The 72,089-nt window shown below is 41.9% G+C and overlaps 2 protein-coding genes across 5 annotated transcripts in view; one reads left to right on the top strand and one right to left on the bottom strand.

Moving 5' to 3' along the window:
* The window catches only part of msl1a (MSL complex subunit 1a), a 17,827-nt gene extending 12,457 nt beyond the window's left edge, over positions 1-5,370 (bottom strand). Inside the window, exons 1-2 of one of the 2 annotated variants that reach the window (XM_060848772.1) lie at positions 4,562-5,370; positions 523-749 (exon numbers count right to left, since the gene is read on the bottom strand). In XM_060848772.1, coding sequence (XP_060704755.1) covers positions 523-749; positions 4,562-5,107 — 773 coding nt within the window. In that variant the 5' untranslated portion in view covers positions 5,108-5,370. Of the gene's footprint in view, positions 1-522; positions 750-4,019; positions 4,213-4,561 lie in introns of those variants that run through there. The other variant, XM_060848773.1, reaches the window with a different exon arrangement.
* A 10,492-nt stretch (positions 5,371-15,862) lies between these two features.
* On the top strand, positions 15,863-49,347 carry casc3 (casc3 exon junction complex subunit). Of its 3 annotated transcripts, none has more exons than XM_060848851.1 (13): positions 15,863-16,017; positions 27,541-27,568; positions 28,315-28,367; positions 31,331-31,483; positions 33,389-33,540; positions 37,308-37,484; positions 38,765-39,474; positions 41,674-41,735; positions 42,254-42,446; positions 43,081-43,179; positions 45,103-45,308; positions 46,198-46,320; positions 47,415-49,347. In XM_060848851.1, exons 1-13 carry the CDS (start codon positions 15,871-15,873, stop codon positions 47,454-47,456), a joined length of 2,145 nt encoding a protein of 714 aa, XP_060704834.1. In that variant the 5' UTR covers positions 15,863-15,870; the 3' UTR covers positions 47,457-49,347. The 3 variants fall into 3 exon arrangements, with proteins under 3 accessions (XP_060704834.1, XP_060704832.1, XP_060704831.1); XM_060848849.1 differs by having other exon boundaries at positions 46,198-46,360; XM_060848848.1 differs by having other exon boundaries at positions 46,198-46,392.
* The last annotated feature ends 22,742 nt before the right edge of the window (positions 49,348-72,089 follow it).

Genomic DNA, 72,089 nt, shown 5'->3' with positions numbered 1-72,089 from the left:
GAATGTTAAATTCTGGTCCAACAAAGGCTTTTAGATCCAAAAGATATATTTTCACTTTACCTTCCTATTTGAATTGCTTGTGTTTATTTCAATCGCCTCTCCCATCACAATTGAAATCAATGCTTAGTTCACTTTAAAATACTTAGGGAAATCTTCATCCGAAACAGGTAAAAATTACTTTAATGTAAATTTTCTAATCCCAGACTAAAGCAAGCTGTCTTTATGGAAATTAAATCATGAATTACACCACTGTTGTAGTTAATAATTGCTGCATTTTTTGCAATACTGAACAGCCAGGAATCAGACATTTTATATTTACAGTTGAGTGTTATATTCTCAATATTGTTACAACATATTTTCCTTCTTGTAACCCATAATGAGCATTTCACAAATTTGGTGGAGGGGCTGGGGAGGAATACTCCCACCATTTGCTACAAACTACAAATGATCTACTAGCAGCTCCATACTACCTTGATTGAAACTAAATTAAATTCTGGAGTTAACCCACAAAATTCAGAGTACCTTTTGTAACCCTTCCCAGAGTGTGTTTCTGTTCTATTGCCCTGTGCCTGAACAAGCGATTGTTCAGGGGTGGTGATTTGTTGATGCTCTGGCTGGATCTTCTCCACTTCTGTTGCATTTTTCTCCTCTGTCCCATCCACTGTTTGAACAAATCGGTGCTTGTCCTTTTCATTCTCTTTTTTCACCAGCTGCATCCTCCTTTCCATGCGCTCAAGACGAGCCAGAAGCTGTGCACAAAATATCTTTTAAAAATATGATCCGAACTGCCTGGTATTTTAAAACAAGAGCTTCTAATATGACCCGATACCGTCCTTAGGATTGCACACAGTTTATCAAAATCAAGCCTTTAGGTGAAGCAGAATTACAGGGCTAAGAAGTGAAGCAACTCGGAGTATATATGTAACTCAACCCCATTACTTTCATATTTCTGGAGAAAGGGTGGCACGGTGGTTAGCACTGCTGCCTCACAGCGCCAGACTGGGTTCAATTCCTGCCTCAGGCAATTGTCTGTTTGCACGTTCTCCCAGTGTCTGAGTGGGTTTCCTCCAGGTGCTCCAGTTTCCTCCCACAGTCCAAAAATGTGCAGGTTAGGTGAATGTTAGGTGAATGGGTAAATGTAGGGGAATGGTTCTAGGTGGGTTGCTCGTCGAAGGGTCAGTGTGGACTTGTTGGCCAAAAGGCCTGTTTCCACACTGTAAATAATCTAATCTAAAAACTTCTATATAGTATACACAGTTAATACTGAAACTGCTTATGTAAACATATTAAGCTGAACTTGCATCCTCCCACCAATGGTGTCGCCATTTAGTCTTCACTAACAAAACCATATCTATATAATTGTACTAATTTTCATTATAATTTGGTATATTCATCCATTATGTTTAAGCTTGACAGGAAATTCTGATAAATAAGTATCATCTGAATACTCATCATTTTCTGTTTTAGTCTAGATTTTCAGCGCTTTTTCATTTTATACTAAACAAATTTAACAGCTAAAGCAGCATTATACAAAGATTAAGATACAAAATGGCTGTTTATCGCCTACCCTCTGCTATTGTTTTTCATGTTAAAAGTCAGGATCTTTTTCAGTTTTGTACAACTAGCACACAGCAATCAGCTACAAGTATTGCAATAGCTTGCACCACCTGCAATTAGCCATTTCATAGGCATGACAATTGAAAAGTATACAAAAAATTTTTAAACACTGGAGTTCTAATATAGACTGAATTTCTGCTGCTGGGGACTGCGTTCTTGAGATATTGCAAGTGCAACATACAGCTTTTCATTTGCTCATTTTTAAGCCTTATAGGAAACCAGTACTGCTGGTTCAGATAGAACCTGTAAATATAATGCTGCAGTATATTGTGGTCAGCTTTAGAAAAGTAAATAAATGCAAATTATTACAAAATATTCACCAGGCTATTTCCTTTCACAGTACACTTAATCCATGGGAAAAGTGCTCAAGCCCTTAACAAACAAATCCTTCCTCTTCATTCATAATTTATTTGGAGTTGCCAGTGTTGGACTGGGGTGGACAAAGCTAAAAAAAATCTCACAACACCAGGTTAGTGTCCCACTGGTTTATTTGGAAGCACTAGCTCTCGAAGAACTGCTCCTTCAGGTGGTTGCAGACAGCCCTTTGAAAGCTAGTGCTTCCAAATAAACCAGCTGGACTACATCCTGGTGTTGAGAGATTTTAAACTTCATCAAAAAGTAAGGCAAATACATTTCATAGGTGATGTTGATACTTCAACTGATAAATCTAATTGGATTTTTCCAAAAGTGTATGTTCCTACTAACATGCAATACTTATGTGATATTCCTCCTGGAAAGATAAAAAGCACATAACACTTGTTTTCTTTTAATTATCTTGCTAAAGTTTGTTTTGCATTCAGCAAGTGCAAAGAGATCACACATATTTGATTCAAGGTTCTATTGAGCATTTGAGCCTAAGTTTCAAAATATGTGACTTTTGAGCTATGGTCTGTTCAGAGTCAAAGAGTCTACAGCACAGGAAAAGGCCTTTCAAACCGTCGAGTCCGCACTGATCAAAATCAATCACCTGATTATATTCTAATCCCATTTCCAGCACTTCGCCGATAGTTTTGTAAGTCTTGGCATCACAAGAGTACATCTAAATACATTTTAAATAATGAGGGTTTCTACCTCTATTACCTTTACAGGCAGTGAGTTCCAGATTCCCACCACACGGTGAAAATAAATTTCTTCACATCCCCTCTAAACTCCCTGCTTCTTTACATTTATGCAGCCAACAAGGGGAAATGTTCCTTCCCGCCTTCTCTGCGTGTGCCCCTTGTATTTCATAAAGAATCAAATCATGTCCCCACTCAATCTCCTATGCACCAAGGAAAACAACCCCAGTCTATCCAATCTCTTCATAATTAAAACTTTCTAGCCTACGCAACATCCTGGTAAATCTCCTATACACTCCCTCCAGTGCAGTTACATCCCTCCTATTAACCAATCCAAGAAAAGGAATGAGACTCTAAGCACAAAATCATTGCAAAAAAGAAAAGCAGGAATAAATGATTTCACCCCATTAAGCAGTGTTGAATTGGAACACAAATTAATATTTAACCTAACAACCCTGTTTGGTGTCCATTTTATCTCCTGTCAAATTGACATATAAAAAGGGATGTTCAATTGTGTAATGTAGGTAGAGGTAATTCACTTTTCCAGCAACATGCACAATTGTGGAGAAAAAATCCGAACGGCCATATGAATTATGATAATTCCACATTACTTACTTAATTCCAATATTCTCACCTAAAATAGCGTACGAATTATATCTTAACCTCCGTGATTAAAACTTTCTGAAAAAGCTGATACTAATACTTGTTCACCACACAATCTCATTATGAATGTGCATTACAATAATTAGTACATAAGTTTCAAACCTACTCAGGCCACTAATGAAAGGCTTCAAGATCAGCCTGAATGCCTTTCCTTTAAGAAGCAGAATTACTAAGAATTCTCAGAATTTAGGATTAACAATTTAACAAACGCAATGTCCTTTAATTTTAAAATTTTGCTAAACCAACAGACAACATCCATTACTGATATTTTTGAGCACAAAGCAGATTTCTAAGGAACCCCTTAGACAGATCTGCTGGGATTTAATTGAAATGAAACCGAAAATGGTATTAAGACAAGGTTGACATTTGAGAGAAAGGCATGAAGGACAAATATTACACCTTAGAGAGCAATTATATAAAATGTCAAATTGCTAAAATAAGACTTACTGTCAGTGAACACAATAGCATTGTGATAAATTACACTGCTGACAACACACTGTACTTGTACCCATATTTATTCCTTAGAAATAAATGTAGCCAGGTCTGGTGGACTAAATCACTCCAAATACTCTATTGCAAAATAGGCAATACAACAAAAAAGTGTTCCATGTTTATGGATGACTGGAACACAAATCAATCAGTATTGTTCAATTTTCAAACACAACAGCTGAAGCAACATACTTGTACATATGAGGCATCTCTGTAAATGGCAAAAATACTGAAGAGCACCATGGGCAGTGCTAATTAAGATCTATAGAGAGAAACATATGTGCAGAAATGTAGCATCTGAAGCCGCCCTTTCATCTGGGTCTAAAAGAAAGAAATGGAGCTTTCTTTCCCCCAAAGACTTTAAATTATAGGCCAGGCAGGAAGGCTGAGGGCTGGTGACGTCATTGACGCGCGACGGCCTGACCGTCCGGTTTTGTCGCTCGGCTTCGCCGGGTGGGACCGCGGGGGAGTGGGAAGGGAGCTTGGGAGGTGTAGTCCTAGCCGTGACGTCAGGCAGCAATCACCCAACGTCAGTGGGGGTGGCCCAAAGACTACAACTCCCGGCGGGACCCGCGGCAGCCAGGGCCGGACGCCATTTTACACCCTCTAAGATGGTGGCCCGAAGCCCCGGCACCGAACCGCCCGTCATTGTTATCACCGGGCATTTTAATGCGCCTCCGCCATTTTATTTTTTTCCCCCCACACCCCCCTCCCTACTTTTTTCCCCTCCTCACCGTCTCTTTCTCGGCCTTCAGCTCATCGATCTCCCTCTCCTTCAGCTGGAGTTGTTGTTGTTGCTGCTCGATCAGGTCGAGTTGCAGGAGGACGATCTGTTTGAGGCGGGCGCTCTGACTGGGGCCCGGGCCCTGGGGCTGAGACGATGGCGGCTGCTGGACCTGCTGCTGCTTCTTCAGCTTCCCCCAGTGCAAGGCCTCCAGGCCGGACAAAGGCGCGGCGCCATCGCCGGGCCCCCCGCCTCCTCCTCCGCCGCCGCGGCCCACCCCGTCCCCGGCGGGGACCAAGGCTGCACCCCCTCGGCCCCAGGCCGCCCCCGCTCCAGCCCCTCGGCTCCCTTTGGCCGCCTTGGCCTCGGCGCCGTTCATCCGGCCTCGGCCGCCTTTGGGAGGAGCCGCGTCGCCGTCGCACCGGAGCGTCTCTCCTCCCGCTTCCCCGCCGCCGAGCTCCTGGGTCGCCGCCATCGAGTAATCCGCCGCCGCCGCCCGCTTCTCGGCCTCCGCCATCCCGCCCGGTTGCTTCAGTAAACCCGGCTTCATGGTCATGGCCTGCCGGGGGTGGAGCCGGCCGCCGCCCGCTCCTGGCGGAGGCTCGCTCCCTGCCCGGCGGGCGGCTGCTTTCCTTCGGCGGCCGATCTCCCCTCACAGGAGGCTGGGAAGCCGGGGCGCGGCTCGGATACTGCGGCCCGGCCGCTTGAGTTCAGTGTCTGCTCTTTTATTGTTAATGGGTATCATTCATTCAGCGGTGTCTGTTCTGTGCTGGTTGTGGCCCGGACCCTCCCGGTTTGTTTTGTTTCTCTCTCTTTTCCCCCCCACCTCCCCTCAATGTCCCCCCTCCCTCCCATCCCCCACCCCAGGGCCCGGCACCGCGCAGGCGCCGCCCTGTCCTAGCGTCACCCGCACGCACTGACCACGTGAGAGGAAGTGACTCCAGGAGGAACCCTCACTCATTCATCATCCAGGACAGTGAGGAACCCTCAGGTTGACTAGGAGAGTGCAAGACGCCCCCTCAATCCCTGTCCAGGAGAGTGGGGAATCTTCACACTCACTTCCCAGTCAGGACAGTGAGGAACCCTCACACTCATTACTTGTACAGGAAAGGGGAAGGACCCTCACACTCAATAGTTGCCTAGGAGAGGGGAGGGACCCTCAAATATCAGCTGTTCAGGGGAGCAGGGGATACTCTCTCTCACTCCCCTTCCAGGACAATGAGAGAACCTCATGTTGACCACGAGAGTGCAAGACACTCAATCCCTGTCCACAAGAACAGGGGACACTCTCACCATCATTCCCTGTCCAGGACAGTGAGAGACCATCACTCCCTGTCCAGGACAGTGAGGGACCCTACACTCGCTCCTCGTCCAGGACAGCAGGGGACCCTTGCGTTCACTTTCCGTCCAGGACAGTGAGGGATTCCCACACTCCTTCCCTGTTCAGGACCTCAACTGACCCTCACACTCACTCTCTGTTCAGTACAGTGAATCACCCTCACACTGACTCCCTATCAATACAGTGAAGAAGCCTCACACTCACTCTCTCTGTTCAGTACATTGAAGGACCCTCACACTGACTCTGTCCAGTACAACAAGGGATCCTCACACTTGCTCCCCATCAAGGATTGTGAGGGACCCTCACACTCGTACTCTGTCCAGGACTGCAAGGGACTCCTACACTCGCTCCCTGTCCAGGACACTGAGTGACTCTGACACTCTCCCTATCCAGGACAGCGAGGGACTCACACCCTGTCCAGGATAGCGAGGGACTCTCTCACTCATTCCCTGTATAGGTCAGTGAAGTGCCTTCATGTTCTCTCATTGTCCAGAACAGGGATGAACCCACTCACATATTGCCTGACTATCACAATGAGACACATTCACTCCCAGTTTAGAACAGTGAGGGGCCCTATTCAGTGTCTACAGTAGAGTGTGACACCACTTCCCCAAAACTATGGAGTGGGAGACCCGATAATAAAAAAAGAGGGATCCCTTTCCTGACTTAGTCTGAGTGAGAGGATACATTCTATCCCTAACACATTGAGTCATCCCCTGTCTGTGACCCAGTCTCCCCTGTCTGTGACCCAGTCTTTGTGTGATATATTTTGACTTTTATACTGTGACGCTCCACCATAATGTCCCTGTTAGTTTGAAGGTGGCCTATACAGTGTCCCTTCTGCAATATCAAGTTAATCGATGCAGTATCTCTGATGTAGTGTGAAGCTGATATAATCAGTCATTTCCCTTGCTGCATCTCAAGTTGATAGATTCACTCAACGTCCTTGGTGCGGTCTCAGTCTAATGTATTCACTTAGTGTCCCTGCTGCAGTTTCAGGTTGTTCTCTACAATGCTCCTGCTATCATATGAGCCTGACCTATTTACTCATTGTCCTTGCTACTGTCTGAAACTGACAGTGTATATTCACAGACTGTCCCCACAGCTGACTTGATCTTCTGTTCTGTACAAGCATACTGTAATCTTGAGGCTGATATCTTCATTCTGTGATGCAATGCACCATAATAGTCCAAAGCAGCATAATTTATTCACTTTGCTGGGGAAAATATTGAAATTCAAGAAAGCAGCAGTGATTTTATGATATTTGTGGGAATGACATAATCAGGCAAATTTGTCAACCTGGAAAATAAATAGTATGTTTCCTTGAAGATTTCCCTGATTTGCTATTATTATTTTAGCAGAAGTCCAGCTTAGTTATATGAATAAGGTTCCTTTCAACTTCCACTGCTGATTTATTCACCGTGTCCCTTGTTGCAGTCTGAGCTTGATATATGCACTCTGGGTCCCTACTACAGTATAAGGCTGCTATATGCATTCAGTGTCACTGCTGCTGTCAGAAGCTGAGTCATTTACTCGCTGCAGTCTCAAGTTGATGAATTCATTCACTGCCTCCGCTGCTGTCTTAGGCTGATGCATTTGGTCACTGACCTTTGCTGATTTCTGAAACATGCATTCAGTTGCTACCTCTACTATAGTTGCCATTGATGCATTGAATTACACTTAGCTCAACTTAGAATAAGTTGCACTTTCAGCTTTCCTGTCCAGTTATTTGCTCTCTCCCAACCTCAGAGTTCAATAGGACCTTGAACGGATGGGGCGAAACATGGCTGATGGAATTAAATTCTGATAAATGTGAGGTGCTGCATTTTGTTAGGGCAAATCAGGGCAGGATTTATACACTTAATGATAAGGTCCTGGGGAGTGTTGCTGAACAAAGAGATCTTAGCATGCAGGTTCATAGTTCCTTGAAATTGGAGTTGCAGGTAGTCAGGGTAACGAAGAAGGCATATGGTATTCTTGCCTTTATTGGTCTGTTCAATGAACATTGGAGTTGGGAGTTCATGTTGCAGCTGTACAGGACATTGATGAGGCCACTTTTGGAATACTACGTTCAATTCTTGTTTCCCTGTATAGGAAAGATTTTGTGAAACTTGAAAGGATTCAGAAAAGATTTACAAGAATGTTGCCAGGATTGAAAGGTTTGAGCTACAGAGAGAATAGGCTGGGGCTATTTTCCCTGGAGCATTGGAGGCTGAGAGGTGACCTTTAGGACATTTATAAAGTCATGAGAGGCATGCATATAGTGAATAGTCAAGGTCTTTTCTCCAGGGTAATGGAGTCCAAAATTAGAAGGCATAGACTTGAGCTGAGAGGGGAAAGATTTAAAAGTGACCCAAGGGGCAACGTTTTCAGGCAGAGGGTGAACCATGTTATGGAATGAACTGCAAGAGGAGCTGGTACAATTACAGCATTTAAAAGGCACCTGGATGGGTATATGAATCAGAAGTGTTTGGAGGGATATGAGTCAAATGCTGTCAAATAAGACTACATTAATTTAGGACGTGGTTGGCATGGATGAGTTGGATGGAAGGATCTGTTTCCGTGCTGTACATTTCTATGATTCTAAAATGTTTAAAATCTGAGCCAAACCAGTCAGGCAACATCCAAGGGGCAGGGGAATCAACATTTCGAGCATAAACCCTTCATCAGAAGTGAGACTTGTGGCCCAAAGGGGCTGAGAGCTAAATGGGAGGGGGTAGTGGGGCTGGGGGGAAGGTAACTGGGAATGCAATAGGTAGATGAAGGTGATACATCGGAAAGGAGGGTGGAGAAGATAGATGGACAGGTAGGACAGTTAAAAGAGTGCAGTGCTGAGTTGGAAGATTGGATCTGGGATAAGGTGGGGGAGGGGAAATGAGGAAATTGGTGAAATCCACATTTATCCTGTGTCGTTGGAGGGTCCCAAGGCAGAAGATGAGGCTTTCTTTCTCCAGGCTTCAGAATGTTAGGTTACGGCAGTGGAGGAGCCCCAGGACTTGCATGACTTGGCAGAGTGGGATGGGGAGTTAAAGTGTTTGGTCACAGGGTGGTGAGGATGTTTTAGTGCATGCAGAGATGTTCTCTGAAATATTCTGCAAGTTGGTGTCCTTATCCCCACGGTAGAGGAGACCACATTGGAAGCAATGGACACTGGCATGTGCGGAAGTACAGGTAAATCTCAGTCAGATATGGAAGGATCCTTTGGGGTATTGGAGGGAGGTTTTGCATCGAAGTTCTCCGACCTATCACCTTCATCTACCCATCGCATTCCCAGCTACCTTCCCCCAGCCCCACTACCCCCTTCCATTTATCTCTCAGCCCCTTTGGGCCACAAGCCACACTTCTGATGAAGGGCTTGTGCTCAAAATGCTGATTCTCCTGCACCTCAGATACTGCCTGACTGGCTGTGTTTTTCCAGCACCACAGTCTTTGAATCTGAACTCCAGCATCTGCAGTCCTCACATTCTCTTTAAAGTCTGAGCCAGTTTCTACTGCTGGCACTTGGACCCAGGCTTCTCCTAATGCTATGGTGCAGCTCAGCAACATAATTTACTAACGCAAGATTGGTTTCAATATCCATGGCAATGATTCCTAACTGTTCCCATCTGGCACCATCCTTAATTCCATTACCATAGTTGTTGAAAGTTTGTGAAAAGATTTGTAGCTCGGATGATCGTTGCTGTGGTTCTGTTCGCCGAGCTGGGAATTTGTGTTGCAGACGTTTCGTCTCCTGTCTAGGTGACATCCTCAGTGCTTGGGAGCCTCCTGTGAAGCGCTTCTGTGATATTTCCTCTGGCATTTATAGTGATTTGTCTCTGTTGCTTCCGGAACTGACAACCGGAAGGGGCAGAGACAAACCACTATAAATGCTGGAGGAAACATCACAGAAGCACTTCACAGGAGGCTCCCAAGCACAAAGGATGTCACCTAGACAGGGGAAAAATATCTGCAACACAAATTCCCAGCTCGGCGAACAGAACCACAACAATTACCATAGTTGCTCTGTTGTTCCAGAATTTTGCAACGGTATAATTGAACAGGAATAGTTCAGGTGGGAGGAGGAATACAGCATTCAAGTGTAGGCTATTCGACCTTTTGAACCTGCTCTGTCATTCAATATGATCTTAGCTGATCATCCAATTCAGTATCCTACTTCTGTTTTCTCCATTCTACAGTAAAAATGTTGACAACAGAACTTTCAAAAACTGTCTCTTTATGGTCATTAGTTCACTCTTGCCAGAAACATTACATCACCTCATTTCTAATCATCTCGCACACATTAATTTTGAGTTGCAAAATTAAAAATAGCTACTAATGATTCAAATGTTTTGGAAGAAGTTGGCAAGTGCCTCATTTAACACTTCTCATTTGTCATTGACCTTTTTGCTCCATCAAGAGAAAACTAAGATTTAATCATACATGAACTGAGATATGAGAGTATCTGGTCCTACTTAAACATCCAATTGTTAGTAATGCAGAATCTCACTGAACTTTGCATGCAAATGGTATAACCTCTCCCTATCTCTGATCTTCAACTCTGTGTCAGCTCTTCTAATTCTTTTGACTGTACCTGATTTAATTGCTCTATTACTGGTGACCATGACTTCAGTTATCAAGGCCATAAATTCCAGAATTCCCTTCTTAAATCTCTCCATGTCTCTACCTCCATCAAGAAGCTCTTCAAAATTTACCTCTATGACTGAGCTATTGGTCATTTGCCCTCATTTTCTGAAGATGTAATTAGTGGGGCGGAGCTGTTCTGAAGAACTCGAAATGTTAACTTTGTTTCTCTCTCCACAAATTCTATCAGACCTGTTGAGTTTCTCCAGTCTTTTTGGTTTTTAGTTTAAATACTGAGAGATTGTTGTTTGGCGAATCTAGCATACAGGATAGGGAACAGTCCAGGTCAAGGGCTCAATTGCATAGGACTCAGATGATGAGAAATTTCTTCAATCTGAGGCTATGAATCTTTGGAATTTCCTTCTTCAAAGGGTTGTGGATGATCCATAATTGAATATATTAAAGGCTGGGATTGACGGATTTTACTGGTTGGCAAAATGTTATGAGTGATGTGCCACAGGGATCAGGTCTAGGACCTCTATCTTTTAATAATTTACATATAAAACTTGGATGGAGGTCCTCAAAGATATCATTGCTACATTATTTGCTGACACAAGGATAGGAAAGAAAATGGTGAAGTGGATATAAGGAGGCTACAAAGGGAAACAGATAGGTTGAGTGAGTGAGCAAAGATCTAGCAAATGGATCAGCATGCAGAAAAATGTGAAATTGTCCCATTTTGGCTGGAAAAAAAAAGTAAAGAAAGCTCTGAGATGCAGAACAATCTGAATGGCCTATTGTATGAAAGGTTAGTATCTGTGTATGGCAAGTAATTATGGAGATTATAGGATATTATAGTTATATTTGAGGGGAATTTAATTCAAAAGTAGGAAGGTTATTCTTCATTTATATGGAGCATTGGTGAGATGAAAACTGAAGTACAGTGCACAGTATTGGTTTCCTTATTTAAAGAAATATCTAAATGTTTTCAAAGTAGTTTAGGGAAGGATCACTAGAGTAATACCTGAAATGGGTAAGTTATCATGTAAGAAAAAAATTGAACAGGGCAGGCTGGAATCCATTAATATTTAGAAGAGTAAGAAGCAACTTGAGTAAGATATGTAAGATGCCTTGACACTAAGTTTCTGAGTGTGGAAGAATTTAGAATTAGGGTCACCCAATTATGGCAGGGATCATGAGTTTTTTTTCTCTCACAAGCTTGTGAGCCTTTGGAACTGTCACTCTGAAAAGCCAGTGGAAGCTGAGCCTTTGAATATTTTTAAGGCAGAGGTGGATAGGTTTTTGGTAAGCAAGGGAATGCAAAGTCATCATTGGTAGGAGGAATGTGTAGTAATCAGATCGGCCATGACCTTGCAGAGCAGGCTTGAGGGGCTGTGAGACCCATTCCTCGTTCAAACTTTCCTGTGACCGCTCATGTTCTGAATGGAATCAAGGGACGGAGGGAGCAGTTGGGAAACTGAAGTTGGAGGTAGACGATCAGTCATGATTGTACTGAATTGTGGAGCAGGCTTGAGGAGTTTACTCTTGGCTTGCTTCATAAAGAGTCATGAAGATGTACAGCATGGAAACAAACCCTTCGCTCCAACTCGTTGATACCAATCAGATATCCGAAATTAATCTAATGCCATTTGCCAGCATTTGGCCCATATCCCTCTAAACTGTTCGTACTCATATATCCATCATCCACTTTTCAAATGTTGTCATTGTCCCAGCCTTCCTCTGGCAGCCCGTTCCATACACACACCACCCTCTGCATAAAACATTTGCCCCTTAGGTCCTTTTTAAATCTTTCCCCTCTCACCCCAAATCTGTGCCCGCTAGTTCTGGACTCCTCCAGGGAAAATACCTTGTCTATTTACCCTATATATCCCCCCCCTGATTTTATAACCCCCTGTAAATTCACCCCACAGACTCCAGCACTCCAGGGAAAACAGCCCCAGCCTATTCAGCCTCCCCCTATAGTTCAAACCCTCTAGCCCTAGCAACATCCTTGCAAATCTTTTCTGAACCCTTTCAAGTTTTACAACATTCTTCCTATAGGAGGGAGACCAGAATTACACACAATATTCCAGAAATGGCCTAACCAATGCCCTGTACAGCTGCAACATGACCTATATGTTTAATCTTGTTACGTGTTCAGTATCTCACATTTTATGGAACCTATGAAGCATCTTGGTATATTTTATTATGTTAAAGAGGCTTTATAAGTACAAGTTATAATGCTCCTGTGAAGCAATTTGGTCTATTTTATTAAATCAAAGTCATTGCAAACACTGTATTAAACTCATGCTACATGTGCCAGAGGCATAATGTGTTTGCACCAGTTAATTTCTTATGATTTTGCCACACAGAATAAGTTCTAGTTAATTAGATCTAATGGTGTTCAACTGTCTGAACTTAACTTGCAGGTGGTTTCAGTTTGGTGTCTCTGAAACTACTATTTCCAACAGTGAAAGGGCCAGTTACAGCTCAAAGTGGGTTTCTGGAGGTATTGTTGTATCCTGTTCTCATTGTGGGAGTAATAGAATTGTAGACTTGAATGATGCATTTTCTTCTGTCAATAAATTGATTGAACAATGTGAGTGCTAAAAGGCTAAGGGCTCTTTCTGAAAAATTGATTTACTGAATTAATAAAATTCCTATACTTTTTAGTTTTCAAACACAATTGACTTACTTCTTAAAACCCATTACATTTTCTATGTATGTCACACATTCATTACTGGGGCTTCAATCTTTCAGACTATGTACCAAGATGTTCACCATGAGATCAAAGTTCTCAAAATTCCAGAAACTGAAGATCCCTTTATAAAATCTAGTGTATTTCTGCATTGAGTTGGCTTTATCTTGGTAAAGCTGTGGAAAATCAATGACTGCTTTTACCAATGTTTGTTAATATTAATGTTTATTCCCTTTTGTTTCCATTGCCACTCCAATCTACAGCACTTTCATAATGGTGATAGTTTTCAGACAATTCATCTTGATGTGGCTGTTAGCATTCAAGTCTTTGAAGAAAAGGTAGTGGGTTCTCATCCTATTCTGAGATCTGACCAGGGTTTCTGGACTTCCATTTCAGTCAACTCTGGTACCACCACTGGCTGGTCATACAGCAAAATTTGGAGAGAGTTGGGTGCAATAAAGACGCATTTGAACAAAATATTGGAACTGAAAGTCAGACAGAAACCCATGCAGCTGCCCGAAAGTCAGAATTAATTTCCTGCTCTGTCAGTTTCTGACACAGGTACAATTACATTATCATCAAATTGCTGGTGGATAATGTGATTAAGCATTTTCCCTCTTAGTATAACTGATTCACACATTTGAACCCTTCTCGTCCCTTGATAGTTATTTTAAGCAACCTGTTCTGACACATTATTACACACCTGTGGAGCAAATGAAACTTGAACCCAGGACTCCTACCATACATTGCCACTATTCCACAAGACTCTTAAAATATTGTTTAGCCAAACTGTTCAGACACACCTCTGGCGCTGGGGAAATCTTCAACCCAGCCTTCTGGCTGGGAGGTGGGAAAATACCTCAAAATTATCTGATCACTTTATATCTTCATCTTAAAAGACCAAAATCTGACTTGGAAAGTGACAATCAAAGCTTTTCTCTGATAATCCAATGTAATAAACAGAAGATATTGAAATAATTGTTCAGGATTAATTTTCAATCTGACAAACACCATACCCCAGTTAATAGGTCTTTGATTGCATGGAATCCATAAAAAATAAAGGTTAGATTTAAAATTGCTGAATGTGATGATGCTTTGGTAACTATTTTAGTCCAAACCAAAGGTGTGTCATTACATAGCTAAACATGTTGATTACAAATGGATAGCACTATTGTGTTATTTGATGGGATTTTTTCTTATTCTTAGAATTTGCTGCACCTTGAATTCTTCCATGCACAGGTAGAAATGTCATTGTGAGTTGGGTTTGTGTTGTTAATCACTATTTATCAGTTGCCGGTTCCAACTTAGCAGAAATAAATTGATTGTAGGAACTGCTCACCCATATTTCCAATCTATAGCCAAACCAAACCAAAATCTGAACACCAATCTGGTGGTTTCTCCGATTCATGGACAAGGTGATCCTGAATTCATTCATACTATCCTTAAAGCAATATTATGTCTTATAAAATGTGATTGACAAATCTTTACGTTATCATTCCCTCAACTGGAAAAGCCTAGAACAAAGAAATTTTGACCACACCACACCAATTGCTAGAAGTTGTTCTCAGAGTGACTTGGGATGACAATGACAATCTATCCAATTTGCAACTCTTCATTCAGGAATTATTGTTTAAAATGATTTTTAAAGACAGGGTTACCCCAGCAATGGTAATTACACTGTTCCGTGACCTTGTATATGTCTTGGTGTCAACCAATTTTATGTCCACATTGTTACTGCCCCAGATTTTGAAAACATTTATCAAATCTTCTCTCCAAGAAAAATAAGTTCCACCTTCTCCATCTTTGACCAAAGTGCCTCCTGTAATCAAACCTTTTCTGCGTTCACATCTTTCCAAGAGAATACTGCTTAGAATTGTAAACAACACTCAGCTGCAGTCTCTGCCTAATTATTTTTTTTCTTTTTTTTCTGCCTAATCATGGAATCCCAAGTGTGGAAGCAGGCCCTTCAGCCCAACAAGTCCCCAGCAACCTTCCGAAGAGTAACCTACCCAGACCCATTCTCACCAATGATTTGTGTTTCTCCATTGGAACATTCTGTAAAATGATGGGACCTTCGACATCCGATGGATATCACAAAATGGATTATCTGATTTTGTAAGTTTCTTCTTTATAATGGTATTGCTTTTCTTTGAGGTGGGGCCCACTTCAGAATCATGGAATCCCTATAGTAGGCCATTCGGTCAATCAATTCCACACATACCCAACCCCAACTCTATTCCTGTACCCTGCATTTCCCATTGTCAATGCATCTCAACTGCACATCTCTTGACTGGGGGAGGAAACCCATGCAGACACAGGGAGAATGTGCACACAGACGGTCACCCGAATGTGATTCATGCATTTGTTTTGTTCCACGACACTTGGGCAATTCAATAAGTCCTTTTATGAACATTTTTTAAAGGAAAGCTGCACCATCTTTTACATTGGAGAATAGGAGCCACAGGTTTCCAACTTTGTTGACTACAATTCCCAGGACGCTCTAGCCAGTGGGCAGTCTCTCACACACACCATGACGTGAGGCATTCTGGGAGTTGTAGTTTTGACCGCCTGACCACACCCCAATGTTGTCGGAGCTAATTTAGTTCCCGTATGTGGGAAATCCAGGAATTGTAGTCCCTTCTGGCCCGAAAAGGCACTTCCTGCCTACAATCTCCGACATGCACCGCGCCAAGAGACCTTCCGGTTGCCTCTACTGGGGAAGATGGCGGACAGGCGGCGGCGACGCGCCTCTCAGGACACTGATGAGGACGATGAGGACGTGCCCCGGTCGGACGTGGAAGCTGCCCCTTCCGTCGCTTGCATCCTGGATTTATCCGGCGTGCAGGCTCGTGAGGCCGAGTCTGAATGCGTGAGTGTACCTCTACTCTCTGTACGGCGGGAAGAGAACAGGGCCTGGAGCTGTGGATCCAACCTGGTCGCTGAGGGAGAGGGCTCCGGCCTGTGGTCACCCACCGGGCTTTGGGACCGGCCTGTGGTCCCCCACCGGGCATTGGGACCGGCCTGTGGTCACCCACCGGGCTTTGGGACCGGCCTGTGGTCACCCACCGGGGCGTTGGGACCGGCCTGTGGTCACCCACCGGGGCGTTGGGACCGGCCTGTGGTCACCCACCGGGGCGTTGGGACCGGCCTGTGGTCACCCACCGGGGCGTTGGGACCGGCCTGTGGTCCCCCACCGGGCGTTGGGACCGGCCTGTGGTCCCCCACCGGGCATTGGGACCGGCCTGTGGTCACAGTGACCTCCCTCCTATTGGAAGGATATTGTGAAGCTTGAAAGGGTTCATGAAAGATTTACAAGGATGTTGCCAGAGTTGGAGGATTTGAGCTCCAGGGAGATGCTCAATAGACTGGGGCTGTTTTCCCAGGAGCGACAGAGGCTGAGGGGTGACCTTATAGTGGTTTGTAAAATTATGGATACCCTGGGGTCAGGAAAGCCCAGAACAAGAGGGCATAGGTTTAGGGTGATAGTGGAAAAGTTTAAAAGAGACCTTTTCATGTAGAGGATGGTCCGAGTGTGGAATTAGCTGCCAGAAGAAGTGGTTCCGGCTAGTACAATTACAACATGTAAAAGACATCTGGATGGATATATGAATAAGAAGGGTTTAAAAGGATATTGCCCAAGGGCTGGCAAATGGCACTAGATTAGGTTGAGATATCTGGTCGGCATGGACAAATTGGACTGAAGGGTCTGTTTCCATGCTATACATTTCTATGACCTACCAGGATTTGGGTCCGACTTGTGGTCTATCACTAGGGTTAGGGACCAATTTGTGGCTGGTGACCAGGTTTGGGATCAGCCTATGGTTACTCCCTGGGCTGTGGGTCCATTCTGCCATCACCTTTGGCAAGTGTGCTTAATTTAATACACCGTTCAGTATGTCTGCCAAGTAGAGTGTGGGCTTGTTAATTTTATAAGTTATTTTGTTGAATTGTTTTTTATTATTACACTGATTGGAAGGTTTCAGGGTGTAAAAGTAATGGAGGTTAATTCAGTGTCTTTATGAAGCTTTTTCTTGTCTGGCAAGTGACAACAGCCTTGAGCTCTAAACTGGTGTATGATCCTGAGTTTGGCCTTGATTTTTATTATTTGTGTTATAAATTGAGCATTAGGGTTGGATTGGAATTGCTGAAGCTTAGTTTTAGAAGGCAATCAATCCACATTCGGTACGCACCCATTTCTTTACTCCTCTCCATTGAAATTTGTTTAACGTTGTATGCTACAGAATAGAATACTTGTGTTCCAAGTTTTGTCAGCTTTATGCATAGCCTTTTTCTTTGTCGAATATTGACTTGTCAACCTTGGTTGTCCTGTTGGGGTTGAGTTTAATGAAAGCTGATTCTATCTTAGATCATATTTATCATCACTTTAACGTGATGATGATAAGGGACTATGCAGTTAATTTGGCTCATGGTTACATGAGCTGGTGATTATGGATGAGGTTTGGGGAACGACTAAATAAAAGATTGAATTGTTATTGACAGCTTAAAATAACTTGTGTTTTTGAATTTTTAATAGGATGCATTATACAAATGTAATGGCAAGTTTTCAAGTTTAAAAGGTTTTTTAACTGAAGAGTTCTGCTAATGCTCTGTCAAATTAGAGTAATAAGATGGTGATTTTTTTTGTGTCTGTAAATTGTGAAGGAGCAAAAATGGCCTTTGCAGTGATATGTACTTAGAGTCATAAAGATGTACAGCATGGAAACAGATCCTTCAGTCCAACCTGTCCACGCCGACCAGATATCCCAACCCAATCTAGTCCCACCTACCAGCACCCGGCCCATATTCCTCCAAACCCTTCCTATTCATGTACCCATCCAGATGCCTTTTTAAATGTTGCAATTGTACCAGCCTCCACCACATCCTCTGGCAGTTCATTCCATACTCGTTCCACCTTCTGCGTGAAAAAGTTGCCTCTTAGGTCTCTTTTATATCTTTCCCCTCTCACTCTAAACCTATGCCCTCTAGTTCTGTACTCCCTGATCCCAGAGAAAAGACTTTGTCTATTTATCCAATCTATGCCCCTCATAATTTTGTAAACCTCTATAAGGTCACCCCTCAGCCTCTGACGCTCCAGGGAAAACGCCCCAGCCTGTTCAGCCTCTCCCTATAGCTCAAATCCTCCAATCCTGGCAATATGCTTGTAAATCTTTTCTGAACCCTTTCAAGTTTCACAAGGAAACAATGTTAGGCCACAGAGAGATTTATACACAAGGAAGAGAATTTTAGAATTTCATTTCTTTTGTGGGAATTTAAAGAGAATTAAGGGTTACTGTGGATTATATCTGCCATAAATGCTGTTGGATGCGAATCTTATCAGATTGAGTGGATCAGTTGGAGAGACCGATAGAAGCGATGAGGAATTTGCAACAACAACTGTATGTGATGGATAGCAGTTATAGGAAGGGGGGAATGTCTCAGATACAGTCACATACTTGGGTTAACTCCAGGAAAGGTGAGAGAGGTAGGCAGGGGTCCTTTGTGGATATACCCATTTCAAACAGGTATGCTGTTTTGGAAAATGTAAGGGGTGATGGATTCTCAAGGGAAAGTAGCACGAACAGCCAAGTTTCTGGTATTGAGACTGACTGTAATGCAACAAGGGGTATGTAGGCTTCCAAGAGATCAATTGTGTTCGGGGATTCTGTAGTCCGAGGTACAGACAGACGTTTCTGTGGCCAGAAGAGAAAAAGCAGAATGGTGTGTTGTTTCCCAGGTGCCAGGATCAAGGATGTCTCAGAGAGGGTGCAGAATGTTCTCACAGGGGAAAGGGGCCAGCTGGAGGTCATTGTCCACATTGGAACGAACGACATGGGAAGGGAAAAGTTTGAGATTCTGAAGGGAGATTACAGAGAGTTAGGCAGAAATTTAAAAAGGAGGTCCTCAAGGGTAGCAATATCTGGATTACTCCCAGTTCTACGAGCTAGTGAGGGCAGGAATAGGAGGATAGAGCAGATGAATGCGTGGCTGAGGAGCTGGTATATGGGAGAAGGATTCACATTTTTGGATCATTGGAATCTCTTTTGGGGTAGAAGTGGCCTGTACAAGGAGGACGGATTGTGCCTAAATTGGAAGGGGACTAACATACTGGCAGGAAAATTTGCTCAAACTGCTTGGGAGGATTTAAACTAGTAAGGTTGGGGGGGGGGGGTGTAGGATCCAGGGAGATAGTGAGGAAAGAGATTGATCTCAGATGGGTACAGTTGAGAACAGAAGTGAGTCTAATAGTCAGGGCAGGCAGGGACAAGGTAGGACTAATAAATTAAACTGCATTTATTTCAATGCAAGGGGCCGAACAGGGAACACAGATTAACTTGGCATGGTTAGCAACATGGGACTGGGATATCATAGCAATTAAATAAACATGGCTTAGGGATGGGCAGGACTGGCAGCTTAATGTTCCAGGATACAAATGCTACAGGAAGGATAGAAAGGGAGGCAAGAGAGGAGGGGGAGTGGCATTTTTGATAAGGGATAGCATTACAACTGTGCTGAGGGAGGATATTCCTGGAAATATATCCAGGGAAGTTATTTGGGTGGAACTGAGAAATAAGAAAGGGATGATCACCTTATTGGGATTGTACTATAGACCCCCCAATAGTCAGAGGGAAATTGAGAAACAAACTTGTAAGGAGATCTCAGCTATTTGTTAGAATAATAAGGTAGTTATGGTAAGGGATTTTAACTTTCCGAACATAGACTGAAACTGCCGTAGTGTTAAAGGTTTAGATGGAGAGGAATTTCTTGTGTGTACAAGACAATTTTCTGATTCAGTATGTGGATGTACCTACTAGAGAAGGTGCAAAACCTGACCTACTCTGGGAAATAAGGCAGGGCAGGTGACTGAAGGGTCAGTGGGGGAGCACTTTGGAGCCAGCGACCATAATTCTATTAGATTTAAAATAGTGATGGAAAAGGATCTAAAAGTTAGACCAGATCTAAAAGTTGAAGTTCTAAATTGGAGAAAGGCCAATTTTGACAGTATTAGGCAAGAACTTTCAAAAGCTGATTTGAGGCCGATGTTCGCAGGTAAAGGGATGGCTGGAAAATGGGAAGTCTTCAGAAATGAGATAACAAGAATCCAGAGAAAGTAAATTTCTGTCAGGATGAAAGGGAAGGCTGGTAGGTATAGGGAATGCTGGATGACTAAAGAAATTGAGGGTTTGGTTAAGAAAAAGAAGGAAGCATACGTCATGAACAGACAGGATAGATCGAGTGAATCCTTAGAAGAGTATAAAGGAAGTAGGAGTATACTTAAGAGGGAAATCAGGAGAGCAAAAAGGGGACATGAGATAGTGTTGGCAAATAGAATTAAGGAGAATCCAAAGGGGTTTTACAAATATATTAAGGACAAAAGGGTAACTAGAGAGAGAATGGGGCCCTCAAAGATCAGGAAGGCAGCCTTTGTGTGGAGCCACAGAAAATGGGGGAGATACTGAATGAATGTTTTGCATCAGTATTTACTGTGGAAAAGGATATGGAAGATATAGACTGTAGGGAAATAGATGGTGACATCTTGCAAAATGTCCACATTACAGAGGAGGAAGTGCTGGATGTCTTGAAACGGTTAAAGGTGGATAAATCCCCAGGACCTGATCAGGTGTACCCGAGAACACTGTGGGAAGCTAGAGAAGTGATTGCTGGGCCTCTTGCTGAGATATTTGTATCATTGATAGTCACAGGTGAGGTGCCAGAAGACTGGAGGTTGGCAAACATGGTGCCACTGCTTAAGAAGGGCGGTAACGACAAGCCAGGGAACTATAGACCAGTGAGCCTGACTCAGTGGTGGGCAAGTTGTTGGAGGGAATCCTGAGGGACAGGACGTACATGTATTTGGAAAGGCAAGGACTAATATGGGATAGTCAATATGACTTGGATGTGAGCGTAAGAGGTACAGTTAGTAAGTTTGCAGATGACACCAAAATTGGAGGTGTAGTGGACAAGGAAGAGGGTTACCTCAGATTACAACAGGATCTTGACCAGATGGGCCAATGGGCTGAGAAGTGGCAGATGGAGTTTAATTCGGATAAATGCAAGGTGCTGCATTTTGGGAAAGAAAATCTTAGAAGGACTTCTACACTTAATGGTATGGTCCTAGGGAGTGTTGCTGAACAAAGAGACCTTGGAGTGCAGGTTCATAGCTCCTTGAAAGTGGAGTCAAAGACAGATAGGCGAAGTTAAGGCATTTGGTATGCTTTCCTTTTAATGGTCAGACTATTGAGTACAGGAGCTGGGAGCTCGTGTTGCGGTTGTACAGGACATTGGTTAGGCCACTGTTGGAATATTGCGTGCATTTCTGGTCTCCTTCCAATAGGAAAGATGTTGTGAAACTTGAAAGGGTTCAGAAAAGATTTACAAGGATGTTGCCAAGGTTGGAGGATTTGAGCTACAGGAAGAGGCTGGGGCTGTTTTCCCTGGAGCGTTGGAGGCTGAGGGGTGACCTTATAGAGGTTTACAAAATTATGAGGGGCATGGGTACGGTGGCACGGTGGTTAGCACTGCTGTCTCACAGCGCCTGAGACCCGGGTTCAATTCCCGACTCGGGCGACTGACTGTGTGGAGTTTGCACGTTCTCCCGTGTCTGCGTGGGTTTCCTCCGGGTGCTCCGGTTTCCTCCCACAGTCCAAAGATGTGTGGGTCAGGTGAATTGGCTATGCTAAATTGCCCATAGTGTTAGGTAAGGGGTAAATGTAGGGGTATGGGTGGGTTGCGCTTCGATGGGTTGGTGTGGACTTGTTGGGCCGAAGGGCCTGTTTCCACACTGTAAGTAATCTAATCTAATCTAAAAATAGATAAAGTTTTTTCCCTGGGGTTGGGGAATCCAGAACTAGATGGCATAAGTTTAGAGTGAGAGGAGAAAGATCTAAAAGAGACCTGAGGGGCAATGTTTTCACGCAGAGGGTGATACGTGTATGGAATGAGCTGCCAGAGGAAGTGGTGGAGGCTGGTACAATTGCAACATTTAAGAGGCATTTGGATGGGTATATGAATAGGAAGGGTTTGGAGGGATATGGGCTGGGTGCTGGCAGATGGGACTAGATTGGATTGAGATATCTGGTCGGCATGGACAGGTTGGACTGAAGGGTCTCTTTCCATGCTGTACATATCTATGACTCTAAATGTAAGGGTGGTAGTGAAGGGTTGTTTTTAGACTGGAGGCCTGTGACCAGTGATATTCCAGGATCGGTGATGGGTTGACTACTTTTTGTCACTCATATAAATGATTCGGATGTGAACATATGGTTGGTAAATTTGCAGATGACACTAAAATTGGAGGTGAAATGAACAGCGAAGGAGATTACCTAGAGTACAACAGGATCTTGATCCAACAGGCCGAGTGGCAGATGGAGTTTAATTTTGATAAAATGTGAGGTGTTGCATTTTGGAAAGGCAAATCACGGCCGGACTGAGACACTTAATGGTAAGGTCCTCGGGCGTGTTGCTGGACAAAGAGATGTTGGAGCGCAGGTTCATGATTCCTCGAAAGTGGAATCCCGGTTAGTGAAGAAGGCATTTGGTACGCTTTTCTTTATTGGTCAAAGCATTGAGTATAGGAGTTGGGAGGTCATGTTGCAGCACCACAGGACATTGGTGTGGACAGTTTTGGAGTATTGCTTGCAGTTCTGGTACCTTTCCTTATTGGAAGGATGTGGTGGAGGCCGGTACAATTACAACATTTAAAAAGCATGAATAGGAAGGGTTTAGAGGGATGTGGGTCAAATGATAACAAATGGGACTTGATTTAAATAGGATATCTGGTTGGCATGGATGAGTTGGACCAAAGGGTAAAATCATCTGTATGGTGGGCAGCGCAGTGGCTCAGTGGTTAACACTGCTGCCTCACAGCAGTAGGGTTCCAGGTTCGATTCCTGCCTCAGGCAACTGCCTGTATGGAGTTTGCACGTTCTCCCCGTGTCTGCATGGCTTTCCTCCCACTATCCAAAGATGTGAAGGCCAGGTGAATTAGCCATGCTAAGTTGCCTCTAGCCTTAGGTGCATTAGTCAGCGGTAAATATAGGGTGGGGGAATGGGTCTGGGTGAGTTGCTCTTCAGAAGGTCGGTTGGACTTTTTTGGGCCGAAGGGCCTGTTTCCATAGTGTAGGGTATCTAATATAATCTAGGAGCTTAATTTGACCTGAAGACTGATTTTATTACACTGCAGCTATACAGAGCTTATGTATGGATCTATACCTTATATATGGCTTTTGAAATGCATTCATTTGCAAAAGTTGATGTACTCACTTTCTGGTTACTTGTGTGTTTTAATGATTGAGAAAGTGTAGATTGGATACAAATATTTTCTGGCTAGTTTTGTTTCAATTAAATATTTGAAGCTTGGAAGTAGAGTTGAATAGTATAATACAAGGTAGAAGAAATAAAGTCAGAATATGTTAAAATGAATTGACATTATCAATTTAAATAGCAAAAAGAAAGATATTTTGTTTGTAAGCTTTTCGTGTAAACTGACAATGTAAGGCCTGTGCATCTTTATACAAGACTGACTAAATCCAAGGGAAAAATACAAAGCAGTTAAAGGAATGCAAATGCATTCAAACTAACTATAAGGTAACAGCTAATTATTTTTGAGTTTTTTTTTAAAAACAAGGAGCTAGAAGCCCCGAGAAAAGTCTGGGTGATATGTACATCAATTTAAATCAGCCATTCATGACTTTTTGCATGCATTAAGTGGTTAGCCCTAAAGAAGTATGAAATGTTGTACTGGGCTTTGGATTTGATGAAGGTTTCAACCGCAAATAATAATCTTTTTACTTTAATTGCTGATGGAGTTGCTGTATATTTCTAGCACTTCCTGTTTCTATTTTTACCTTTACATTTTAATTCCAGAGTAAAAAGATAACTGATAAATTCAGAAGCATCAATCAATCGATTTCAAAGGATAGTGAAGAAGGCGTTTGGTATGCTTTCCTTTATTGGTCAGAGTATTGAGTACAGGAGCTGGGAGGTCATGTTGCGGCTGTACAGGACATTGGTTAGGCCACTATTGGAATATTGCGTGCAATTCTGGTCTCCTTCCTATTGGAAAGATGTTGTTAAACTTGAAAGGGTTCAGGAAAGATTTACAAGGATGTTGCTAGGGATAAAGGATCTGAGCTACAGGGAGAGGCTGAAGAGGTTGGGGCTGTTTTCCCTGAAGCGTCGGAGGCTGAGGGGTGACCTTATAGAGGTTTATAAAATTATGAGGGGCATGGATAGGATAAATAGACAAAGTCTTTTCCCTGGGATCGGGGAGTCCAGAACTAGCGTGCATAGGTTTGGGGTGAGAGGGGAAAGATATAAAAGAGACCTGAGGGGCAACTTTTTCATGCAGAGGGTGGTACCTGTATGGAATGAGCTGCCAGAGGAAGTGGTGGAGGCTGGTACAATTGCAACATTTAAGAGGCATTTGAATGGGTATATGAATAGGAAGGGTTTGAAGGGATATGGGCTGGGCACTGGCAGGTGGGACTAGATTCGGTTGGGATATCTGGTCAGCATGGACGGGTTGGACCGAAGGGTCTGTTTCCATGCTGTACATCTCTATGACACGAATAACAATAGAAATCATACCGTTGTGGGGGGTGAGAGGTTGTCTGTAAGGTTGGGGGAGGGGAAGCGGGATTGATGGTGGGGAGGGTGAAGCCTGATGATATACTAATGATTAGATAGGTAAGACTTGTAAAGTATTCTGGTATTGAACTTTTTGTTGTTTAACAAATACAAGAGGTAAAATCACCTATGATTAGTGATGTGATTTGAGAATCTGCCTTGTGCCAAGGAAATAAAATAATGTGAGTGACACTGTCTCAAGTCACTAAACTGATGATTTGCTGTTTGTTTGGAAATGGTGATAGCATCTCTCCCTTCCCCCTGCCTGTCCAGCTCCCATACTGACTATTTCAGTGAAAGTTTCTGCAGAAACAAGCAACATTGATCCATGCATTTAAAACTGGTAAACAGATCACTGATGGTGAGACTTGTTGTTTAATAAGCACTTCTCATTTATGTTACATGTTGCAATGATTTGTTTTTCATGTAATTTGTTGCATCTGAAAAAATGCGCGACAAAGATAACTTGATTTGGACTTGGGACAAATCCAGTTGTTTGGAGGAACGTCTTTTAAAACGTACATGTGATGATTATATCTAAAGATCTGACACGAGAGTTTAAATGAAAAGACCCAGCAAACAACTGGGCCTGATTAACTTGGCTGATTGACTTGGGCAGAGGGCTGCAAAATCTGCTCTGAGCACGTTATCTCTAATAATGTGTGACAAAAAAGCATTCTTTGATTTTGTAACATTGTGGCATTGTTGCATTTGTTGACATTGATAAACTACTGCTATCCGCTTTTGATTGTTTGAAAGTTTCAGTGGACTTTGATGAAGTTTGACTAGGAAGACTTTCATGGCTTTCTCACAAATCTCCGTGTTGAGAAAAATCTAAGCTGGAAAATTGGAAAGCCATCAGTTTGACAACCAAACCATCTTGCTGATTCCACTGCCACAAGGAGGAATTTTTAATATGAAATGCACGTGAAAGCAGAATTAATAGCCATAACCCCACAAGTGGGAAATGAATATCATTTAATTGAATTAACTTTAGTTGTGCAACGAGATGTTGAAACAAACTACTCTTCACTGGTCAGTTTCTCTTTGGACATAATTATGTTTTCAGTCTCTGCTGTTTCGGCAGACAGTTCCATTTTAGTTTGGATCAGAGGCTTTTGCAAGTGTTGCTCGTGATACCAAGAGTTTGCTTTGGAATCATCGATGGACATCTTTGAACACTGCGCTTAAGAGATGTTCCGTAATGGAAGCTCTCCTAATAAATTTAATATCAAGAGAGAAAACATTCACCATTTCACCTGCAGTACTTCAGACCAGTTGTAGTCTGCCTTTTTTTTTAAACCATTATGATTGAGCACAGACACAGTCAGCAATTCAGCAAGTTTACCCTGACAAAATCTTCCAAACAATCTTAGTTTTGCTATTTGTGAGGTGAATTAATGTATATGGCTCGTCATGCTCCTTTGAACCTCCTGCTCCAACAATTTGTAAATATATCAATCAGCTTTGCTCCATTATAACACGTAGGGTTAGGAGATGTTAACAACATGTGATGTACAGTTATGTTGTGCAAGACTGCCTTGCTTTGAAATTTTGACTCTTTTTCTGAAATCTGTTAAACCTCTTACCACATGGGGTTCAATCACTTGTTAAATATTTCTATACATATGAGGGATCCAAGATGAACTGGGTTTTGAGAACCACAGGTGCAGGTAATTTGTTTTTTTAAAAACTAAAATCCAATACAAAATGTTAGTTGTGTATTAAAGTCTGTTAATAAGATGATTAAACAGGAGCTTCTTTAAGAAATGTTTTCTGGTAAATATATTAAGATATAAAGTGTCCTCTCATGCAGCATCTGTGTGGTGAGATAATGATTGTGCCATGTTTTGGAAAGTAAACTATTGTGCTTGGACAGGATTTACTAAATATTATTAACCTCTGAGCCTTTGACTCCCTTTGTCATTATTGTGATAGTATTTTATAATGGTCAACATATGTTTTCTGTGTTAAGGTTCTGGCTGCTGGAATTCTACTGTGTATATTTAATTCAGATTTAAAAGTTTAAAATCATTAATTCTGTAAAATATAATTTATGTTGGCTGATTTTAAATCAGTAGTTATCACCTGGCAATGAGAAATTGTAGTCCATTCCAGTTAATGTCAGTTTTGACTATTTTTAAATGAGGTTTGGATAATTTGTTTACATGTCATGCTTTGAAGTGTGATATGATTCTGTGTCTGAGATGTTTCATGTTGTGTAGAGTTCTATGAAGAATCAGATTTTCAGCTTTGACCCCAGGATTGAATTTAATCTGAATCCCAGAATGACAATAAGCACAGCAGGGTAGTCTGTTCTGTTGTTTTCTGTTGCAGGGGTATAAATTACTTAGAATCAAGTAATCAACTTAGAATCAATTACTGAATACATGAATTGCAAAGTTTGGAAAAGCTTTTGGATAGACCAGTACAGCTGCACAAATTTGGTTTAAATTTTTGCTGTGTCCATTTTCTTGCTATGGTAGGTCTTTTTTCCAAATTTTGCTAGAGTTGCTAATTTATAATGTTCCATGTTGCTTAGTATCTCGGCAGTTGTTAGGTGGTGATGGGGGCAATATACTTTCTTACTCATCTTTGTTACTGGGAGGTGTGTACGTATGCATGTTGGCTGACAGCAGTGAAGAATTGGTGGAAAATATGAAACAAGTAATAATTTTGAGTCACAGACCACAGGGCCGATGCATTAAATTTAAATGTAATAAATTAACATAGGATTGATATTAATAAAAGTTTGTTTCTTTCACAGGAGAGTGAAGATGGCATAGAAGGTGATGGTAAGTATCATGGTTGCATGTGAGCTTTATTGTTTTCATTTAAGACACTGCATTCTTGTCCCCTTGTCTCCCAATCCCTAATCAAATGCAATGCAGTTTGTCAATAGTTTATCATTTATTGTAGAGGAAGAATGCTCATCTTTTGGCACAGAAGTAGTGTTCCCCATCTGAGCCAGAAGGTCTGGTTTCAATTCTACCTACTGTGCAGATGTGTCATAATATCTCCGAGCAGGTTGATCAAAAATGAATTATAACTGGTCTATCCAAACACAGTCGAAAACATTCTGACTAATGCAGTGGTACCTCATGCAGGGATAATGAAGGTTGTCAGGTAGCTTTACCATGGGAGGTTCTTGCAGCACAACGTGAACCTATCCTGACCTAATGTGAGCAGCACTTTCTAGCAGAAAGCATTGCTTAGTAATGAGCACTGCTTGCTGCTTTGCTACATCCTATATCCTGTCTCTCTCGCTCCCACCCCCACCCGTTACCCTATTCCTCGTCCCATTAATTGCATTGCTCCATATAACAAACCAGGACTTAAATCGGGCCCTTTAGTGTCACAACAGATGGTGAATTAGCCATTGGCCAACCAGACAAATCTATCCATTATGTTTTCTTATTAATGATTAGGCTGTTGGGTTAAATAAAAAAAATCACTAATTGACTCTTTGTTTCCAGGTACTGATAGAATGTGTTGTGGTACTTTGATTACAAATTTGCTAATTTTTGTTCTTTGTTTTCAGCTGTTGTGCTTTCAGACTATGAAAGTGCTGAAGAGAATGGTTCTCAGAAATCTGTAAGTCCAGCAATTGATAGCTGCATAGTGGGAGGGAAGGCATTGTTCTATTCTTGTGATGGTAGTGGGCAGATGGTATTTTGTGAATATTGTGCTGCCAGTGACAAGGGAGGTTCTATTGTTGCGGTGAAGGTACAGTTTTGTACCATGTCAATTTGTACTGATAATATGAAAGCTACTGTTCTCATTTTCTCTGAGATATACAACCAATTTGCAGGCTTCCTTTAGGCTTCCGTTATTTTTGGGTGTTGGCGTGAGCGACTAAAAGTAAAGTCGTCCTGTGGTGCATTCACTCTCTGTGACCTTCCACCAATTGGTTACATTCTGCGCAAACACTCGTCTCTCCTTTCTCTCTTGACTCTACTCTGCAGCTCCTTTTCCTGGACCCTGTTTCGCACTTGAGCTCCTTCCTGTCTTTCTCTCCTTTGGTGAGAAACTGCTTGCTGACCTGGTTTCCTTGAGTCTGCTTGCTTTCTTCTCTTGCTAAGCGGTCCATTTTGTCTGATGTCTCCCGAATAGTCTCTGCTATTGTTTTGGCTTCTTTTGCATCTTTTTGATGAGCTTGTCTATCTCATCTCTTCAAGTTCGTGTTGGCTTATATTCATTCAGCGACTCAGTTGCACTTGCCTCTAACTTTTTTTGTAAACAAGATCTAACTTGATTTGCTCTCGATTTGTACTTCATTTGGCAATTCGATATATGGTCGTCAACTTGGATTTCAGTGTTCCTCTCTCTCTGTGTTATACAAATATAACGTCATCAAAAGTTTTTGAATTTTTTTTAGTTTATCTGTGATTTTTGTAGAGTCCAGTTTTCAATGGAAAGATCATTTTTAATATCGACTTGGTCAGGTAGCTTGGTCACAAAGAGGCAGCATGCTATAGTGGTATTGTTGCTGGACTTGTAACCTGGAGCCTCCAGGCTAAATGCTTTGGGCATATGGTTTTGAAACCCACCATGGCAGATGGTGAAATTTGAATTCCATGTCATCTGGATTTTAAAAAAAGCTAGTCTCATGGTGACCATTGTCATTTTTAAAAAAAATCTAGTTATTTAATGTCCTTTAGTGAAATAAATCTGCCATCCTTAGCCAGTCTGAACAAATTAGAAATGGGCCTCGCAAGCAATACCTTATCTCATGTAAGAGTGGAAAGGAAAGTATATGTTTTTAAGTTGAATATATGTACTAAACCAGTGTCACAGATGTCAGAATGGTGGGGTTCAGAATGAGTACTCCCTGGGGGGGAATGGGCATTATCCTTGAATAAATAAGATGATAGGCAGATGGAATCTGTGACAGTGTATCATGACCTGAACTAATGTGTGATGGAAAATTTTACAATGGTTGCATTCTTGAAATCCTCTCCCATGTTGCTGGATGTCTATAACTGTGCAGATGTGAGTGGACATGTGTTCAGACACTGGGGAAGAGGAAAGAAAAGTGCTGACTATTGAGCAGAGCAGCCATAAAAACTATGTACTGTATTTCAAATGAGGATCTGATCAGTTGTACATATAGTGTGAATTATTTAGCTATATTGTCTTAGGTTTCTAATCAGATAAGTTTCTGTTTAAAAAATAATTTAAATGTAAATTATTGTAGAATTCCTGACGTTCCTGTTGCTCCAATTTGATCATTCCTGTTTTGCTGTCTCTTCGATGAGGTATTTGTAGATTGATATTGTCTTAATACAGTCCATGTTTTATAGTGGCAACTTTCCTGCTGCTGCAGTGACTGGTTGTTAGATAGCTGGACTCTGATATAACACTCCTTAAAGTTCTGTTGCCAGGTCAATGCTTTGATTCACCCATGAATGATGCTCCGAAGGATAAAGGATTGCCAGTGAGCTGCTAGCAGCTGTAAAGGCCAGGGAAGTATACCAATGAGAAGAGGAGCAATGGGGGAAGAATAGTGTTACAATTTGTTCAGGTTTGAGGAAGGAGGAGAAATATTTGTCCAATGATGGTGTTGAATAAGAATGATATTCATCTGATTATATCACATTATATTGTACAAGTAACACAGCTTTCAAAGCTTTCTTTGAAGGCAGTTAACCCTCAGAGTTCTTGCAAACTCAATGTACTCATATCCTTTAGGCATGAATAATTTAATAATTTTTTATGGTTGGGTTATAACTATTGAACAAATGCATTATGTAGAAAAGTCCATGTTAATTTACTTGATGCAGTTGACAAAGTGTTATCACTATTCAGTTTTATTTCATGGATTTTGCTGTTCTGAGTTTTGATACAACAGTGTGAAATGGTGAGTTTATCTGTAAATCAAAAAAACTGGCGCAGCTTTCCTACAGTGCTGCTGGGACTCTCCATTTTGTCCCAGCATCCTTTTGAGGAAATATCAGAGCATTGGCCTATTTGTCTACTATAATAGTGTAGCACATGAGTTTGAAGGCAGTACTGTTTCTTCTGGTAGCAGTGCTGTCATCCCTCCAGCAGTAGACATTTAATTGTCAGAAGAAAGAAGTAAGGCATGATGAGGCCTGTGTTTTTTTTAATCTCTAAAGGCCAACTTCAGATACATGCGAAGGTAATGCAGTTAGAAAAAATGGCTATGACATTATGACATGATTAAATCCTGATGTGCAGTTGTATTTATTGTTCCTGTGTTATGGAATAAAGATTTCCACATAAGTCTTGCATGCTATTGTTTTTCAAAGTGACCCTGCAATGTAAATATATCTATTGGAAAGGGAGTAAGTAGATCTATTATTTTACTTGTCCCCAGGAGTGATAGTGTGGTATTCTTATGCAAGTATGATTCCTATCAACTGAAGGTAGCGGCTTATTGGGATTGATGTTGAAAGGTTTGGAGAGGCCAGTGGACTGTTACTTCAGTTTTTAAAATAAAATGTTCAATTGCTAGGATCATATTTAAAAAAAGTTTTATTTCATGTTATTGAAGTCTGTCTTTTTACCAACACTTGACAAATCTTTCTCTGCAGGGAGATGAAGAAGAAGTGGAATATAGTGAAGAAGATGTTCCAAAAGAAGAAATAAAATCAAGCAATGAAGGGGATAAAGATGAGTCCTCTAAGGAAGGAAAAGCTGAAGACAAAAGAGAGATTACTGGAGAAAGACAGAGCGGAGATGGACAGGTAACAGAACCTGTCACTGTTGTTCTGATATAGATGGGGAACAGGTTTACATTTTTAATAAACCTGGTAGAATTAGAGGAATTCATGTACAATGAAACAACGTACCAAGGAAGATTGGAGAGGTGCAGAATGCCACAATAGTAGAGGATTACAAACACATATTGACAAAATAATTGAAGACTTGCATTTTTATACCGACCATTTACTTTGTAGATATTTCGAAATATTTCTCAACAGGTGAACTATTTTGTTCTGTTGACTTTTCATGTAGGGAAATACAGCCACCATTTGACCAATTAATTCGTTTCTGCTGGCTTCTCATGAAAGACTAGTGTTTGCAAAAATTTTGGGTGAACTGTATGGGACCTTTAACATATGTTACCTAGTACGGTGTACGACATGTCGAAAACCAGACCTTCCAGCTCAGTGAGCTAACTCAGACATATTGTACTGAATTGTTAATCTAGTTGGTATGTTCAGTTCTTGGAATGAAAAATAGACAGGCAGGAGTCTGGAAGAGCACAGCAAGCCAGGCAGCATCAGGTGGTGGAGAGGTCGCCGTTTTGGTTGTAGCCCTTCAGGACACAGGCTAGGGATAGGGGGAGCTGCAGGTAAAGGGATTGGTAGGGGCAGGGTGATGAATTGGGGATGGGTAGAGGATGCGACCTGGTTGGTCAATGGGAGGAATGAATCTGATAGGTGGCAGAGGAGGGGGAGACGCTGGGAAGGGAGTCGGTGGATGGGAAGGGAGGATATTTGAAGTTGGAGAACTTAGTGTTGAGTCCTCTGGGCTGTAGGCTGTTCAGGTGGAAGATGAGGTGTTGTTCCTCCAATTTGCAGTGTGGTTGGTTGTGGTAGTGGACGAGGCCAAGGATGGCCATTTCAGAAAAGGAGTGGGAAGGGGAATTGAAATGAGCAGTGACTGGGAGGTCTGGTCAGCCATTGCAGGCCTGACTGAGATGCTCATTGAACCATTCCCTAAGTTTTCTCGATAAATTCTCATTCTGACCAGTATTTTCAAATGAACCTGATGAATGTTATCCCTTTACACAATTTAGGATCTCACGTCATGGTTATGATGTTAGTCAGACACTGAATATATTAACAAGAGGCTGTAGCTGTGCATATTAAACAAGACATCAAAGTTTATTACATACAAGAAAAGATGGGGGTGAAAGCCAAAATACAATTTGGAAAGATGTTCTTATAAACAGCCAAAAGAAAGATTTAACACTTTTCCCCAGCTCTATCATTTACAGGTAAGCACACCAGCGAAATTGCTTAAACAATGCATTTTTGACTTTCAAAAACAAGTCACTTTCACAGAATTGAAAACCATGAATCCATTTATTCTTTTTTCAGAATGCAAGTTCCTACATAACATTATAAGCCTTCATCAGAATAGTAATATTGAGAAATAGGAATGCCTACATGTGAAAGCTAGCTTCCCCAAAGGTTCAATTGAACCATTGGTTCAGGAAGACCCCATTCTAGTCTGTGTGTTGAGTTAGCTTACATCACATGGCGTGCTGCAACTGAACTCAGGTATTGAAAGGGAAATTGGCTGCGGTTCCTGCTTCTGATTGCTAGGCATTGACTGTTAGTGAAAATGCACATGTGAAAGATTAGGTGATGATCTTGCATTATTTTATTGCCAGTGGACACGTGTTGTCAAACATCATACATAAGTGCTCACTAGCATAAGCTATGTGGCCCTATTATCAGTGGCTTTAAGGGAATAAGATTTTAAAAAATATGTTGGAGACAATAAAAATCCATTTGACCGATTTACAGAAATTGGTTGCAGCTGCAGACTACTTAAAGGTAGTCTAAAGCTGCTTAGTTGCTATTTTGCAGATTGTTGGTTTTACGCTAGGTCCTTGAGCCTTTCCTCTTTCCTTGCAGGAAAGTGCAGAACCTATTGAAAATAAAATAGGTAAAAAGAACAGAAGACAACTAGATGATGATGAGGATCGAAAAAACCCAGCCTATATCCCACGGAAAGGACTCTTCTTTGAACACGATCTCCGAGGGCACACTGAACCCGAGGAAGTGAGGTTTGTAACTAGTTGTAATCCTGATTATTACATTTAAGCCTGAGCTTTAAATTAACCGGAAAAATTAGGGACTTGAAATTACTATTTTAATGTGGAGATAACCATAGCACTGTGGGATAGGGCCATTCAAGAGGAAAATGTGTAAACTCCTGGAACTAAATTTGCAGGATATTCATTATACCTCTTTTGACATCAGCAATCCAGCAATATCTCTTCCAGTAAATATCCATGCCGACTCAGGATTAACGTAGAATAAACCATTTCACATAAAACTGATTTTTATTGAGTAAGCTATCATTAGCATGCATTTTAGCAATGTTCTGAGGTAAGAGCTTGTCTCAAGTGGCTGATAGGTTAAAAATCAATATTAATCCAAAGAAGCAGATATTAGCAGTTTAGTCCAAGAAGTAGGTTATAAGGAGAGTTACAGGGGAAAGGAAGGTGTTTGTGTTTGGGGATTAATAAAGAAATTCCAGGTAATGGATCCAAGACAGTGGAAAGTGGACCAAATTGAAGGGGATTAATGAAGCCAGCATTGGTGGACTGGCATATTGTGGAATGATATGGTATGTGAAGGAAGATAATTTATGAGAATTTTAAGTTGAGGGCTTAGTGAACTAGGAGCCAGTGTAGGAGGTCAGCAAGAAAGACAATGTTGGGTAAGTGGAAGCTGGTGTGGGATTGGATTTAGGAAGTAAAAATTTGAATGATTTAGTTTAGAGTGTGGGAGCTGGTCACAGGGCCTTGGAATATTTGAAATTGGAGATAACCAAGGCACGACTGAAAGCTTCAAGAGCAAATGTGTTGTGGCAGATGTCACAGAGCTGCACGTAAACTGTCATTATGCTGAAGAGGGCATGGAGTCAGAAACTCAGTTTGAGTTTAACAGAGCAATGAGGTTGTAAACAGTTTGGTTTGATGTGAAAGGATAGTAAGAGAAGGAGCTGAAATCTGTGTAAAGGATCCACAGCTTGTGGTGGGGACCAAAGATAATGAGGTCAGTTCCTCCAGTATTTATCTGGAGGAAAGTGGTGCACAGCCCACGCTTGATATCGAATGAAGAATAGCAAAATGGAAGGGTTGAGTTGGATATTGTCAAAGTTGTTGGGAAGCAAACCTCCTGCCTTCAGCTGATACCACAAAGGGGAGCATGGAAATGAGGAAGAAGAATGGCCAAGAATCGATTCAGGTAATGGAGCTGCCATTTCTGACTTTGAGACCATTCCATTGCTGAAGAATATTGACAATGAAGAAGCAGTCACAGTTATATTTGTTATCTTCAGATCACTCCATAAGCAATTACTCCAAACCTTGTAATTATATTAACGAGCAAACAGATTTTCTATAGCATTTCCCAACCACTGGATTTCTAAAAGCACTTTATAGCAGGTGAGGTCCTTTTTTTTTTGTAAACATATTTATTAGCAAAAAAACATTTTTTTTGACTTCACAAACATAAAGTTATTGAAAAATACAACCAATAACAAATACCAGTAAAATAAAGAGAAAAAAGTAAAACACAAATTACAATACAACTACTGTCGATTAACTACTAATCTACCCTATAAAAGCAAACAAAACCCTAACACTGTGCAGAACAACACCAATAAATAAGTAAATGACTAATAAATCAAAAGAAGGCGCAAAATACAAAATAGCTATGCTCGCTGTAAAGCTCCCAAACTTAAAAAAAAGCATTGTATATATACCTGTATTAACTCAGGCGTCCCCCCTCCAGGGCCCAGGGTTAAACAATGCCCTAGTTAAAATAGCTGACAAATCTATATCCAAATAACTCAAGTAGGACTGCTGTGTCTTATAAACATGGCCTGTTGTGTGGTGCACCGTGTTTGTGAAAAGAAATCTAGGAGAATGTGCTCCATAATTAATTTCTGCCATCCCAGCAAGCCCAGCGGCTTCTCAGACACCCAATTCATCAGAATATTCTTCCGTGCACAGTAAGCTAGAATATTAAATAGTTTCTTCCCATGCCCGTCTAAAGATGGTAAATTCGGTAGACCTAAGAGGAGAGATGCTGGATCTACTTTAACTTCAGTCCTCAATACCCTCCCGATCTCTCCCACCACAGCGCTGCAATAAACATAGAGCCTGTGGCATGTCCGGGAGCAATGGGTAAGAGTACCTACATTATTCTACATTTGGGGCACACTGAAGATGCCCCTTTTTTAAAAACTTCGCCACAGTTCAGTGCCTGGTGAACCCTGTGCAGAACTTTTAACTGCGAAGCGCATGTCCTGTCTTTCGCATGTTCTTCCATATGTCCTCCTATGTTTCAGAAGAGGTCTCCACTCCTAGCTCTTGCTCCCAGACCTGTCATAACTGGTTAATGTCCTGCCAGGCCCTGCCACCCAGCAGGCTATAGAGAGCACTAACCGAGAGGGTGCTTGTGGAATGTAGCAACAGCCTCTCTGTATCGGGCTTATAGGCTTAGTGAGAAGCGTAGTCTTCTGGATAAAATCCCTAACCTGAAAAAAACGGAAAAGGTCTCTGCTGGGCACTTGCTCTGTAGGAAACACTGCTATCGGTTACCCAATTGTGAAGCTGTTCTTCTGGAATCTTGAGTCAGGCACGGTTAGTACCAACTGTTACCAACCTTTTTAGTTTTTAAAGTACTTTCTCATACGTCTTTATCATGTGTACCAATAAATGGATATGTCTTTCTCATTTGTCTTTGATATTTATCCATCTTGTATTGTAACAAACTGCCCAAATGCATTGCCCTTAATGTACCATACTGTTGTATTTAGCTAATGTCAAACAAAGCATGGATTTTGACCAGAGCAATTGATTTTATTAGCATGTTTCTAATTACAAACTCATTGATAAATCAAATTAAACACCGTGCAGATGTTCGCAGTTGTCATGTGCACTCAAATTACTTATTATATCAGCAGCTCAATATATAACAATAGGACAGAAACAAAATAGAAAATGAGGCAGGCTAGTGTTGAGGTGTCTTGTTGGAAAATGTGTGCTCACTCTTGCACTCCACGTACTAACCCCTTAAATTGTCATTCCAAAAAATCAAAAAGGGGTAGAGGTGTTCCTGTGACTACAGATTTTAGGCATTAGACATTCCTCATTGAAAACACATTAAAGATTGCAAGGTTTGTGAAGGTTTGTAGCTCAGGTTGAGGTTTAGGGTGTAGTTTTGCTCGCTGAGCTGTAGGTTTGATATCCGGACGTTTCATTACCTGGCTAGGTAACATCATGTGTGATGACATCACCACAAACCCCAGGAACCCCATCCAGGAGAAAGATAGATATAAATAGAAAGCAGGAGACAACAGCTTCTCTTCACTTGGAGGTCACCACTGATGATGTTACCGAGCCAGGTAATGAAACGTCTGGATATCAAACCTACAGCTCAGCAAGCAAACCTACACCCTATAAATTAAAGATGCTACACATCTACCAAGTTCAGCTGGGTTGGCTATGATATTCTAATGCTAATCCAGAGTGCTGCAGTGTTTTGAATACTTAGGGTTTTTTTTAAGGTGACTTCCAGTGACGCTAAATATTTGAAAAAGTTTGCTTTGAAGTTTTGAAGGAGTAATAGTGTTTTTCTTTCCCACATATTGACTTTGTTTGCTGCAGGACTTAGAAGATCTCAAAGTCCTGCCATGAGTATAGAATTTAAGATTGAATCTTATAGTGTGTTCATCTCATAGCTCTGGATCATGGTATACAAGGTATTCTGAACTTGTTCTGAAATTCTCAGTGCGTTTGCTCTTCTCATTTTACAGACCCAAAGTCCGCCAGCGGAAGCTCTGGAAAGATGAAGGACGATGGGTGCACGATAAATTCCAGGAGGATGAGCAAGCACCTAAATCCCGAGATGAACTTATTTCCCTGTATGGTTATGATATTCGATCAGACAGAAATCCTGATGAAATAAGGTCACGAAGGATAAGGAAGCCAAGGTTTGAAAAATTTAAAATCACTAAGCTTTCAGTACATTGGTGGAAAGATAGCTTTGTAAACTGTGCAGGCCTAATCTTTCTCATATATTGCACATTAACTTTAATTTGAGTATGTGTACAAATTGACATTCTCCAGTCCATTACTACTTCAAGTCTTCCCTCACAACAACTACTTCAGCCCTCAACCTGTGTCCCTTCCTTACCCCCACTCCGCATCTAGAGGCATTTGAGAGATTTGCACCATTGCAAGATTTGGCAAATGGACTGGAAATTTCATAGCATCTTGGTAATATAGAGCGATGATGTTGTACATCTGAGGTGCTGGGTGGGAGCTCCCTGTTATGGTGTGCTGATGGGCAGTGATATTCAAAAGGATCTGGTGTTGGTGTCTGGTGAGATGAAATGCCTAGGCTTTAACTACATCAGAAAGAAACGCTGTCATCCATCAGCAATTGGTCTTGGACTCCAGCAAAATCCGGGAGGCAAATTCTCGAGCCTGGCAACACAGAGTTGGTTCTGTAATGTATGAAAGCTGCTGCTGGGAAACTGCTGCTTTCTAAGGCATTTGAGAAACTTGTCTGTTTGAGGTACAAACAAATAGATAGCAGGAGGGAATGGTGGAAATGCGAATAGGTGAAAGGCAAAGATTATTTTCTCATTTTTGATGACTTTACAAATAGAAATGATGTGGGAAAATATATTGCCAAGAGTGCAGAATCCTCAGCTAGATGCCCAGAATCCCTTCCTTTTTGGGAATAGAGTTTTCATAGGTAAGTAACTAACTGCATCAAATTATCCAAGACTTTTAATTTTTTTTAGATTAGATTGCTTAGATTACTTAGTGTGGAAACAGGCCCTTCGCCCAACAAGTCCACACCGACCCACCGAAGCGCAACCCACCCATACCCCTACATTTACCCTTTCACCTAACACTATGGGCAATTTAGCATAGCCAATTCACCTGACCACATCTTTGGACTGTGGGAGGAAACCGGAGCACCCGGAGGAAACCCACACAGACACGGGGAGAATGTGCAAACTCCACACAGTCAGTCGCCTGAGGTGGGAATTGAACCCGGGTCTCTGGCACTGTGAGGCAGCAGTGCTAAACACTGAGCCATCGTGTATACGTAAAATCATCTTTGTTTGTTTTTGTCAGTTTCTATGTGTCCAATAAGAATTGGAAGAATAGGCCTGCCTGCACAGTTTCGCTGCAAAATAACTTTAATGTTAACTTGCTTCATCTTAACCTTTGGGTGTGTAATTCTGATTTTTGAAAGGTTTAGAAGTCCTCAAAATAGAGAGCCTGATTGGATGGATGAGCCACCACCACCAAGAACGTACATGCGTAAACTTGGCAGTAGTGTTCCTTCCACAAGAACTTTTAACCGAAGAGTGGGAGGTCCAGAGCGGAGATCTCCAGCGAAGAGCTACTCAAAAAATGCTGCTTATAATGAAGACCGTATTAATATGAAACCAGCTGAAATAAATAACTCAAGAAGTTATCACTCTTCAGGAGAGTTGTCCATCAGTGAAAATAAAATGGATGTGAAGAATGCTGAGCAGAGTCATTTGAGGGAGAGTGTGATTGTGACAGACAGCGTGCAGTCTATGAAAAACAATGGTCTAGTAAAAGAAGATACCATTGTGCAGAATCAGTCCGTCCCTCCTGAGGATGTGCCGCAGGTACAGGAAAAGATGATTGAAAAGAAATCTTATTCTCGTATTCGAAGGACCAGGAATAAGGTGCCCGAGGTAGGAAAGCCAGTGGTGGTGGAGGACAGTTCTGTACCAGCTTTGGTGTCTCCAGCACAGCAGGTTCCTGTTCAATCTGTCCCTTCTCCAGTACCGAAAGCAGGCTCATGGGAAACGCCACCTGTAGACCCTACAATGACGGGGCTAGAACGTGAAATGACCCAAATAAATTTATCAGGGAAAAACTGGCCAGCGAGCACTCAACCACAGTATGTACAACCACGAGAACTTCGAGGTAAGTTCTGGTTGACATTTCTGTTTCCTATTTGACCATTTCCAATGTTAAAACTTTCTGATCATGAGTATTGTTGGTAGGATGATGGATTCAAACCTAAATCTCTGAATAACACGGCAGTGTTGAGTAGGAGTGATTGATTGTACTTGATAAAAGTTGGGAAATGCTAAATGCCCCTAAAGTACAATGGCCAAAATTTGGCTTTCTCCAAGTCCCATCTCTTTACTCTCCGAGTGTGTTTACTTTTTCTGTGCATTGTATTATTTTCCAACTCCTTGCCACTCTCTAAATTCAATATTGTTTGCTATCCTCAAAAACATCCTTTTTATCTTTCCAGCATCGTGCCATGGCATGTTACTGCTGTCACTCTACTCAGTGGGTCCTCTTAAAGCTTTCACTGTGGTCAGGTATTTGGCAGCCTCCCATTTCTGCTGCAACCACCAGTCCCTCAGCACATACATTCAGTTGTGGATGAATGAACCTTGTCCTGCAAATCTGACTGTAATATAGTCTCGCTGTCCAGACCATTTCTTTTCACTGCAGGTTAATCCAGAACTGCGCTTGTCAACAGCGACCTGTCACCATCACGCCTGTCTCTCAGTAATCATTGCCATGTGACGATCTTATAGATATTCGGGTTCAGGGATTCATGGGTCATCCATGTCCAACTTAGTTTAATAAGATTTTGGGGGTCAGTTACCTCAGTTTGCTGGATGGTTGGTTTGTGATGCAGAGTGACACCAACAGAGTGGGTTTAATTCCCACACCAGCTGGGGTAACCACGAAGGACTTTCTTTCTCAACCTCTCCCCTCACCTGAACTGTGGTAACCCTCAGCTTAAAAGCAAGAACAGCCCTCTGGTCTGGGAGTAATCTGGCAAGTTTACCTTTTTCTTTTAATAAGAGATTCCTGAGAAATGCATTTTTTTTTTTTCAAACATTTGTGGGTCCAATAAACAATTGCAAGTCATTAGAACTGCAGGTCATTAAAATAATCTTTTACTTAATCAAGTTCATTTTGATTTTCTGTCCCTTCCAGTATTTAATCCTAAATGGTTTGTGTTGCACTCCTCACAACATATTTTTATTACTATTCCAAGGTATTTCTATTATGTTTAATATTAGATACTAAAAATTTGTTATTTTGTATACTGTGTTCTTCATTCTCTTAGGCAACAGTACAATTAAATGTCCTTGTAAAAGAAATTTTATTTATTTGCCAATTCTGTTGGACAGCTCTTTTACCAAAAAATTTATATCGTCAAATGAAATGAGCATTGATGGCTTGCATTCGTATTTGCGTCACCTTTCATGATCTTGATGCATCTCAAGGGTCTTCACAGCCATGAAGTTTTGAATTGGTTTTACTGTCTCACCATAGGAGTCACAGAAGCTAAATTGCATGCAGCAAAATCCCAAAACAGCAATCTGCTGATCAGGGCAAAATATTAAGAGTAGGCGATCCAGTACTCATCAGCAGAAATGCAACCCACTGTTCGATGTTTAGAGAATATGCCATATTGACGGAGGTAAAGAGTATATACAGCACAGAATGAGAACAATACAGCTCAACATCTTGAGATTATAGAATGGTTTTCTTTATATAAGGGAATAAATGTAAAAGCGTCCCCTATTAGCCTAGCTTGCTGAGCACGGCACAACATTTTATTAAAGTTCATGTAGGGAAGGATAATTAAAGATCAGACTTTAAATAAATATGTAAATGTGTCCTTTAGTTTCTACAAGTAATTGGATATTTCACATGTGATCTAAAGGAATATTTGTGCTACATTTAATTTTTATTTTGACGTTGATCAAATGTTTCCTCTTAATTGGAGGAATGCAGTCCATGATGTGATTCTAAAAGTGCTGTCAACATCAGACTGTGTTTAATTTGGACAAAACTGTGCCAGTTCAAAGCTGAAATTTCTCACTGAAAGTGAGTACAGGCTGATAGACTACAGTAACATGCTGTTTGTGGGAAATTTAATTGGTGTTGCAGCGATATAAATATCAGTCAAAAATAAATGGAACAAAATGGTCTCTAAAACAATCAAATTCCAAGTCTTTTCGTAAGTAAAGAATGACGGTGACATTTTTAAAGTGCTATTTACAAAAATTATACAGCTGAAAATCTTTCTTATAGATGATCAATCAGCACGGTATATAACAGGTAGGAATTGACTATTGTTTCTTCCAGGAATCCCCAATTCATTACACATCGGGACTGCTCCAACCCAGTATAATCGGGTGGAAGACATGGTAAGTCAAGTAGAGTTTGACTTTAACTTTTAGGCAATAAGTGATTCTAATTTACTATGACATTTGAATGACTTGGATACAAAATCATTGTGATTACCCATATATACCCTATATTATCAGCATATGGTTTCCAAGAAGTAACTTGCTCAAATATTTAAAGCACTGGACTAGCAGATCCTGATATTCTGAGCAACAATGGTTGCACTTGAAATAGATGATGTGAACAATCATTAGAAGCATCCTACATCTGAAAGTTTATGAAAATATAGACTTACGATTTTAACCTGGGCCCATACTTAAGGGGGCGGCTTTATTGATACTACTATTTGTGACTGATAGAAACACCCAGTGCATTTTGCAGCCTGGCCTCACCAGTTTAAGGACAGAAGTATAATAGATTATCACATTCGGAGAAGTAAGATGTCATACCATGATTAGTGGCTTAATGGAGTATGGATATGAAGCTTACACCTTTTTTTTTTGTATAATTTAACTTAAAATGATTGAATGTGTTACAGGGTAACCAAGGAAGACGGGCGAAACGTTACTCCTCTCAACGACAGCGGCCACTACCAGAAGCACCTCCTCCACCGCCACCACCACCACCTCAACAACCAGCACCAGCCCCAGCACCAACCCTCGGACCAGCGCCAGCTCCAGCCCCTGCGCCTATGCACATTGGCCTCATGGAAGGACACTATTATGACCCACGTAGGAGGATTTATTTCTCAATTTTCTATCTGACATGGTCTTTACAACAACAACACGTTTAAAATTAGTTTAGAATGTTGGGATCACAAAATGCCCACTAAGATTATTCTCGTCTGGTTTCTTTTTAAACTTCTCCATTTGTCTAATTAAAAAAAACCTTTAAATGCATTTATCCTTGGACTACATAGTACAGAAATAAGTAACATTTCGAATTATTCCTAGTATGTTTTAATGGATTGGAAGTTGCAGTGTCTGTTTCACAACATTTGATAAACAATAATTACTTTTGTATTTTGACGCATTCCCACTTGCTGTTTGGTATTTCCATACAGAATCATCAAATAGAAGAAAGGATTGACAAGCAACCAGTTTACGTCTTGCAGGGCAAATTATTTTTCTTGGGTAAAACCCATTGTGTTGTCAATTAATTGAAGTCATTACTTAGGTAGCAGTGCAAAAGTCAGCATGAAAAGCAAGTTCCAAAGGATTGTTATATTATGCTAATGTTATATCTTTGCAAAGACTAATTTTGCAGAGTTTTATTGTGAATAATTACCCGTAAGCAGTTTTTCAATGCTCTGTTGTCAATGCTGTGACCTATCACCATGATCTAAACTATGATTCCTGTTCACAGTACAATTTCAAGGACCAATATATACCCACAATGAAAGTCCAGCTCCTCTACCACCTCAAGGCATGATTGTACAGCCAGATATGCATCTTCCACATCCAGGTATATTAATTTTTAAAATAAAGATTGTTATGAAGATGTGGGTGTACTGTACTTTTAAAGGTGTTAAAAGTGAGCAGAACTACCTGACGGCACCAAGTGTTCTTAACAAGATGCAATGTAACCTTTTGGTCCAGCAGCCAGTGTAGCTGGTTGTCTGAAGAAAAAAAAATGCAAATTCAAATTAGGCCAATCAGTTTAAACTACACCCTGAAAAATATCAAACTCCAATCCAGTTTGAATTGAGTATGTTGACATTATTAAAAGCCGTTGACACAGTCCGATGCTTTGGGGGCATAAGACCGGGAAAAATTGAACAGTTGGGGGAGAACTGCCAAAAGACCAACAAAGGTAGGCTGCTAGTCAAAACTCTGAGACACACTTGTCTAAAGAAGGAGTTTACACAGAAAAATATCAACACTGACCTGGAGAGCAAATCTACAGAAGAAGATATAAAGAGAAGATTTGATTGCTGGTTGGTTTTGAAATGTGAATTTTTCAGTAAATCTTAATCGGGTTTTCTCGGCCTAATATTATAGAAGGGAAAGTAATAGGTTAGAGGAAGGAGTTGTAAATTGCTGGTAGATAATTATTCTCTGTTAAATTTTGGGAAATAAAGTTAATTTTTACTTTAAGTAGTGACATTTGGGATAGTTCTTGGCCTCTCAAATTTTCACAGATTACCACACGGGTAAATCTTTCTTGTGTTGGTTTAATATAGTGGAGTGGGGGGGGTGGAGACGGGAGAGGAAAGGGGTGTTACTCTGTCATAACAGGAAGGACAATTGACTAGCGTCCACTTGTACTCAGTAGGCTGAGGGAGGAAGATCTTAATTGAAAATCCATACGATAGATTCAATGGTTGGATTCACATTTGATTAGTTAGAGGGAACCTCACTACTGAAACAAAGAGTAATTCAGCAGGTCTGGCAGCATCTGTGGAGGGAAAGTGGAGTTAAAGTTCAAAGTCAGGTGACCCTACTCCAGAACCAATCACAGTTGGAAAAGGTGGTAAAGGGGGAAGTGAGCAGATAGGTGATGGAGTCCAGAGAGAGATAGAGAATGAGTGTTAAACAGACGAAGATATGGTAAACCAGGGAAAGAAACACCATAACTAAGTGAAAATGGGTGACCATTGCTCAAAGCAGCTCGTGTCGTGACAGGTCTTGGGGTATGGGAATTTTTAAAGATGGTAGAATAAGGTGTTCAGGTTCTGAAGTTATTGAACTCTATATGGAGTCCTAAGGGCTGAAGGGTCCCCAAACAGAAAGTGAGATGCTGTTCTTCTAACGTGCACAGAGCCTCACTGAAGCATGACAGCAAGCATGAGGCACAAATGTTGGCCATGAAACACAGTCATGTGTTCAAGTGGCTTATTTTTGCGGACAAAAATATTGGTGTTCTACAATGCAGTTACCCACTCTGGGTTTTATCTCCCTAATGTAGAGGAGACCATCTTGTGAGCAGCGAATGTATTAGAGTAGAATTGAGCGAAGCGTAGGTAAATTGCTGCTTCACCTGGAAGCTGTGTCTGGAGGCTTGGATAGTGAGGAGGAGGAGGAGGAGGATAAATGTGTAAGAAGTGTTGCACCTTCTGTGATTGCATTGAGAGATATTGTGTGGATGTGAATATTGGGAAGTATTAGGAGTGGATGATGAGAGGACCTCAAGGATTATCCCAGAGGGAACGGTCCTAACAAAATGCTGACAAACCTCACCTCTGAATTCTTTCATTAATGAATTTTTACCTTTTATCCAAATTTCTCTATATCTATTAATTTATGCTGTTGACCTTTTCTTTTAAGCTTTTAGTTCTTGTGGAAGTCCATCCTGTATAGTTTAATATTTATGAATTGTTCCTTGGAGTCTTTGTGAACTATGAACTATCTTTGGCTTGTTCATCACCTAATAGCTGATCGTTGTCAGTTCCAGGTTTCAATCACCACCAGTCGCCTGGTCACCTCACCAATCCAGGTCTCTATGCTCCACAAGTCCAAATGCCAGCTGGACAACCACCTCCACCTCAGGTGCTGCCCCCTCCCTTCTTCACTCCAGGAATGATGAACTATGGAAACCCCAGTTATCCATACACAACTGGGGGCCTTCCACCTCATATTTATCCAACCACTCAGGTGAGAATGCCTGCAGGGAATGGTTGGTGTGCCAGAGTTTACAGATCGAAACGTATGATCCTTTGATTTATTATGTGGTACACTTTACTATCAGGGCAAAAACCTGAGTACATGCTTGGAGCCAATTTTACCAAAGTGTTTTGCTTTTTATTTTTAAGTAAGGGCAGTAACTTCAGTGCAGTTTTCAGTATTTTTGACAGAATGGAGGTAAGAGCTGAAAATATGTTGCTGGAAAAGCGCAGCAGGTCAGGCAGCATCCATGGAGCAGGAGAATCGACATTTTGGGCATGGGCCCTTCTTCCTGAAGAAGGGCTCATGCCCGAAACATCGATTCTCCTGCTCCATGGATGCTGCCTGACCTGCGGGGCTTTTCCAGCAACACATTTTCAGCTCTGATCTCCAGCATCTGCAGTCCTCACTTTCTCTTCCAGAATGGAGAGTAAACCAAGCATATGTCATTCTTATGCATTAGTGACTGATGTATATCCAAAGTAAAATATCTGGATTTAAACCAATTTGTGGGATCTAGCGAGACAGGTTAAGATAATTCTTTTGAGAAAATGTGTGTTCCCAAAGCAATGGTTAAAAATTAGGTCGCTTAACCTTGCTTGTCTTTTGTATACATTTCCTTTTGTACAAAATTAGCATAATTGGCACCAATTGATCATAGCCACCGAGGTTGCCTTTATTTATTTGCTCTCTACATTGAATCAGTGTCATTTTGAAGCCGCTATCATTCCATGTTTCACGCACCACAAAAAGTGAGTGTCCAGTGAGGCAAAAGCAACTTTGTGAAAAGTAGCAAGACATTTTACATTTGTCACATATCCTGTTTGCCACGGAATTAAGAACGTTTTGGAAATATTAATCATTTGTTGTGTATGGTCAGGCCCAGTCTCAGGTCTTTGGTGGAGTCACGTACTACAACACTGTACAGCAGCAGGCCCTGCCTAAACCATCACCTCCACGGAGACAATCGCAGCCTGTTACTGTTAAACCACCGCCACCCGAGGTACTTGATACATCCGTCATCTGGTTTCCATGCAGCTTAGGTACAACACCATCTGAAGCTGCAAAATATCATGTAATACCACGATAACTTGTATAGATCTATGTATCACAATCTCTACTATTGTCTAGTTAATTTGTTTTCTGAGAATTTGTTATTTTCATTTGCTCCCTCTTTGCTGAAGGTTCATTCTTTCACTTCCTGTTCTCTTCTGTGCTGTCCTTAGCTACCTGTGTTGTTCTTGTCCCACTATGTCCCTTTCTGTATATTTTTTTTCTCCATTTTGTTTACTCTTTCACTAGTTTTTATAAATCTATCAGTCAATATGAAAATTATTGTATGGCCTTTTGTTTCAATGTCATTTTAAACAAAACCACAATAAAAGAAACTTCATTATAATTGAGTATGTCAATGCATTTTTTGCACAGTTGTGAGAAATCGTGTTTAGGGTTCTCCAGTTTTCTTTTAATACCTGTTAATGAGGTGAATTGTCTTTGGCTTGTCTGGATTTGAAAGTCTGAAATTTAGCCAGTCTATCCATGTGTCTATGTGTGGACTTCAAGCATTAACGTTTTCTCTGATTACCTCAAAGTGAATAACTTGCTCTCTTCCATTGTTAACCATTCCTGCCATGTGGCCAATAGTCTGGTTAACACTTCCTGTGGTTCCACACTACTTGGATGGAAAATTGGATATCAGTCTCATGTCATGTACACTGTCCTAAATGTGTTAACAGCTAGAATGTAGTTCTGCAACTGTCTGAAACCACTAAGTAATTCCCTCAAATTTGGAACATTAGCTGTGACTTTTGAGAAGCAGATAGTGAACAGAAACACAGCTGAGTTCTCATGCTGACCTGAGGTGTGTTTGTGCAGCTTCCAGCAATAGTCACTCAGCAGTGATCAGGATTAGAAGCCCAGGTTGATTTTTCTTCTCCTGATCCCAAAGATCTTTGTATTGCCTGGGAATGCTCATATTTTAAGTAATGAAAGATGTTTAACATTTAATAGGAACACAATTTTGGCATTTATTTGCTTTAAAAGTTACCTCTTGTACCAGCTTGTTGAGTTTTGAAGTTCTACAATTTATTTTTGCAGGACACCCGAAGTGAAAAGCTGAAAGAAAGGAATGAAGCTTAATGACTGGAGAAGTCTTTTTGTGAAGTGAAACAGAGCGGATTGCACGTAGAAGTGGACAGAACTGGACTGATAGCCAGAGTCCTCGGTTTGTGGTGCTGGATGTCCTGCTGGCCGAGCAGCTTTCTGAATGTTACCAGCTATTGTTTGACTCTGGCTGCAGGGCATGAGTTCTCGAGGCAGGGCAGTGAGCAACTTGACGCCTTCAGCATTTGTCCTGCATCTGTTCATGAGTTGTGGTTCTTTCGCCACTTTCTGCTGGCTGTGTGAATGGTAACTGCAGCAAACCAGCTGTTGGTTCCACCCAGGTCTGATTTTGAATGAATCCCATGTGATCAAGTGCAACTTAGTAGTTCCTAAAAAGTACAGCAATAACCTCCTGACCACTGAACCTTGACATTGATCAATGTTGACTGATCTGTGGGTCAGTCTGCTCTGGCCTTGTCTTTCTATAACTGATAGTACACATTTTTCAATATATGATCCAATTATTTCTTGAGTCCAGTGTATGGTAATACCTAATATGGGAAGACTGAACTGATTAACTAAATGGGAAAAGAGGAAAGATGTAGCCATATGCATTTTATGTACTGTTTAGGTTTATGCCTGGCTTTAAAGGTGCTCCTGTAGAGTATTAGTTTGGAGAAATTATTTGTCTGTGTCTCATTTTGCTTGATCTTGCTCTTTCTTTGGGGGAAAAAAAAGCCTCATTGACAAGCTTCACCCAAGTCAGGTGCCAAGGCCAGAGGGCCATGTTGCACACCTTCCTACGTGTGTGCTGGAGTGAACGGTCCTTTCATTTCATAACAAAGTCAGTAATCAAGGACCTGTTGTGTTCCACTTAAAAAATCTTTTGCTTTGTATTAACTTTTGAAAGAAAATGCGTGTTTTCTCATGCTGGAAAATGTGAGGTGCGTGCAAACTGATGAAGTGCAGTTGGCTTATGCTATTTCAAATCGGATTGTATTTCAGTTAATACCATCTGCTACCTACTGAGGGAAAGATGACTTTTTTTTATCCCAATGGTAATTACAATACCAATCTGAAATCTTGATCTGTTCTATAAATAATGCATTGTGCATTTGCTGTACAGGATAGAGCTGGCATGAGCATGTGACTTCACCTCTGTGTCAACTCATCTATATTATAGCATTCATGTTGTATAAGAGCACTTTACTTAGGGATAGCCTTGACCTGTTGGTTTGTGGCAATGTGACCATTGATACAGTAAATAAACACGAGCAGAGAAACATTTCAGAGAGGGGCAAGCCAGGTCCAGGTGCTGGAATTTCCACTGACCAATGATTTTTAGGTCAAGACTGTGAAAATTATTGTAAGTTTAATAAACAGTTGGGGATTATGAGTAGTGAGTTGTAGTGTTGCATTATCCATTCTGCCATATGCCGTTGCTTCCCAGGAGGCTGCAGAGGCTGAAATTGGATATTGTATCACCACATTTACCAGGCCACAGGCCTATATGTTTCTTTGTGTTTACAAATCTAAACATTGATGCTGTTAACCTGGATTAATGTGTCTGCTACCCTTGGGGTCTATCTAGCCTGTATCTGTTAGGCTGCTTTTGACAGGTTGTTTATATGTTAACTGCTGACTAATAAGTGTGTAATTATTCCTTATAACAGACATTTTCTAATCTGAAAGAAATGTGTCAAGTATTGCCGAGTGTAAACACTTTCCAAAATGTTGCATTTAAATGTAATAAAGTTTTTTTTTTCATTTTTTGCTTTAAAAAGATTGAAATGTATTTGTCATCTTCACATTTCACTTGTGTGACTAATCTAGACCCCCAGAACACTGTGATGGCTAGTTTTTAACCTTCTTAGAAATTGAGATTTGTAATCAATATTTTTGTTGCCATTTGGTGGACACTGTTTAATAAAGTGTGAAAAAAAATAAAACTTCTTACACTGAAGCTTGTTTTAGCAAAGCAGAAGTTCAACCTTTTCATGTTTCTTGAGTTAATTCTATGCCTGCAGTTCTTTGCCAGTTAGTTTCTTTTAATCGTGAATGCGGCCAATTACTTCTGTACTGGACTGTTCAGACAGCTGTAAGAGAGCAATTATAAAAACAGATTGCTGGAACAGCTTAGGTCTGTTAGTCCCTGCGGAGTGAGCAACAGAGTTAATGTTTGGGAGTAACTCCTCAGAAGATGTTGTACCACACTCAACACTAATTCTGTTTCTCTGTCCACAGATGATGCCTGTCCTGCTGAGTTTCTCCAGCAACATTTTTTGCTTAATTTCAGATTTCTAGAATTCTTAATATTTAGATATCTTTCTCCTGGCTGAAGACGGGTCTGACCCACTGAACCACAATATCCACTACAGGGCTGGCAAGGAGGCAGGTCCTGAATCCACCATCTCATACCAGCCAACTGAGCCAACCTCCACTCTCCCCTCACTACCCAAAAAAAGTCAGTGTCAATGTTGCAACATACTGTACATTTTTAATTGCATGTTGTCACCTGCATAGAGATGGTAAAGGCTGTAATTTCTTTCCTTGTTGCTTGCCATGAAAACCACCTATTACATTTTGCTTTTGTGCTATAGCAATGAGTGCCTTCGAGTAACTTGTCACTCATTAGTCTTCTTGAACCGAGACAATAGAGAGAGGCTGAATAGACTGGAGCTGTTTACCTTGGAGCATCGGATGCTGAAGGGTGACCTCATAGAGGTTTATAACATCATGAGGGGCATGGATATGATAAATAGACAGGTTCTTTTCCCTAGGTTGGGTGAGTCCACAACTAGAGGGCATAGGTTTAAGTTGAGAGGGGATAGATTTAGAAGGGACCTAAGGGACAACTTTTTCACCATAGGGTGGTGCGTGTATGGAACAAGCTGCCAGAAGAAGTGGTGGAGGCTGGTACAATTGCAACATTTAAAAGGCATCTGGATAGTTACATGAATAGGAAGGATTTTGAGGGATATGGACCAAGTGCTGGCAAATGGGAATAGATTAGGTTAGGATATCTGGGTGGCAAGTTGGACCGAAGGGCTTGTTTCTGTGCTGTGCTCCTCTATGACTGTCTGACCTCAGAGCTTGCCACTGTTGCTGAACAGCACCATACAAGTCTTGCTTTAAAAAAAATGCAAGAAACCAGTATTAACTTTACCAGTGGCTCGGTGAATTAAGGTGCGGTTTTGTGAGAATTGCACACCAGACCTTCGTTTCTTGTTTTCTGCTGTAGAAGCTGCTCATGTCCACAACAGCAGTTGACCAGGGATTAGAATAAAAATCTGCAATCACCTACGTTCAGTGACTTTTGAGTGCCCTCTGCTGGCAATGCAGTCCAGGGCCTGTAGGTCAGCTCTGGAATTAGCATTGCTGTGATGCTATCTGCTGTGGAATAGCTTACTAATGACGATAGAAACAGGAGGCCATTCAGCCTTCTGAACCTGTACAACTGTTCAATTATTGCTGATCTGTATTTACTAATCTTTGATCCCTGTCACATGATATCCAACAAAGGGAGTCATGCTATCTTTGACATCCACAGCACAGAAACAGACTCTTTGGCTCATTGAGCCTGTCCCATTCAAAAGCAACCAGAAAACTATTAGAAACTGTGTAGAGTTGCGGAACCACAAAAGAAATAAAGACCTTGGTGGGAGTTATGTACAGGCCTTTTAGTAGTAGTCAGTAGGTGGGGCAGAAGATAAATCAGGGATAGAAAATGCATGTAAAAAAGCACTATTGTGATAATCATGGGGGTCCTTCAAAATACAGATGCACTGGAAAAATCAGGTGGCAGATCCCAAGTAAATGAATACATGGAATATGTATGAGATGATTTTTTTTTTGGAACTGTTTATGGCAGAACCCCCCAGGGAGCAAGCAATTCTGGATTTAGTGATGACACAGACTTAATTAGAGAGCTTAAGATGAAGGAATCCCTTGGGGACAGTGACTGTAATATGGTAGAATTCATTGCAGTTTGAGGGGGAGAATCTGGAATCGGATGTAATGGTATTACATTTGAGTGACAGTAACTACAAAGAAGTGAGGGAGGAGCTGGCTATAGTTGATTGGAAGGGGAACCTAATGGAAGATGGTGGAGCAGCAATGGCAGGAGTTTCAGTGGGCAGGTAGTGTAATTTGGGAGGCATAACTGAAGCTAATCCCAAGGAACAGGAAGCCATGGCTGACAATGGAAGTCAGGGACCAACATAAAGGCAAAAGAATGTGAGCTGGTGAAGATTAGTGAGTTCCCTTGAAAAGACAACAGAGGGCAACTAAAAAAGCAATGGGAGTGGGTGGAGCAGGGAAAAGATGAAATATGTGGGTAAGCTAGCTAGTATAAAAGACTGCAAAAGGTTTTTTTAGACATATAAAAGGTAAGTGAGAGGCAAGAGTGAACACCAGACCACTGGACATCAAGGCTGCAGAAATTGTGATGGTGAGCAAAGATATGGCGGAGGAACTGAATATGTACATTGTATCAATCTTCACCGAGGAAATTGCTAGTAGCAGATGAGGACTTAACAATGTCACTCTGCAGATGTTAACGCATCTTAAAAGATGCAACTGTTGTACTGAAACTGAGTTAAAGTGTGAAATAAAAGCAAGCTAAGTCATAACCTATTTACTTGTAGTGCATTCCTCTACAGTGAGATCTCAATAACCTATACTGGGCTGGAGAAGAAGCAGAGTAGTTTCCACCTTGGTCATCTCTGATATATATTAACAGTATTTCCTGATTAGACGCAGTAACCAACAAATCCTGGGGCATGTAGGTTCCATCAGCATATGCTTATTACTGACCCAATGACCTCTGTGCTAAATTCATCAGACGCGGGCAACAAAAACAGAAATTGCTGGAGAAATTCAGGTCTATGGAGAGAAAGAGTTAATGTTTCAGGTCCAGCGACCCTTCAGAACTGATTGTGGCTTAGAAAGGTTGGTGCATCTGCTGGGTGGGGGAAAAGGCAGTGTAAACAATTGGTGGAGATGGAGCCATAAAGAGAGCACAGCAATTGAGCAGAAGGAGGAGTGGGTAATGGTGAGCCAGGGAGAAACATGAGCTGATAATGGGGGGGGGGGGGGGGGGTAGAATTCATGAATGACTTCAGGGCCTGAGCACCTTCACACACACACTAGGCGTCCTGAGAGAAGCTACTTTTTCACCAATGCTAACGCATTTTCATCCTGTGATGGTCCCTATTAGCAGCTTTTCTCTCACCCCAACTCACCATTATCCAATTCTTTGCCCAATTGCTGTTCTCTTTCTTTGGGTTCCACCCCCACCTCTCATTCACTCCTTCCCTACTCACCTTCAGCGTATATACCAACCTTTTTCTAGCCACAATCAGTTCTGAATAAGGTCTCTTGACCTGGACCGTTAACTCTACTTTCTTTCTACTGATGCTGCCAGTTTTTCCAGCAATTTCTGTCTGTGTTTTAGATTTCCAGCATCCTCAGTTTTTTTTTTGTTCGCCTTATGATGACTGCAAACTAAAGCTGTTTGTGGTGAATTAGCCAAAGTCATAACCTCCTGGATATCCATGCAGCACCATAAGGACACAAGCAAATGGGATTTAATGGTGACAGCGACTGACATGACTGTGAGAAAGTCTTTGATATCTATGTCCTCTGCAGGCTGACTTCAGAAAAGTAAACAGAAGCTGAAAGCTCAGCTGGTTGAGCAGAAGACAGAGACCAACAAATCATGCACCTTCTCAGTGAACTGCCTCCCTCTGCAGATATTTCAATGAGATTACTTTCCTGAGCCACACAAGGTCATGTTTAATTTAGGGCTGACCACCACAGCACAAAGGTAAAAACAATGACTGCAAACGCTGGAAACCAGAGTTTAGATTAAAGTGGTGCTGGAAAAGCACAGCAGTTCAGGCAGCATCCGAGGAGCAGTAAAATTGGCATTTTGGGCAAAAGCCCTTCATCAGGATTACAGGCAGAGAGCCTGAAGGGTGAAAAGATAAATGAGAGGAGGGTGAGGAGAAAGTAGCATAGAGTACAATAGGTGAATGGGGGAGGGGATGAAGGTGATAGGTCGGGGGGGGGGAGGGTGGAGCATCTTACAAGATGGAAGGTTGCCACTTTCAAAAAAAAACAACCTTACAGTTTAGATTGTCCCACAAGAATTGGGGCATGGTGGTCAGTGGTTAGTACTACTGCCTCACAGCACCAGGGATCTGGGTTCGACTTGCAGATTCTCCCGGTGTCTGCGTTAGCTTTCTCTGGGTGCTCTGGTTTCCTCCCACAGTCCAAAGAGTTTCAGGTTGATTGGCCATGCTAAATTGCCCTTAGTGAGAGGGATGTGCAGTCTAGGTGGATTAGCCATGGAAAATGTGGGGTTGTGGTGAGGGGTAGGACTGGGTGGGATTCTTGTTGGAAGCTCAGTGTGGACTCAATCACCTGATTCCACACTGTAGCATTCCAAGTAAAAATAGCTTCTCTGGATGTCTACTATAAATATTTTCAATGCTTTAAACACCACATTGGTTCATCCTTTGACACTCTAAATTTAAAACAAGCTTTTTTATGTAATCTGTCCTCTTTAACCAACCCTTTAAACTGAGATATTATTCTAATGATTCTGCAATGTATGCTCTTCAGTAATTTAGAATTTATTGCACATTTCTAATTGCCCAGAAGGTAGTTAAACGTCAACCACATTGCTGTGGGTCTGGGGTCACATATAGACCAGACCTGGTAAGGTTGGCAGTTTCCTCCCCTTAAAGGACATTAGCAAACTAGATGGGTTTTTTTGACAATCGACAACGGATTCATGGTCATCACTCAACTCTTAATTCCAGATTTTTATTGAATTCAAATTCCACCGTCCGTCATGGCAGGAATCAGACCCGGATCCCCAGAATATTACCTGGATCCCTGGATTAACAATGAAGTGACAATACCACTTGGCCATCACCTCCCCTCTTTAGTGAGGGTTTGTATTTCAAAAAAACCACTTGTGGCAAACGTGTAGTTAGTTTGTGTATGACACCCTGCACACTTAACAATGTAAAAAGAGTAGTCCGCTTTAAAAATAATTGATTGGAAATAAATATGATGCCTCCAATGGGAGGCAGAGTAACAAGAAAGTGCCTGGTAGAGGGTTCACAAGAGATTTACCGTGATGTTGCTGGGTATGGAAGGTTTGAGTTGTACAGAAAGGCTGGATAGGCTGGGACTTTTCTCACTGGAGCACAGGAGGTTGAGAGGCGACCTGATAGAAGCTAATAAAATAATGAAAGGGATAGATAGAATTGATGGTAGTTGTCTTCTCCCTGAGATGGGGTTTTCAAGACCAGGGGGTACATTTTTAGGTGAGAGAAGAGAAATTTAAAAAAGACATGAGGGGCTAATTTTTTGTGTGGAGGTTTTTGTGGAGAATAAACTTCCTGAGGAAGTGGTAGATGTGGGTATAATTACAACATTTAAAAGACACTTGGATAATTACATGAGTAAGGAAGGTTTAGAGGGATATGGGCCAGTAGCAGGCAGGTGGGGCTAGTTTAGTTAGGGATTATGTTCAGCTTGGACTGATTGAATGGAATGATCTGTTTCCGTGCTCTATGACTGTACGACCCCATGTGTCTCCCAGAACCGTTAGTCTGTGTTGTGTTTCTTTATTTTCAGATACCCCATATAATTAAGCAAGCATGAGAGTTCTGCTTAGAGACCGGCTTTGCGAAAGTGAGGACTGTGGATGCTGGAGATTAGAGACGAGAGTGTGGTGCTGGAAAAGCACAGCAGGTCAGGCAGCATCCGAGAAGCAGGAGGGTCAACGTTTCAGGCATAGGCCCCTCATCAGGGAATGGAAGCAGTTATGCCCAAAATGTCGATTCTCCTGCTGTTCAGGTGCTGCCAGACCTGCTGTGCTTTTCCAGCTCCACACTCTCGACTAGAAACTGGCTTTGCCTTTCCCTCTCAGTTTTAAAACACAATCACGCTACTCACAGCAAAACCCAGTTACATGCTCAAAGTGTAGAAATTTGCAGGATTTGTTGTGCAATGACTTGCTCAAGACATTGCCTCTCTGGCAGACATGTCGTTAGCCTTGGTGCAATTGATCTGCGGAATCCTTGCCCATGACGAAGAGCCTTTAGTCAGAGTTCACTGTTCAGAACTCCTCTCCCTCACAGGTACAAAATAATCAGAAAATACGGCGAAATGTTTTACAGCAGCTACACATTTTATCTAATCGCGAAATAAGCAATAAAGCAATGTATTGAAACTAAAAGCAATCCAAAGTTTTCAGTAGAATATCAAAATAAATATTGCCTATTTCCTTGCAAAGTAACACTTTGTTATTATTGATACAGCTCAGTGGATTTGTGATTTAAAACAGATTCATTCCAGTTACGACTGAGATGAGAATTATTTTCTCTCTGAAGTCGATGCTCTTTGGAATTCTCTTCCACAGTGGAGGCTGAATCACTGAATAGAATCTTGGCTGAGTTAGACTGTTTTGTGATTGACAGTAGAGCCCAGAGTTCTGAGGGACAAAGTGGAAAGTGAAGTTGAGGGCACAACCAGATCAGCCATAATGGTAGAGTATTGTGAAGCAGGCTTCAGGGCTGAATGGCCTATTCTTCCTGGATCGTGCATTCTCTGGAATTGATCTGAAAAACTAGAGGGCATAGGTTTAAGGTGAGAAGGGAAAGATTTAAAATGACCTAAGGGGCAACTTTTTCACACAGAGGGTGGAACATGCATGGAATGAGCTGCCAGAGGAAGTAGTTCTTCAGTAGTTTTACAACATTTAAAAGGCATTCAGATGGGTACACAAATAGGAAGGATTTAGGGGGGTATGGGCCAAATGCTGGCAAATGGGACTAGATTAATTTAGGATATGTGTATAATTTAGGACTAGTTGAACCAAAGGGTCTGTTTCCATGCGGTACATCTCTCTGACTCTATGTCACTGTCATCCTACTGTTCACCTGCTTTGTTCTATACAGACAGGTAGAAGGGAGTGCCATTTTTCGAGATATTAACCAATCATTTTCTATTTGATCCCTTTGAGAGCAGTAACAAATGCACTGTGTGCATACCTTTGTCATTGTATATTGGAGATTTTATAGTCCTGATGTGGAAGATTCACACTGATATTGTATTTCATATGTTGTCAAGTCAAAAGTCCATTGAACAATGAATCCTGAAACTAATGAGTACCACATGTGGTAAACTTAACTGCTCTGTCCAAAAGGGAGTTAGTTAACACAGTATGATCACTATATGCACAAATCACTTTTCGGATGAGAAAGGAAAGTTGCTCAAGTTTAACTTAGACAGAAACATACAGTAAGACTTGCTATTAGGAGAAAGATAGTCTCTTTTATGAAATTGAATTGAATTATCTTTATTGCCACATGTACTCAGATAAAAACAATGAAACGTTTACAAGTCACCACTCACAGGTTCAAGGCGCAGATCTTCAGTACACATCCTTAAGGAAAAAAGATGAAAATAAAGAAATAGAAGGTTCAGAACAGCAGTCCTTCCGACCCAGTACTCAATGGCACCTAGCCCCAGACCATGCTGGGCCTTGACACCAGACCACGCTGAGCCTTGACACCAGACCACACTGGGCCTTGACTCCAGACCATGCTGGGCCTTGACACCAGACCACGCTGAGCCTTGACACCAGACCACACTGGGCCTTGACACCAGACCACACTGGGCCTTGACTCCAGACCATGCTGGGCCTTTACTCTAGTCTGCAGTGGGCCTTGACTCTAGACCATGCTGGGCTTACTCCAGTCTGCACTGAGCCTTGGCTCCAGTCTGCGCTTGGCATTGACTCCAGTCTGCACTGAGCCTTGACTCCAGACCACACTGGGCCTTGACTCCAGTCTGCACTGAGCCTTGACTCCAGTCCGCACTGGGCCATGACATCAGATTGCACTGGGCCTTGACACCAGACCGTGCTGGGCCTTGACTCCAGACCGTGCTGGGCCTTGACTCCAGTCCGTACTGGGCCTTGACTCCAGACCACACTGGGCCTTGACTCCAGACCGTGCTGGGCCTTGACTCCAGTCTGCGATGGGCCTTGACTCCAGTCCACGCTGGACCTTGACTCCAGACCAAGCTGGGCCTTGACTCCAGACCACACTGGGCCTTGACTCTGGGCCTTGATGGGCCTTGGTTCAGATTATTCTGGGCCTTGACTCCAGTCTTCAGTGGGCCTTGACACCAGACTACATTGGGCCTTGACTCCAGGCCACACTGGGTCTTGACACCAGACCACACTGGGCCTTGACTCCAGACTACGTTGGGCATTGACTCCAGCCATACTGGGCCATGACTCCAGTCTGCAGTGGGCCTTGACTCCAGACCATGCTAGGCCTTGACTCTAGGCCACGCTGGGCCTTGGCTCCAGACCACGCTGGGCCTTGACTCCAGTCCAGGCTGGGCCTTGACTCCAGACCATGCTGCGCCTTGACTCCAGTCCGCGTTGGGCCTTGATTCCAGTTCGCATTGGGCCTTGACTCCAGGTCATGCTATGCCTTGATTCCAGACTCGCTGGGCCTTGACGCCAAGCCATGCTGGGCCTTGATTCCAGACTGCGCTGGACCTTGACTCCAGGTCGCGCTGGACCTTGACTCCAGGTCGCGCTGGGCCTTGACTTCAGACCGCACTGGGCTTTGACTCCAGACTGCACTGGAGTCTTCACTCTCGGCTGCACTGGGCTTCCCCTTAAGACTCTCAAGGCCGGGAGACCGCATTGGAATCACCTTGGACGTCCATGGTGGCCAAGAGATCACCACGCCAGGCCAAGAGGTTACCGCCTAATTATAAAATGCTGGCCCACTCACATCCCACTGAAGGAATAAAACCACGTTTGATGGAAGTGTTCCAAAGTGAGAAGTCTGGACACCAATTCAGAGAAAGGAATAAGTTTTCCCATTGGTGGAATTATCAAAAATCTGGTGACACCAATTTAAGGCAAATGCCAAAGAACCAAAGGCAACCTATGAATTGTTTTTTATTTATACAATTATTAGTTTATTAAAGATATATCCCTTTCAAAATCGAATCCACGTTTCTACTGTTTTCTGTAGATTGGATCCCAACAGGGAAGTGTAATACACTGAAGTATTCCTGTCATGTCCCATTTATATAATTTAGTCATTGCAGGTACGTCCAGGCACTACATTATACTTTCTCTTCGACAGCCCTTCTTGGTCGACGGTGACTTGGTTCCACATTAAAACAAGAGTTCTCAGGTGACTGAAGAGTCCACCACATAATCTACAGTCTCTGTCCCAGGAGGGGCTGGTGGTGGTCGGGGGAATGGGAGGGTGCTCTCTCTGGTGAAGCTTGCTGTCGATGAGAAGCTTTGAGGTGGACAGATCCTCCTTCAGCTGCTTTCCCTTCACCTCCGGCAGTGCTGAGCAAGAGTTTCCCAGGTCTCGATGGGAACGTTGTATTTTTCTAAGGAAGGTTCGAGGGTGTTTCAGAGGCATTTCCTGGGGCTTGTTTGTAGTGTTGAAGCTCTGAGTTGACCATTTCTTTCATGGGTCCCATGATAGGCATGTGGGCAATGTGGCCCAGTTGGTAGAGCTGATTGAGCTTGGGGATGTTGGTCTAAGTGGGAGACACCGATGGGTGCACCTTTCCTAAGAATGGACTGGCAACATCTTGCTAGAGGCACGTCCCCCAGTGCCCACTGTAGTAGTCTACATCACTGAGCTATAAAGGCATGCAGGTAACACCACTGCTGTTTATACCATGAGATTTTTGTCAGGTTTGAGGTCCTGGTGTTTAAACTCAGCCTTCCTCAGGCAACTGGTACACTGAAGGCCATACTCATTTGCTGTTCAAACATGCGTTGTGCTTGCGGCTTTTTCTTTGATATTTGCTCGTGAGATGTGACGGGGTCTTCCATTGCACATCCCTAATTGCCCTTGAACCTTGGCTTGCCAGTACCATTTCAAAGACCAATTAAGAGCCAACCACATTGCTATGGCTCTGTAGTCACATGTAGGCCAGACCATGTGAGGATATCATTTACCTTGACCACAGGTCATTACCGCCAACCCAGAAAGGTATTTCTTACAATAACCAATGTCTACATGGTCACCAAAGTCTTATCCACCTCATCAGCTCTTGGATCTCCTGGTTGTTCTTATTGAAGCAAGTAGATTTTGTTGGAGTTTCCTGGTCAAATAACCAAGTGTCACTTTGGTTATGGAGTCCTTGATGGCAGATGAGGCACTGTGGATGCTGTGTCTCTGGGTCATCAGGTTGGTTGTGAGGTGTTGGCTGAGTAAGGCTCTCATTTCAAGGTCTTGAGTACCCCAACATAGAATTTCCGGTAGCACTGTTTCTATTACCATCATTGCTTCGGGCCAATGTCTTCCTTCACAAATCAGGCATTCCTAGAATCGGATGAAGGCTCTTGGCCCTCATGTGCCTTAATTCCATGCTCTTCATCAATTCCTTCTTCCAGCTGCTCAAGCAAAGGGTGGCAGAGATTTGGAATTCGCTTCTGCAAATGTCAATTAATGCTTGATCCATTGTTAATTTTGAATCTGAGATTGATAGAATAGTCATCAACCAAGACTTGTTGGACCGAAGGACCAGTTTCCACACTGTAGGGTTCTGGGGAAAAGATGGGTCATTAAATTAGGTCACTGATCAGTCATGATCTGACTGAATGGAGGAACGAGCTGAAAAAGGGCACTTTCCTGTTCCTATATTTCTCCAAGGTATTCATTTGCCCCTCATGAAATGATTGTGTTGTTTATCTTTGAGGAACAATTTAAGTGGAAACCAAAGGCTCTATGATGTACTGATAGTCCTCCTACCTTTGAATCCCACCTACTCCAGGATATATAATAACATCTCTGAATCACTTGACTGGATTAGATCTACTAGTCAGGAGTTGGGGAACAGTAGTAGTGGCCCATCCCCTGAGTAAGGAAGCCTTAGTTCATGTACCACCATTCACAAGGAGTGAAATAACATTTCTGACCAAGTTGATAAACTCATTGGAGTTTAGAAGATTAAGGAGAGACTTAATAGAAACTTACAAGATAATACATGGCTTGGAACGGGTGGACGCTAGGAAATTTTTTCCTTTAGGCGAGGAGACTAGGACCCGTGGACACAGCCTTAAAATTAGAGGGGGTCAATTCAGAGACATTTCTTCAGCCAGAGAGTGGTGGGCCTGTGGAATTCATTGCCGCAGAGTGCAGTGGAGGCCGGGATGCTAAATGTCTTCAAGGCAGAGATTGATAGATTCTTGATGTCTCGAGGAATTAAGGGCTACGGGGAGAATGCGGGTAAGTGGAGTTGAAATGCCCATCAGCCATGATTGAATGGCGGAGTGGACTCGATGGGCCGAATGGCCTTACTTCCACTCCTATGTCTTATGGTCTTATGATAAAGAAGTGTCTACAAGTATAAACTCTTAGCCTAAGGAGTTGAATTTATCTCTTTCAACAGCTTTGCCTTTTATTTCGCACTGTATCCTTGTAATGTTTTGTGGATTTTGGGAACAGCATGTTCAATTCTTTCTTCACTCTATCCCTCACAGTATTTATTTTTGAAATGTTTAGAAATGCTGTAATATCAAACAAACTTGGCAAACAAGATTGTTAAATAGGGACGGCTACGGAAAAATAAAATCTTATTTACGGTCACTGTGGCTTTACAGTATTTTTTCAATAGTATTTAGCAATGTGACATTTTAAGTGTTGAAAAATAATTTGGAACCTAATCCTAGACTATTAAAAATGAAAAGTAAGAAAAATGGAATTCAGCTTTTTCTGTTCATCAATAAACCCGTGGCCCCATGAATCACTTGTTAAATTGCTAAATTGCATTTTTATCTGTCATATGCTGCACCTAATGCTATGTGTGTACAATTCCCAGCGGAATAGTCAACTGAAGAATATCAGGTCGAGCTACACAATGGGGAACAATTGGAATGGAAAGAAAAAAAACTGCAAGTGCCGGAAATCTGAAACAGAAATAGTGAATTCTAAGAACACAGAGCAAGTCAAATCAGCAACTATGAAAAGACAAATTACCTGAAGGAATGCTTAGTTTTCCCTCAACAGATGCTAACTGGAATTCCTGCAAGTCCATTTTTGTTTCGCAAATCCATTTTAAGATGGTTAAATGTGATGTATGGTGTTCTTATTTTTTTAAAGCATTGATATAATTTGTTTTATAGAGTTTGGATTTTGAACTCGTAGCATTTGGGCTTTCATCTCTGTTTACAAGGGAGTTTAATAATTAATTTGTCATAATTTCTGAAGTCATGCTTTACTTTAAAGAAATAAAGGTCAGTATTCTATATGCGATGCCTATTCGCTGCTAACTTTGGATGCTAACATTTTGTGATTCATGCATGAGGACCTTCAAATCTCTTTGTCTTTCTCCATTTAAATAATATTCAGCTCCTCTATTCTTCTTGCCAAAAGGCATAACTTGATATTTTCACACATTATATTCCATCTGTTAAGTTTTTGGCCATGCAATTAACTTTTGTAGACACTTTGTGTCATCCTCACTGCTTGCCTTCCACTTATTTTAGTATCACCTCAATGATGATAGCACATTCACTTCCCTCAATCAAATCATTAAGATATTATAAATAATTGTGATCCCCAGCACTGATGCCTGTGGCATGCAGCTGGTTAAAAGTTGCCATCCTGAAAGTGTCCCCTCCATCTTAACTCTCTTTCTCCATTAGTTAACCAATCCTCAGGTCATGCTAATGTATTATCTCCAACACCATGGCACTCTAGATTAGATTAGATTACATTACAGGCCCTTCGGCCCAACAAATCCACACCGGCCCGCCAAAGCGCAACCCACCCATACCCCTACATTCACCCCCTACCTAACACCACGGGCAATTTAGCATGGCCAATTCACCTGACCTGCGCATCTTTGGACTAGGGGAGGAAACCAGAGCACCCATAGGAAACCCACGCAGACACGGGGAGAATGTGCAAACTCCACACAGTCAGTCACCTGAGGTGGGAATTGAACCCGGGTCTTAGGCGCTGTTAGGCAGCAGTGCTAACCACTGTGCCATCGTGCCGCCCACAATCCTAATAAATAGTATTAAGTCTGGTAACTAATTAAACACCTTCTGGAAATCCAAATATATTACATTTATCAGTTTCCCTTTATCTATTATGCTTGTTATTTCCTCAAAGAATTCTAATAAGTGCATCACGTGTGTCAAGGCATGATTTTCTGTCGTGAAGTCAAACTTGATTAGATTATGCACTTCCAACTGCCCTGCCCATTACAACAGACTCTAACATATTCCCAATAGCAGATGTTACATAAGCTAACAGTTATCCGTTTTCTCTCTCCCTCCCACTTTGAATAAGAATGTCATATTGAAGGTTCTTCAGTCATCTGGGACTTTTCTGTAATCTAAGGATTCTTGAGAAATTTTTATCAGTGAATCCACGATCTCTGTAGCTAATTCCTTTAGAATCCTAGGATGCAACCCATCAGAAGCAGGGAACTTATTAAGCTTTAGCCCTATTTGTTTCTTGAATATTTTTTGAATCATAGTATCCCAATACTGTGGAAGCAGACCATTCAGCCCATTGAGTCCACACTGTCTCTCCAAGGAAAATCTCACCCAGACTCACCCCTCTACCCTATCCCTGTAACCCTGCATTTTCCCATGACTAATTCCCCCTAGCCTGCACATTCCTGGACAATAGAGGCAACTTAGCATGGTCAATCCCTCTAACCTGCACATCATTGGACTGTGAGAGGAAACTGGAGCACCCGGAGGAACCCCACACAGACTTGGGGAGAATGTGCAAACTCCACATAGAAAGTTCCCCAAGGCTGGAATCGAATCCAGGTCCCTAGCGCCATGATGTAGTGGTGCTAATCGCTGAGCCACCTTGCCAACCCCAGCAACAGTTTGGTATTTGCCTCCTCCCCATCTGTTGCCTGTTAATTTGCATTTTTAGCATGTCATTAATATACTGTACCATGAAGACAGAAACAAACTATTCACTCAACTTCTCTGCCATTTCCTGGTTTCCTCCAGGTGCTTCAGTTTGCGCCCACAGTCCAAAGATGCACAGGTTAGGTGAATTGGCCATGCTAAATTATCATTGTGTTCAGGGATGTGTAGGTTAGGTGCATTAGTCAGGGGTAAATGTACAGTAATAAGGTAGGGGAATGGGTCTGGATGGGGTTACACAAGTTGGTGTGGACTTGTTGGGCCGAAGGGCCTGTTTACACACTGAAGGGATTCTATGAATTCTATGAATTATTATTTCTTCAGTCTCATTCTCTAAGTGCCCTAATTCACTTTGGCCTCTCTCTTCCTTTTTCTATTTAAAGAAACTCTTACTATCTGTTTTTATATTATTTGCTATTTTCTTCCTCTTTATTACTTTTTGGTCATTTTTTTTGTTCACTATTAAAACCTAACCAATCTTTTGGTTTACCAAGAATCTTTGCCAATTTGTATGTTTTTTTTAAATTTGAAATTATCTGTAACACCTTTGGTTTACAATGATTGGTTTATGCCCTTCCTAGAATTCTTCTTGCTCACTGGCAAATGTCTGTGAATTATTTCCTTACATGACTGCCATTGTTCATCAACTAGACTCCTTTCAAAATCTCCAGGACATCCACACCAATCAACCACACCACCCCGTGACCGAACATTTCAACTCCCCCCACCCCACTCTGCTGAGGACATGCAGGTCCTTGGCCTCCTCCTCCGCCACTCCCTCACCACCTGGCACCTGGAGGAAGAACACCTTATCTTCTGCCTCGGAACACTTCAGCCCCAGAGCATCAATGTGGATTTCACCAGTTTCCTCAGTTCCCCTCCACCCACCTTACCCCAGTTCCAACCTGCTGGCTCAGCATCATCCTCATGACCTTCCCTACCTACCAATCTTCCATCCCACCTATCCAGTCCACCCTCCTCCCTGACCTATGACCTTCATTCCCCACCTCCATCCACCTATTGTACCCTTTGCTACCTTCTCCCCAGCCCCAACCCCCCTCCCATTTATCTCTCCACCCAGGGGCTCCCTGCCTTTGATTCCTGATGAAGAGCTTTTGCCCAAAATGTTGGATGCTACCTGACCTGCTATGCTTTTCCAGCTCCATTCTAATCTAGACTTCTTTCCCAGTCCACTCCAGTCAACTGTGCCTTTATTCATTTGCAATGACCATTTTTACAGTCATTTTACATTCAAGTTTCTCACTGTCAGACTGAATGCTAAATTCTTCTATGTTATTGTCACCGTTTCCTGGGGGATATTTTACTCTAAGATCATTTATTACACATTACTATGTGTTTTGAAATCTTTCAAATTGTGTCATATGAAATAGCTTGGTTCATTCTGTTTTACCTTTTCTTTTGTGTAATAAAGTTATGTTTTATTGTTTATAAAAAATGTGGATCATGTGTTTCAGTGAAAAAACACCTCATTAAATTAAGAAAAAAAAATCCACCAGAACAGATTTTAGCATGGGATCTGATTGGACCACTATGAATATCAGCTGTTATTATAACATTGCCATTTACTGTTGTCATTTTTGATTAGGTTTATTTTGTCATTTATTAGAAATTAAGTGTTGTTTTTGTAACAAAACTTTGTGCTCTAGACATATGCTCTTTACGAACTGAGTTATTAGCTGTTTTATTCAGGAGTTTTCTGTTCTTTGTTTGATCTTAGAGTAGGATAAAAGATTGACACAACATCCAAGGCCGAAGGGCCTGTACTGTGCTGTACTGTTCGATGTTCTATGTTCATATGAGCTCAGGTCAGCCTTCTGAGTTACTCTTAAACAATGTTCATTAAAAAATCTCGTACATGATGTTAAGGCTCCAGATCAGCATGCTCAGAGTTGTACTAGGTCCAAGGTTTCAACAGTGTCTCATCTCAATCATATTTTACAGGTCATGTTTAATGAATACATAGATGAGTTTCTGAGGTCACCTTTACACTGCAACACACCTCAGGGCTTATCTACATATTTATTACGCCTATCTCGACAATATCCTTTGAGCTCACCTTATCACAGAGCTGATAACCAGAAAAAATCAGTGGCATTTCTTAACATCCAAACACAAAAACTAAATCACAGTGCCACCCAAGTCCTAACCATTTATTTCACCCCTAGTAGTTGTCACTGTATTTTGAACTTACATAATATTGATGGTTTCATAAGACTGAAGGGTCATCTGTATATTTATTTCCTAACAGTTATCAATGATTGGAAATTCTGGATGTCCTTATGCTGAATCTTTCAGCATTCTGGCCATTCTTATTTCTGAGCCCTATGAATCGTCATGAATACTTTTTCCATTTGTCACTTTCACCTTTGTCTTTGAGAGGCTTGATTTAAACAATGATTCCTAACCATTCAAAAATTTTGTTCCCGTCAATCCTTCCTTTTTGCTCAAGTTGCAACTCGTCCGATTCTTTTTCTGACTTCGTTCCTGTGTGTCCTCCATCAATCTGTTTCCTGTAAGTTGGAGGATTACGGAGTATCCCATTAAATGATCCATCAGACGTACAGGTATATAACAGCTTAAGATTTAAAACAACTGAAACACCTTCAGGCTCTATGTTACTACACATCACTTACTCAGATTTCCTCAGCCAAAAGACCATTGGATGTGTTAGCGGTTAGCGAGAACAGGACAGATTCTGGATCAGTGGTGCTGGAAGAGCACAGCAGTTCAGGCAGCATCCGAGGAGCAGTAAAATCGATGTTTCGGGCCAAAGCCCTTCATCAGGAATAAAGGCAGTGAGCCTGAAGGGTGGAGAGATAAGCTAGAGGAGGGTGGGGGTGGGGTGAAAGTAGCATAGAGTACAATAGGTGAGTGGGGGAGGGGATGAAGGTGATAGGTCTGGGGGGGGGGGGGGGGTGGAGTGGATAGGTGGAAAAGAAGGTAGGCAGGTAGGACAAGTCATGGGGACAGTGCTGAGCTGAAAGTTTGGAACTGGGGTGAGGTGGGGGAAGGGAAAATGAGGAAACTGTTGAAGTCCATATTGATGCCCTGGGGTTGAAGTGTTCTGAGGCGGAAGATGAGGTGTTCTTCCTCCAGGCATCTGGTGGTGAGAGAGCAGCGGTGAAGGAGGCCCAGGACCTCCATGTCCTTGGCAGAGTAGGAGGGGGAGTTGAAATGTTGGGCCACAGGGCGGTGTGGTTGATTAGTGCGGGTGTCCCGGAGATGTTCCCTAAAGCGAACAGGACAGTGTCAACCTTAATCAGAACTCAGTTCCAGTTATGGGTGGCATGGTGGCACAGTGGTTAGCACTGCTGCCTCACAGCGCCTGAGACCCGGGTTCAATTCCCGATTCAGGCGGCTGACTGTGTGGAGTTTGTACGTTCTCCCCGTGTCTGCGTGGGTGTGCTCCGGTTTCCTCCCACAGTCCAAAAATGCGCTGGTCAGGTGAATTGGCCATGCTAAATTGTCTGTAGTGTTAGGTAAAGGGGTAAATGTAGGGGCATGGGTGGGTTGCGCTTCAGCGGGTTGGTGTGGACTTGTTGGGCCAAAGGGCCTGTTTCCACACTGTAAGTAATCTAATAGATCCAACTTTATGTGTGAATGATCAAGTCCCTTTTCACCTGCGTGACACTCTTGGCTACTAGACACTATGAAAAAGCAGACATTGGCTTCACAATTGATGATGCGGTACAAAATAATTTGCTAATTCACAAATGGCGAACAGTGAGGGTTTATTGTACTGCTTACTAAACAAAATTTTAAAAAAGTGAAACATCTACCTTTCAGATACAGGCAAAGTGTATTGGTCTCTTTTGATATATCGATTCCTACCTGGTATCATTCAGGAGTGACTTACATGACATTGGATTTGCTTCGCAAAGAGCGAATCCATTAGAAAGTTTTGTACGTGAATGGGAAAACGTGACTTTCCAAAAGCAGCGAGCACTCTGATTTTTAAAAAAATTTGCTTTTCTGTAGTTTGAAGTGATTAATAAACAAGCTTTTTGAACTGCTTGGCAGTGACTGGCGTGTGTGTCCAACCAGAAAGACCAAACTGCAATCATGGTTTGTCTTCTTTGGCATAACCAATTGAAACTCAAGTTCAGGCTGTCAGTCATTGGTGCAAGTCAACACCAATCTGTTCATGAGTAAGTATCTGATACTGAAAGGGTGGGTCTAAATACTCAGGTTTCAAAGTTTCAAAGGTTAATCTATGTAGCAAAAACTGCTGGCTTGATTTGAATCAAAATTGTGTCAAGCCAGAAGTCTCACTCACAACAAGGTTTCCCTGATAATTTTTTCCATTCTGGACATGGGAACATGCTTCTGAAGAGGTGAGTGAATCAGTAGTCAGGATCTTTTTTGTCTCTGTCTGAACCATCACAGGAAACATAGAAATGGCTTTGGAACTCTCAAAAGCCTTGAATCTTTTTGTGTTATGTGCCTTGCTGTCTCCTGGAAGCGCCCAGTGGTGGAATATTTTTCGAAAGAAGGTAGAAGTTTCAACAACTGAACCTGCACAGATTACAACAGCCCAACCTGTAGACATTGCAACCATTCAACATACAGAAATTGTAACAACTAAACCTACAGAAACTGCAACAACGCAACCTGTAGAAATGGCAGATATTCAACCTGCAGAAATTGCATCATCTCCCCCTGTAAAAGATGGAACAGGTCAAGTGACAAAAATTGCAACAATGCAACCTGCAGAAATTGCATCAACTCAACCTGCAAAAGATGCAACAGATCAAGCTGTGAAAATTGCAACAACTCGCCCCGCAGAAAGTACAACAATGCAACCTGCAGAAATTGCATCAACTCTACCTGCAAAAGATGCAACAGATCCAGCTGCGAAAATTGCAACAACTCGCCCCGCAGAAAGTACAACAATGCAACCTGCAGAAATTGCATCAACTCAACCTGCAAAAGATGCAACAGATCCAACTGCGAAAATTGCAACAACTCGCCCCGCAGAAAGTACAACAATGCAACCTGCAGAAATTGCATCAACTCAACCTGCAAAAGATGCAACAGATCCAACTGCGAAAATTGCAACAACTCGCCCCGCAGAAAGTACAACAATGCAACCTGCAGAAATTGCATCAACTCAACCTGCAAAAGATGCAACAGATCCAGCTGCGAAAATTGCAACAACTCGCCCCGCAGAAAGTACAACAATGCAACCTGCAGAAATTGCATCAACTCAACCTGCAACTGCTCAATCTGCCAAAACTGCAACAACCATGGACAAAGTGAGTCAAGTCACTCAAAGTACTGCATTCTTCAAACTTGATGTTAGTTCTAGACCAGTTGATTATGATTTGGAACGTGAAGAAAATAAAGAAAAAGTGAAGATTGAATCTCTCAGCTCTGTTTCACCCTTCCCAGCTGCAGCACCAGAGGACGAGCCATCATCTCCTCCAGGTCAGTGAAAGGTTGCATAAATCTTTCTCTTTCTCACTTCCTTGTTCACTCTCTGTATTTTAAATACACAAAGCTATTGAAATGGCTGAGTTGAGCAAGAGTTTTGAATTTTCTTGAGATATTGTCAAAAACAGAACTCTTCACGGTTATTTGTGACATGATTGCAACCTCTTAATTCTCTCCACAACCCCCATCCCCAACACCACAACCACCCCCCCCCCCAACAATAATCCACCCTCAATGCCTTGTCTTCTACCCACACCAGTTCCAAATCAGACCATTTGCTGGACCTAGTCTTCTTTATCTAGCCATACATTCTCCTTTGGTTTCTCACTGTTGATTGTTGCATTGAGAACTGACATTAACAGTCTGTTGCTCTACTTTTTTATGCTCATTTAATAAATCGTTTTCTTCTAAACCTGTTGCTGAGGCATCCTGAACTAACAAAGATGTCTCCATTGTACAGGAGAATGGACCTTAGTGAGATGAAATCATGAGCCAACTATGTGACAGTAGCTTTCACCACCCTCTGGCCCTCAGCACAGCGTGACTCAGTTGGTAGCATTGCTACTTCTATGTGGGAAGGTTATGGTTCAAGTGTCACTCAAGTACAAAATTCAAAGCTGAAGATTCCAGTGCCGAGAAAGTATAAGGGTCAGTTAGCTCAGTTGGGTGGACAAATGGTTTGCAATGCAGAATTATGCCAGAGTGCAATCCTTACATTGGCTGAGATTTCTATAAAGGCCCCCATTCTCAACCTCTCCCTTTACCTTAGGTGTGGTGACCCACAGATTTAAGGCACCACCAGTTGTCTCTCCCTGCCTTTCTCATTATGGTCCTCTAGGACTTCAGTAACTTTAAGCCTCACAGAGGGTATGCTGCATTATTTTTTGGATGAGGTGTTAAGCCAAGGCTTTATCTCTCTTCTCTGATAGATATATGAGAGACTCTGCCATTTTCTTGAGAAAGTTCAGGGGAATTATTCCCAGTGTCTTTCCCAGTATCGATCTTTCAATCAACATCACAAAAGCAGATTATCTGCTCATTATCCTGGTTTTGGGAGTTTGGAGTGTGCAAATCTACCCTATTTCCAGCATCACAACAGGGACTGCACTTTGAAAGTACTTGTGATGAGATCCGTTTCATGTTGTAACCAACTGTACTAGGGGAAGCCAGCAATCTGTGCATTTTAACATTCAGAGTGCACAATGTTGCAGGAGTTGCTGGGTAGCTCCATTTAATTCTGCCTAGTAATAGAGGTTAAGTTTATTGCTAGGTTTATACTAAGTCACTCAGAACTTTTCAGGAGTCACTGAAGAGTGGTTCAAAGATTACGTACGGTGAAGAAGCCAGAGAGCATAAGACAGAGATGTTGACATAATGTACTGTAGTTGGTGCTGCTTTTAATGATACTGATGAGGAGGCAAACTAATTACATACCTTCTGTGAAAAGTTGGATATCTGGGGTTAGGACTCAGGTGTAAGATTAGTAGGCAGCTTAGTGTTGGAATTATGGGGGTCCTGGGTATGGTTGGGGCTCAGAAGGAGCTGTGTACCACTAATACCTCAGTCCAGCTGAGAGACAGAGTTGAAAACTACTTAAGCTTTAGTCACTTGATGCAATTGAGCAAGATAAAAACTTAGACCAAATACAAAACCCAGGGCAGTTCTAGCCTGGTGAAGATACTTCTCAATGGAGTTATATCAGTGAGTGAGTACTGGGCTGCACTTTCAAAAATGTCTAAGGGAGTGTAGAGCAAGGAAACAAGGATAATCAAGCAAATTAAGAGCAGTTGTTGAGGTAGTCCATGACTGAGCAGCTCTTGAAAAGAAGTTTCAAAGTCAGATTGGCAAAAGTGAGGACTTGTCAAGTTTAGTGAGTTTTAATGACCAACTGTGTCATTAATGTCTCAGAGGAATTGTTACAAAATCAGTGGGATCTGTCTTAATCAATTTTGCTATTTGATTTGGGTGATTGGGATATTCAGTCACAGTCTGTTAGCCATTTTTGCCACATGTTAATTCTGGGTATTAGAATAGAAATTGTGCATATCTTGGAGATTATCTCAAGGTTCTCACACTGTGTAGTAAAGTTTACTGTTATTTATTCAAAGACACAGAATCTTGTGTCTTTATTCTCTTCTTAAGACATGTCGATCTCACATCTCGTCTACTTTTAAAAGTTACTTGTTCCTAGCCAGATCTTAATATAAATTTGGCATTCTGGTCTGGGATAATAACATGCAAGAACAAGGTAGGTATAGCTCTTGTGGTTAAAGGGCGAAAATGATATGGGAAGAGAGTGGGATAAGGGTATTCAGCCATGATCATATTGAGGAGGAAGTGAGGACTGATCATATTGAATCAGGTTTAAGGGATTGAATGGCCTACTCTTGCTCCTATCTTCTATGCTTCATTGGTCTTCAAATGCATGGAGAGGTCTGGTGTTTGTTGTTGCTGCTGCTATATAAATGCCAGTTTTTCTTTCTTTCCACTACTGAAAACTGAATTAATATTTCCATTTTCTTAAACCACTGTACCTCCATCCTGTTTCATCTCGGTCTCAGCAACATGGACATTTTTGTCACAAAGATTGAGACAATGCATCAGCTTCACCTCACTCACATTAATCCACCTGGCCAGGTTACCTTTACGGCTCCCCTTGATCTGGCCCTGAACTTGCAACTTTCTTGAGATTGTCTCTGAACTTCCCTCAAGGCCTCATTAGCTCATCTTATCCATGAGATTCACTTCCTGCTCCCTTGATTCTAATTCCATTAAATTGTTGACCATCCAACCTCCCTTCCTGGCCCCCATGTCAGTTGACATTGTAAATAATTCTCTTTTCTTCAAGTGCGGTCACTTTGTCCTTCACTAGCACATTGTCACCCTGTTCCTCATAACAAAACTCAATTTTTCCGAACCATAATCGCAGTTCCGACCTCCCTTTCCTCTCCAAGTCATATGGCAGAACGCCATCGCTCTGACCCTACGTTCAGTCCTGCGACATCTGGATAACAAGGTCACCTACGTTAGACTCTATTTATTGGCTTGGAGAAAGTGAGGACTGAAGATGCTGGAGATTAGAAACAAAGGTGTGGTGCTGTGCTCTTCCAGCACCATACTCTCGACTCCTATTTATTTACATGAGCTCTGCTTTCAACACCATCATTCCAACCAAACTCATCTCCAAGCTCCAAGACCAAGGAGTCTGCTCCCCGCTCTGTAACTGGATCCTCAGCTTC

This window comes from Hemiscyllium ocellatum, chromosome 32, assembly GCF_020745735.1.
Source record: "Hemiscyllium ocellatum isolate sHemOce1 chromosome 32, sHemOce1.pat.X.cur, whole genome shotgun sequence".
Classification (NCBI taxonomy): domain Eukaryota; kingdom Metazoa; phylum Chordata; class Chondrichthyes; order Orectolobiformes; family Hemiscylliidae; genus Hemiscyllium; species Hemiscyllium ocellatum.
The sequence above is the reverse complement of the archived record's forward strand: the minus strand, read 5'-3'. Positions and strand labels throughout refer to the sequence as shown.

Coding starts and splice junctions, on each gene's coding strand:
- casc3 (XM_060848848.1), top strand. CDS start 15,871: ATGGCGGACAGGCGGCGGCGACGCGCCTCTCAGGACACTGATGAGGAC. Junction 33,541..37,307: donor ACTGAACCCGAGGAAGTGAG/GTTTGTAACTAG, acceptor CTCATTTTACAG/ACCCAAAGTCCGCCAGCGGA. Junction 43,180..45,102: donor TATGCATCTTCCACATCCAG/GTATATTAATTT, acceptor GATCGTTGTCAG/TTCCAGGTTTCAATCACCAC.